Below are 72,089 nucleotides of genomic sequence, written 5' to 3' on the forward strand. Positions count from 1 at the left end.
AGAAATGATTTGGAATTGGGGATGAGCAGAGTAGTGGCCAGGTTGGTGGATAATACCAAATTATTCAGGCTGACGAAAATCAAGACTGATTGTAAGGAGCTCCAGAAGGATTGGGTAAATGGGTATCAATATGGGAAATGAAGTTCACTGTAAGCATAAAGCAATTCGCATTGTAACAAAAAATCTTACCTTGAAATGCATGTTGATTAGGGTTTGAACTGGCTGAGACTGTGACAGAAAGAGATCTTCAGGTAGGGTGTAGCTTGATGAAAATGGCAGCTCAGTGTGCGGCAGCAGTGAAAAAAGGCAAACCCCATGCTGGGGATTTTTTAGGAAAGGAATTTAAAATAAAATGGCCAGTATCACAATGCTGTGGTATAAATCTAGAGTACGGCCCAGTTTGGAATACTGTATAGTTCTGGTCACTATTCTTGAAAAAGGATGTTGCAGACCTGGAAAAGGGGCTAACAAAAATGATTGAAGGGCTGGAGCACCTTTCCTATAAGGAAAGGCGGAAAAGTCTGGGCCTTTTTGGATATGTACTACTACATTTTGTAACTACACAGATACAAAAGCAAATTGAAAGAAATGAAACTCCACCACCCAGCTATGGTCCAGCCACTAAGCTGTCTGGGGAGTCGTTCAACTCAGGCAGCGAGGAGACCTCTGAGTCTCAGCTCCCCTGTGATCACGGCTCTTGAACATTTTCACTGCAAGTTTATGGCATAGCTAGTTTGAATTTAATACTTCCATGTAGCTGTTGGTTGGCAGAAGTACAATGGCCCCCACCATCTTGGGGAGATTTCTTGGTCAAGGAAATGAAGGGTTACCAAGCAAGGTTTTATATATGATAGACAAATGTTTTTTTTTTCATACAGACATTTTATTCTGAAAACATATAACAGTCACAATAATAAAACCCAGTGAAATCTTTATAATGCAGGTAGCAGCAACAACAAAAAATGGCACACATTTTAAACCAAAGCATTGCCCCAAGATTCAGACGAAAGGGGTTGGATCTATCCACGAGGGTTGTATCAAAGGTCTGGAGGGAATGAACGAAAAAGAATTTTGCTCCATGGCACAGCCGAATTACGGGGCTTGAGAGGATCAAAAATGAAAGTTGTGAACCCCTAAAATGAAGGCAGGCCCAAATGCAGTGACTGGGCATGAGATAAAAGTTTTTGAGAGAAGTTAAATAAATGGGTGCATTTCCAGTGTGAAACCAAAAATATTGACAAGCTGTTTTTTGCCACATGCAATAAAGAGCCTGCTACGAAGGCAAATGAGAAGGATCCATCAGGACTGCCTAACTGGTTAAAAAGGAAAAAGAACTGCTTTATCTGATCTCTCAGAGCTTTGAATCTGGACTGAGAAAAAGCTTTTTAGGACTGCAGATGTGACCCCAAAGGCAGAAGAGCCTTTTGACCCATGGAAGAACCACCCATACAAATAGGGCACTTCAGCACTTTCAAAGGAGGATCCTTTCAGACCTGTGATACTGATATTTACACTAGACGTTTACATCTGTTTTATAACATAATACCCACGAAGAATCTTGGGAGTTACAAACTGTTGAGAGCACCCCTATAACCATTTCCAGTGAAAAAGGAATGTCTGTTGCATTCCTTTATGTCTGTGGCGCAGATGGGCTAATTGGCGACAGCAAGGGCCTGATCCCTTCACCAGCCGTCGGAGTGCCTTCAGTCCCACTCCACCACATGCTGGGGGCTTCCTTTATACCCTACTTTTCTACCCAACGGGAAGGATTATTCACTATTTCACATGTCTCTGCCGCCCAGCCTCAAATCCTTACAGGAAATATTGTCGAAGGCTTTCACGGTCAGAGTTCATTGGTTCTTGCAGGTTATCCGGGCTGTGTGACCATGGTCTTGGTATTTTCTTTCCTGACGTTTCGCCAGCAGCTGTGGAAGGCATCTTCAGAGGAGCAACACTGAAGGAGTGTCCTTCAGTGTTACTCCTCTGAAGATGCCTGCCACAGCTGCTGGCGAAACGTCAGGAAAGAAAATACCAAGACCACGGTCACACAGCCCGGATAACCTACAAGGACCTTACAGGAAAATTTACTCTGCAAACTAAGCAGAAACACCTCCCTAGAGCTACTGTTTTGTCTACGAGTCTGATTAACACGTCTTTGATCTATGCAGGCTATTTAAATACTTTTCCTTTATGTCAACTTTTAGAAAACTTTGGTCTCAGTTCTAACATGCCCTGATCTCCAGTGTTTGAGAATCCTAGCTGATTATTTCTCTTACTGTGAAGCTGCATGTACAATCTCATAATAAAAATAATCAATTGCAAAAATACTGGTTCAAAAACTAGGGTTGTTTCTCTGTCAAAAATATCTTCTGTCTCTTTCTGAGTTAAGAGTGTGTTTCTTTAAGAAAGGGGAACTGAGCAGACCTCATCAAACATGAGCTCAGGTGACCTCGGGGGTCTTCAGAGAACCACCTCCTCCCACTTGGAAGACAAGGAGATGCCCTCCAGGGCCTGCACAGATGTGAACTTGAGACCAGAGGAGGTCTCATTGTTTCTTGTGACCATGGATTTGCAGGAGGCTTTCAAATTTTTGAAAATTAATTAACACACCTGTTGCAAGGAGAGGGATAAAGTAATGAAGACATTGATATTAATAGGAGGAAGAGAGCTGGCCCCAAACACTTTGTTCCTGTCCCAATTAAAGCCCTCTGGGCCTCCGGAAGCACGTCTGTGGAGGCAGCGCCCGCCACCCCCATCGTTCAGGGCAGCTTGGTTGCTGGGTACCTGCAAGGTCTTGAAATAGACACTTATGCATTTTACTTCATTTATTCCCCACTTTTCCCCCCTCTTCCATTTTATCCTCACAAGAACTCACTGAAGTATATCAGGCTGAGATACCCCCCCCCCCCCAAGTTTGCCCAGCAAACATCCCCTTTCCCATTTACATTCTCACACAATAGCAGCAATGGGAGAGTCACTCCCTTCTAAACACACCATTTCCCAGTAATCCTTAGTGCCAAATATTTTGGTGGGGGCCCAGCGCTGTGCAGCAACAGGGCTACATGGCCGTCTCTGCGCAGCTTGGTTCCCCCCCCCCCCCCCCGCCTTCTCCAGAAGGCAGCACTGACCTCTTCAAGGTGACCACAGGCCACCCATCCAAGGTCCGGCGGCCTTCAGCAAAGGTGCCCCCCCCCCATTTCTTTTCTCTTTGGTGCTCATTGCTCGCTTTCACAGACATCGCCCACTTCAATTCACAGCATCATCTTGTAAAATAAGCGATGTAACTTTAAACATTTTCCCTGGTTCATATTCACACAGGACAGTATTTTTACATTACAAAAATAATATTTATAAGCCAAGTGACAAAGGAATAAACAAACTTACACCAATAAAATTTTACAGCCAGTCTCAAAAAAGGAGGAAAAAAAAGATCTCTTGCATGTTGGTCCCCATTTCCTGAGGATAAAGAAAAAACAGCAATGGCTATTTTCATTTAAATTAAATGCCAGTGTCTTGGACAAAATATCCCCACACGCACACAGTAGAAAACACTCTAGCAAGAGATGAGTCAGAGGAGTTGTTTGGTTGCTTTAGCTCACTTAAGGAAAAGTAACTTGCTCCAAAGCCATAAATGACCAATACAGGCAATAAACAGGTTAACCTCAAGTAACGATTCAAGGTGGACCGAGCTTAAAACAAACCTCAGCAATTCTTCTCCGATCTCCACAGATGCGTAGCAGGGGAAAGGGAACGGGATAGCTTTGCCATCAAGACCTGCAGGGTTGGAAACGGGGTTCCTGCGGTAGACTCACTTCAGTGTTTTGCAAAGCAGAAACAAGGTGACCTAATCTCTCCTGACACGTAGCTCCACTTGCATCAGCGACAAGCGGATGACAAGAATGGATCGTGTTACATATCCACTGCAACATCTTTCATGGGCTCTATATTTGTCATTTCCACTGCCGGGGCTTTTTCCACAGTTGCCGTGACGCCATTGGCTGCTCGCCTCTCAAAACCACTAGAGATGTCTTCAAAAGTCCGGCCTTTTGTCTCAGGGACTTTAAAGAAGGTGAAGAAGAAGAAAAACACCAGGAAGACAATGAAGATGATGAAAACATAAGGACCACAGCCTTTCTGTAAAGAAGAGAGAAAAAGAAAGTAACAGATCTGAAAGCTCTAAAATGGTCGTCATCTGCCAGGGTTAAAATCACAAAAGCACACCCATTTTCCTATGCTACCTATCTGGCAGTCAGAATTCTTCCTAGGAGGTGCCCTGCCAGGGCTGTTCTGGACATGCTACCACTTCCCCTGGGATCCTTGTGCCCTGGGGTAGCCAAACACACAGCTGTCACACCTCGGTCCCAGGACAGCAAGGACAAAGAGCAGAAACCCTGACTGCCCAGTGCCAGGCAGCAGGGTGGAGTGGTTGGAGAGCTGGAATAGGGCTGGTGAGCCCTGCACTCAAATGCCCCCATGCCGGGAAGTTTGCAGTCAAGTCTCTCAGCCTAACCCTCCCCCCACACAAACAGCAGAGGAGCCTCATGCAATGGCTCCTGGGTGAAAGGACGAGAGAAACCCAGGAAACTCTGGGCTCAGAGTGCAGTTTCTCCCGTGTGTCCGATGCTCATCTCATCTATTCTGCCAACTCCGCCTCCCCCCGGTCTTTCCTGAGCAAGGCTACTAACGCTAGCAGATTTTGGAGTACATTGATTCACAGGATCACCAAGAGTCGGAAATGACATGATGACACTTAACACACGCAAAAGGAATATACCCAGACACTGAATAATGCTGAGTCCCTCAACAATGTGAGTTTTGAGAGGAAGCTCTCACCGCTGCATAGGGGAAGAGCATGGCCACCAGGAAATTGGATGTCCAGTTGGAGCAGCCGGCCACGGCCACAGCAGCAGGACGAGGGCCCTGGCTGAAGAGTTCGGACACGATGAACCAGGGGATCGGGCCAGGGCCGATTTCAAAGAGAGCCACAAAGGCAAGAGTGGCAATAATACTGATGTAGCTCATCCAGGTTACGACGTCCTGCAACAGAATCAGAAAATTTACACTGCAGATCTAACAGGCTGACATTTTTACAAAGCATTTCACTCCTTGTACAGATCAATGGATTCCTTTTATCACTCCACAGCTCTGTGGCAGCTCATGCTCCACACCCACCTCTCCCAACAAGAAAAGAGAAGCTTAGAGCCTTTGGTGTGTTTGTTTTGCTTCCTTGCTGGTCATCCTGCTTCCCAGCACAGGTGTGGTTTTTTTTTTCCCTCCTTTGTGCATTACAGCACCAGTTCTCCAGTGGACAGGAAAACAGTAACTCCACTTCTACTTCCAAGGAAGACACTTTTTAATTTTGCCTTTCTGCTCTTATGTTCCAGTAAAATGTTAAAATAACTGAAAGACATTCTCTTGTAGGATGGAGTCTTGTTTTTATTTCCTTTCTGCCTGACCCCAGCATTCGCTGAATGCAGTAACTTCCTTTACTTGTTCATTCATTGTTATTTACAAACTCAAGCCCCAGAAGAACTGTGGTTCCTGGCATTATTACTGCAGGTCCAGTTTAAAAACTTAACCTTAAAATCCAAGGAATTTGTAAGCAGCCCAGATGAATGCACAGGCTTCATGGGGAGCCAGTAAGGAAAATGATTCCCAGCAGGGAGTGCGCTGGCACAACACGACTCAACCCGGTGTCTGCAGCGCTCCCAGAATTCTGCCACTCACAGGGTTCTTACTGGCCATGCAACATCCCCCTCCTCCTTAGAGCAGGTTTCCTTTGTTCTGTGTGTGGGCAGTGGCTGGGGGAATCAGGGAGACGAGCCAGTATCCCCCACCCCGGGTACTGGTGGTCTATTTCTCTTGTTTTGCCACTCCGGGGGCATAGTCAATATGCCATTCCATGACCGGCAGGTATGGGCAGTGCCGCTACAGACTCCAGGGCAGATGCCACGCTGTCTTTGCTCCTTACCAGTGGCCCCTCATTCCACCCTTTGGGAAGGAACGCAAATAGATCCTTTGCGCCTGCAGGCATAGCTACACCACAGACTTAAATGCCGATAAAAGGTCATTTCCACAGGACTGACCATAACTGTGCACTCCCCTCTGTGGTACTCGAAGGCAAATTTAAGAAGATCCCTTTCATAGAAAGAAAGTGCCCATGCTCGCTTCAAGAGGTGGGAACGATCGAACATGATTTTACGGTGTACTTTTTACAAGGAGGCTAGGAGTAAAATGATTGATCCTTTGCTAAAGAAATTCTCGGGAGAATCTGACAAAACCAAACTGGATCACCTGTTAGCAGACAATAATCCCCAGATCTCGAGATATGTTGCTAGATATTACATGTTAATATGTAGGGCTTGGAAATCACAGCAATAATTTTTAACTTATCTATTTTATCAACGTTCATATTTTATTCTAATAGTGTTATCTGGTTTCTCCTTAAATCTGCCCTGTTTTTGTTGGTAAGGCTTATGGTGTGTGCATCGCTGTATTTTTATATTGCTGGTCAAATGATCGTAATAAACAATTGATTGATTGATTGATTGACCATAACTGTGTGGAGAAAGGGCCATGGTCTCATCTCCTTGGAGCTGGGCTTGCTTTTAAGAGACTTAAGAGACTACATTTTACTCCTGGAAGACTTACTGTTGGACAAATCAGGGTCATCAAAAAACTTGGGAGGTTATAAAAGTTAAACCACTGCTTAATTGCATTGTCATGTAAATAGTAAAAGCACATTGCACAAATTAACCCAATGCTCCCAAAAGTTTGGAAACTACAAATCGTAAAAGGTTACCTAGAATGTGAGACTTAGAATTTCTTTTGTGTTTTTTTAAAAAGAAATGGATGCCCATCCCCCAGCGCATATTTCCACACCGTTTCCATTTTGCTATTATCTCATTCCCTTATCTGATTTTCTTTTACACTTGAAAATAAACTGGCAAGCAGTATCAACTTCAACTATCTAATACTTATGCGATTTCATCCCACTCAACTACATTTAGAGGATTTATTCCAGGGTTACATGTTCAAGGTGGCTCATTTTCCCTCAGTGACAAACTGGCATCCCATTCACAGGGACAACGATGATGTCCGACTAGGCGGCTTCCAAGAGAGCACCAGTGGACTGGGGGGTGGGGTTTGCAGACTGAATTCTTATCTTGACTAGTAATGAATGCCCCTCCCTTCCCAGGCATGCCAGCTATTCCCTACTCCCCACCCACCCCCCACCAGCTCTCGCTCTGTCCCGGCTCCCAGAGAGACTGAGGCAGAAAGGAGTCCAGCAGGGAGTTCCTGTCAGGTTTGTTTTGCTTTTTTAAACAAACCTCAGAGAAACACAGATTTTAAGAGTCCACCATCATCTCAAATCTTATGGGACTCCTCTGGCACCAATTATTTCCTAACAAAAGTTTGCCTCATGTCACCATAGTGCTGCACACCGGGAAAGATCATCGACATTTTTATAAGGACAGACCGCCTGGCCCTGAAAACAAGAGGCTTCTGCCTTATTTAAACCCCTTCTCTTGTTCCAAATCCAGGTATTCTTGCACAATTTGATCACAGGTGCTATACATGTGCATACAACCTTGGATTTCCACTTAATTGGCTGTGCTGATGTATACTCTCAGAAGCAAAATGCCATAGTATATATAGGTAGATCAAGGTTTGCCCTAAGAATCAGACCCCTGCTGTGTTGGGAACTGAATTCCTAATGAGGAAACTCACAACACACATCTAATAGAAAATCCTCACGGTCGACCCGGCAGGGAGAGCACAAGGGACTGCAGCAGAACACCCTGACTGTTGTCTCAAACCAAGATTCTTCTGATATGTATTAAAGCCAACCCCTTACCTTCAACGCCTGGGCAATAGTCATGAAGACGGCACAGACCGCCATGCCTCCCAAGCCAACCAGATGGAGCGTCCTGCGTCCCGCACGCTCCACCAGAAAGAGCTGCAGAAGGGAAGCACAAGAACACGTGCTGTTGGCATTCCATGTAGGTACTTGTAGTCCAGAGAATAAAAGCAGCATCCAGACAGCAAGGCTCCTTCCGTTCCCCGTCAAGTACACCGTGAGAGCAGATGCCTTCACATTGGCCATGGAACATTTATACACTAGTTTTGTGCACTTTCCTCTCTCATCCACCCACCCACACACACCCACCCACACACAACATCACTACTGAAACCTTTTTTGAGAACCACAGCAAAAAAGAAGAAAGCTGAAACTTCAGAGGCAACAGACAGTGACTGCTATTAAACTATTTTAAAAGACCTCCAATGATGCAGCAGGAAAAATGGCATTGCGTGGGAGGGACTAGGGGCGTGCATTTGGTAAAGCCAAACCGAAAAAATAGTTGGTTCAACCAGGGGTCGGCAAACCCCACCCTGAAAACAATCAATTTGGGGGCTCTTTTCAGGATTGCCAAGGGGGTGGGAAGGGGGCAAACTGTAAAAAAAAACAAAAAAAAACACTTCTACACATTCACACTGGGTTGCGGTGCTTTAAAGTTTAACCCCCCCCTCCAAAGGGAATTTTTCCAGGGCTTGGGGGGGGGCTGTTTTTTAAGATAGAGGCACCACATTTTCAGCATAGCTTCTGGTGACTCTCCTTAGGAGAACCCCCCAAGTTTGGTAAGTTTGGTCAGAGGGTCCAATTTTATGGGCCCCCACAGAGGGTGCCCCCATCCATCCTCCACTGGAAACAGGGGCAGGGAAAGCCTGGAAACGGGGAAAACCTGCTGCAGTTTGGAAGCCAAGGCAGGGGGGAATGTCTGCTGCTAACAAAGTCCAGCCCGGTTCCTCTGGGTACCCCTCAGAAGGAATGGTGCCCTCCCCTCTCGCCAGAGTGGATCAGAGGGCCCCCAAACGCAGGACAGCTCGCTCTCACAGCTGCCAGAGCTGTCCGCCGGGAGGACTTCCCATTGAAAAGGGCAGAGCGATAGGGGATGGCTCTCTGACACAGATAATCCCAACCTGCTGTGGTGTTGCAGAGACAAAGCATCCGCACAATGCCCTGCTTTTGCCTCTGACATTTTGTTCATCTTCAACACCCGAGGGATCTGCAGCTCACCTGAAACCTCCCCCCACTCCTCAGATGATGCTGCCAAGTACCCTACCATGCAATTTTAAGACCACTTACTGATACAACCGTAAGACAGTGTTGACCACGCCGGCACCAATGGTTGCATACACGGGCTGTTTGACTCCAGCGTCTTTGAGATTCCAGTAGAATAGTAAACCCCTGGAGGCAGAGAAATATTTAGAATCACTACTCAAAAATATGAGCAAACTGCATGTGGTCAGAACATTTCAATCAAATGCCACAAATATCAAGTGAGGATAACCATAGACAGCCAATCAGATGAAGTGGAAAGATTTAGACCAGGGAGAACCTCCATCTCTAGCTGACCCTGGGCCTGCCGTTAACTCACTAGGTTTTCTAAGAGTCTGCTTAAAGGAAGGGCAACCAGAGGTTAAATCAACAATACTAAATGCAGTATCTTGTCCCCAGCTTGCCAACTGATCAGGAGAAAAAGAGCAGGCAAGCCTCAGCAGCCACGTGCTCTGAAGAACCAGCAGGCCGGCCTGTCCTCTGCTCACAGGGGAATGCAGCACATCGAGCTCTCCCTAGGCCCAGGCGGGGTGGGGGTAGGAAGGCAGCCAAAGGGGGAGAGGGGGAGAGGGGGAGAGAGGGAGAGAGGGAGAGAGAGGGAGAGAGGGAGAGAGAGGGAGAGGGGAAAGAGGGAGAGAGGGAGAGAGGGAGAGAGGGGGAGAGAGAGAGAGAGAGAGATGAGAGAGAGAGAGAGAGGAGAGAGAGAGGGAGAGAGAGAGAGAGAGAGAGAGAGAGAGAGAGGAGAGAGAGAGAGAGAGAGAGAGAGAGAGGAGAGAGAGAGAGAGAGAGAGAGAGAGAGAGAGAGACTGACTCGCAGGGCACCTCCAGGCTGGCCTCTCCATCCCCCTGCTGGGCAGTGGTAAGAAGCCAGCTCAACTGTTGTAAAACAAAAGATCGGGAAGGGGCTGAATGATATGCCCCAGGTGGACTTCTGCCCGGCTTGCAGCAGCTTCTTCTGCCCCTACCCCTGATCCAAAGGCAAGGCTTCTCTGCGAAATCAGGGCCTGTTTGGCTACTGCTAACGGCAGAGTTGGCAACCTATGCATTTCTGCAGTGTGACCATTGACCACACCACCCCTTTGGCAACCGACAACAACGTCCAGATCTCACTGGATTCCCTACAGATCCTCCATGGCCTCCCCTCTTCCTAAGTCTCAAGAAATGTAAACTCCACCCCCTGCTCTCATTCACTCCCACAACAGTCTGGCCCTGGTCTCACCTGCTGCTCTTCCTCATTTGAGGGGTCAGGAGTGGAGTCTGAGGCGGCGATCCATTCAAATGGACACGCAGCCCACCTGCGTGCGCGGCTTCCCTCTGCTGCCTCTCCTTCCTCACTTGAGGCACAACGGAAGTATCTTGGTTAGAAACTGCCTCTGTCTTATCAGGATGGAGGTGTGCAAGCTAACCCCCTAACTGGGATTCTAAGTCAGACTTTTAATTAATGTAATGTTACGCCCCACACCTGCATTTGAATTCTCTGGGAACCTGCAGCTAGTTGACTGGGGTTCTCTGCACAGGAGGAGAAGCAAGGCATTCATACAAGCCCGGAAACAAAGTGGATTTGGACACATTTTTAACAGAATCATGGTTAAGTGTGCTGCCTGCAGGCAGGCTAAAAGACTACCACATGCCCACTATCTACCACCATCATTGGAGCCTTCTGACGGCAGTTCCAGACAGAACCAGCCCCCTTCCTCAGCCTGCAGCTGAGATTGTGGCCGCCTCCCACCGGCACATCACTGAGCAGGAAGAGAGCTCAGGAACCTGAACATTCAGAGGACGTACCGCATTGATGCCCGAGAGCTGCTGGGAGAGCTGGAGCGCAATAGCTATGATGATAGCCTGGCGGTAGCTGGGGGAACGGAAGAGCTCGAAGATCGTCACCTTCTTCTCTTGGGACATCTTGGCACTTTCCTCTTTCATCTCTTGAATATCTGCGGACACGTCCTGAGTACCACGGAGCTTTTGGAGAACTGGTGGGGGAAAACAAGCATTACAGTAATGTGCACATGTAAAGTGATGTCAAGTCACAGCTGATTTATTGCGACCCCAGGAAGGGGCTCCCAAGGCAAGTGAGGAGCAGAGGTGGCTGGCCCTCGCCTTCCTCTGCAGAGGCTTCCTTCCAAGGACTGACCCTGCTTAGCTTCCAAGATCTAACAAGACTGGGATATGCCATGCTGCTTTCCCTCCCATCACAGTAACAGAGGAGAGGAAATCGGATTCCAGAGGTAAATGCTGGGCCATTTCCAACTGAGATTCTATCACACACTGATAGGATACTGTAGCAGACTCCAACCCTTCTGCTCTGCTCAGAGACAGACCTTGTCCTTGGGTCTACCTTGTTAATCATCAACTTCAACTTCAGGATGTGCAACAGCATCCCTTGCAACCCCAGACTCACCTTTTCCTCTGCCATCTTTTCTAGCGTGGCAGCATTTAGATAAGACTGAATGCATTCTGCTCAAGGACTTACTTTTTTGTCTTCAGATAACTCTGCAAAATGCCTTTTGCCATATTCACTATGTCACGATGGCAAACAAAGAGTTAACATTGATGGACTGGTCAGAGATTGGCAAGCCTTGCTGACCAGTGACTGTGCTGCAAGTTCACAAAAGTTTTCACTTGGAGAAAGCGGAGGCCGCCATGGATTTTGGAGCCTATCTGAAGTATCCTCAAGAACCCCATGAGAAAGAAAAGAATCTGGATCCCACACTCAGCTTTTTCATTGCCCCAACGGAGAGAAAAACTAACAATGTAGGAACAGGCACAGCAGAGAACATCCAAGAGACGTTGTGGGTTTCTGACAACCCCTCTCCTCCTGGAATATGTAGGCCAAATACGTAGACTAGGAATCCTTTTCAGGTAAAAAGGAAAAGGTAGTCCCCTGTGCAAGCACCGGGTCATTCCTGACCCATGGGGTGACATCCCAACGTTTACGAGGCAGACTTTTGTTTACGGGGTGGTTTGCCAGTGCCTTCCCCAGTCATCTTCCCTTTACCCCCAGCAAGCTGGGAGAGGTTACCTGCTTGCGCCTTCTCCTCCTCCATCTTGTTGATCAGCAAGAAGCGGGGACTCTCGGGGCAGAATGGCAACGCTGCGCACTGCAAGACGGAGAAGACAACGGTGAATCCCACCAACAGTGGCCAGAGAGTTTCTGTTCCCATGATGACACGTAGGCCAAAGACCTGAATGGGGACAGATACAGGAGAGAAAGAACCAATATAAACTCTTTCCATATTATTTATAGTTGATTTGAGCATATCCAAAACAAAACAAAACACTACAGGATCAAAAGACAACTTTTAGTTTAACATGCAAGTTAAGTGGCTTATAAATTCACTTATGCTCTGAAAAATATAAACATTGTATGTAAAACCACCCTTCTTAATTTCTGCAGCCTGTCATCAGTAAATCTGTCCTGTAACATCTCACTGCAACGGTACGCTGACATTTTCCCCTTGGCCTTTCAACCCAACCCTCTTCCTCTGAAAGTTGGGTGTACCACTGAAACCAAGTCAGAAGCCATATTGATCATTAATAAGATGTGCTTTTAAATTCTAAAGCTTTACTTCCAGCAGCCCATATCTTGCAAAGTTTATTTTAAGCACTAGCAATCGGGGTGGGGGGTTGGGAGAGCTTCCTTTCATTCTTGGTGCCTCACTTTCTCTGCTACCCCCCCCCACACCATTCTGCACCCATCTGCTCACCACTTCTTGTGCTCTGGTGTGGGAAGGAGACACCACCACCGCACCAGTGAGCTTTGCAGCCACCGCAAAAGAGATCAGTCTTACTTGTGCCACCAGGATGCCAACGACGACGCCCAGCTGGTTCATGGTGCCAAAAGCCCCCCGCAGAGCAGTGGGGGAGACCTCGCTGATGTACATGGGCACGAAGCCAGTGCAGAGACCACAGAAGACACCAATGACGAAGCGGCCGGCAATGAACATCTCCAGTGCCTTGGCTAGTTTGGAGAAGCCCATCAGGGCACCGCCCGCGATGGCCAGGACGTTCACCATCAGCATTGAATTCCGCCTGCACAGGGAAGATTCACAAAGAATATCGTTCTAACTGAAGGTAACTACAGATATGAAGGCCCGGGGGGAGGGGAATGGAAGTGTGGGGGAATGGGCAGTTCCAATGATGATGAGGGTGAAGGAACCCTTGAAGGGTAACTACTGGGTGGCAGAAGTAGTGGAAGGTGACACTGGTGGAGGATCTTTCGTAGACAGCCACAGTGCCACTTCAGCTAACCCTGGTTAGTCCTGTGCAAAAGAAGGTGATGGTAAACCACCCCTGACCAACCCTTACCTCGAAAAACCTATGATGAAACAACCCAAAATGAAAAAGTTATAGTGCTAGAAGATGGTGCTCCCAGGTCAGATGGAATCAGCTTTTGGGGAAGAGCGGAGGACAAGTACGAATAGCACTATTCTTAATGATACGACTGGACTAAAGCCAAAAGGAAAGTCAGTTGTTGATGTGAATGGATGCAAAAGGAAAGTCCAAAGCTGTTTGACGCATGTAACAGGAACTTGAAACATGAGAAGCATAAATCAAGTTAAGCTTGAGATCATAAAACTGGGAATGGATAAGGACATTTGCAGTCAGAAAACTACAAAGTGTTTTACTTGGGAAATAACAAAAAACAGAAGAAATGGAATTGCTTTAATAGTGAGGTGAGATGTAGCACAGGCAGTCAAGATCTACAATGCAAAGTCTGACCGAATATCAATCAGACTTCAGGGAAAACCTATCAATAGAACCATCATTCAAGTTTATGCCCCAACTACAGATGCTGATGAGGAAGAAATTGAAAGCTATTATGCAAGTGTCCAGGAAGACATTGATCACACACCTAAACAAGATGCGTTGATAAGCACAGGTGACTGGAATGCAAAAATAGGAAACAAAGCAGAATCAAATACCGTTAGCAGATTTAAGCTAGGAGTAAGAAATTAATCAGGAGAGCAACTCATAGAATTATGTGAATACAACAAGTTGTTCATTGCAAACACATGTTTCAGGCAACTAAATAGATATTGTCGAAGGCTTTCACGGTCAGAGTTCATCGGTTCTTGTAGGTTATCCAGGCTGTGTGACCGTGGTCTTGGTATTTTCTTTCCTGATGTTTCGCCAGCAGCTGCGGCAGGCATCTTCAGAGGAGTAACACTGAAGGACAGTGTTTCTCCTTCAGTGTTACTCCTCTGAAGATGCCTGCCACAGCTGCTGGCAAAATATCAAGAAAGAAAATACCAAGACCACGGTCACACAGCCCGGTTAACCTACAAGAACCGATGAACTAAATAGATGATTGCATACATGGACGTCACTGGATGGCCAGTGTAAAAATCAAATCGATTACATAATTGGAAGCAGAAGATGGTGAAGCTCTATTCTCTAGGCTAAATCAAAACCAGGAGCTGACTGTGGTACAGACCATGACTTGTTAATATCAAAAATTAGAATAAAGCTGAACAAAAACACCAGAACATTCATTGGTTCTTGTAGGTTATCCGGGCTGTGTAACCGTGGTCTTGGTATTTTCTTTCCTGACGTTTCGCCAGCAGCTGTGGCAGGCATCTTCAGAGGAGTAACACTGAAGGACAGTGTCATTCAATCTAACATTCAATCTAAGCAATATACCTGAAGAGTTTAAAGACCATGTAAAGAACAGATTTGCGTTACTAAGTTCAAGCAAATGTAAACCAGAAGAACTATTCACAGTGGGTAGCTGTGTTAGTCTGTCTGCAGTAGTAGAAAAGGGCAAGAGTCCAGTAGCACCTTAAAGACTAACAAAAATATTTTCTGGTAGGTATGAGCTTTCGTGAGCCAAAGCTCACTTCTTCAGATATCTGAAGAAGTGAGCTGTGGCTCACGAAAGCTCATACCCTACCAGAAAATATTTTTGTTAGTCTTTAAGGTGCTAATGGACTCTTGCCCTTTTCTACTACAGAACTATTGTCAGTCTCAGGCGTCTGCCCCAGCATCCCTCAAGCAAACTCATCCAGACAGGTAGATCTGAAGCAGTAATACTTTATTAGGAACTAAAAGGCAAATAAAAGAACTGACTGCACGCAGGCAGGCAAGGTTAGCAATAGAGACCCCTTACAGGCTTAAAAACACTAGGACACAACTTAAAAACACTAGTGCTTAAAAGCACTAGGGCAGGAGAATAAGATAAACATCGCTAGGCAGCAGCAAGATAAGCTGTTCCCATGAGTGAAGACAGAACACGCCGCAGCTGTGGGAATCGGCACAAACAAAAGTATACACAGGAGTTTCCAAACCCTGAGAACCAAGGACTTGACTTGTGGCCAGAACTTGGCCTGAACTCATGTCAAGAGCCTGACTGGATCTTGCATTCAGTGAAGAACCTGGCAACTATGGGCTGAAACTAGAGATATTATCAAGGAAGATTGCATAAAAACTATTCCTGTAGCCAAAAGAAATGAAAAGCCTTGATGGATGACTGAGGAAACTCTTAAAATTGCTAAAGATAGATGAGAAGAAAAAGTAAAAGGTGACAGAAACAAAAGTCTAAATGCAGTGTTCCAGTGACTCACACATAGAGACAAAGAGAACTATTATAATAACCAGTGTAAATAAATAGAACAATAAAACAAGAGCTCTGTTCCACAAGATCAAAGAAATCAACGGGAAATTTAAAGCATGGTTAGGCATGCTGAAAGATCAACATGGAAATACATTAACTGAGCAGGACAAAATAAAGAAAAGATGGGAACAATACATTGGAGAACTATACAGAAGAGATAAAAGGATGATAGATTCCTTCCAAGAAGAATTTTTTGAAGAAGAACCTAAAGTTTTAGAAAGTGAAGTGAAAGCTGCGATGAGAGCAATTGAGAGAAACAAATCACCCAGCGTAGATGGGATATCAATAGAGCTATTCCAAGCCACAGAAACAGAGTCCATCAAAATCTTGACAAGAATATGACAACAAATATGGAAAACAAAACAATGGCCCCACAGATTGGAAATAATCAATTTATATTCCAATTCCCAAAAAAGAAGACGTCAAAGATTGCAGCAACTATTGGACCATCGTCATAATTTATTATGCAAGTAAAGTGATGCTCAAATTCTTACAGCAAAGACTGTTATCATATATGGAATCAGAAATGCCTGGCGTTTAAGCTGGATTCAGAAAAGAAAGAGGCGCTAGAGATCATATTGTAAATCTATATTGGTTACTGGAGCATTTCAGATAATTTTGGAAGAAAATCAGCTTGTGTTTCATCGATTGCAGCAAAGCTTCAGATTGTGTGGATCATGAAAAGCTATGGCTGGTTTTAAAAGAAATGGGTGCGCCACAGCATCTGATTATTTTGATGTGCAACCTGTACTCTGGACAAGAGGCTACTGTCAGGAGAGAATATGGGGAAACAGAATGATTTCCAATTGGCAAAGGTGTTAGAAAAGGATGTATTTTATCTCCTTATCTCTACAATCTGTATGCAGAACATATCATAAGGAAAACTGGATTAGATTAAGATGAAGGTGGAGTCAAAACTGGAGGGAGGAACATTACCAATTTGAGATATGCTGATGATACTACATTACTGGCAGAAATCAGCAAAGACGTGAAACAACTACTGCTGAAAGTTAAAGCAGAAAGTGCCAAAGCAGGACTACAGCTGAACATCAAGAAGACAAAAGTAATAACTACTGGAGCAACAAGGATGACGAGGGGCCTGGAGACCAAGCCCTACAAGGAAAGGCTGAGGGAGTTGGGAATGTTTAGCCTGGAGAAGAGGAGGTTGAGTGGGTACACGATTGTTCCCTTTAAGTATTTGAAAGGCTGTCACTTAGAGAAGGGCACGGAGCTGTTCCTGTTGGCAGCAGAGGATAGGACTCACAATAATGGGTTTAAATTGTGGGTGGAAAGGTATCGCCTGGATATTAGGGGGAAAATTTACAGTAAGAGTTGTTTGACAGTGGATTCCACTACCTAGGGAGGTGGTGAGTCCCCCTTCACTGGCAGTCTTTAAGCAGAGGCTGGACAAACTCTTGTCAGGGAAGCTCTAGGCTGATCCTGCCTTAAGCAGGGGGTTGGACTAGATAGCCTGTATGGCCCCTTCCAACTCTATGATTCTATGAACTACTCAACTTTAAGGTGGACAATGAGGAAATTGAAATTGTTCCAAGACTTTCTATTTCTTGTCTCCATCATCAACCAAAAGGGAGACTGCAACCAAGACATCAGAAGGAAATTGGAAAGAGCAGCCATGTAGGAGCTAGAAAAGATTCTTAAGTGTAATGCTGTGTCACTGGCAACCAAGATCAAGTCAATTCATGCCATCGTATTCCCTGTTACTATGTATGGGTGTGAAAGCTGGACACTGAAGAAAGCTGACAGAAAGGAAGTAGATTCCTTTGAAATGCGGGGTTGGAAAAGAGTATTCTGAATACCGTGGACCACCCAAAAAACAAATAAGTGGATTCTAGATCAAATCAAGCCTGAACTCTCTCTAGAAGCTAAAATGACTCAACAGAGACTATCGTACTTTGGTCACATTATGAGAAGACAAGAGTCACTGGAAAAGACAACAATGCTAGGAAAAGTTGAAGGCAGCACGAAAAGAGGTGAGATGGATTGACTCTATGGAGGAAGCCACGACCCTCAGTGTGCAAGACCTGAGCAAGGCTGCCTAACGCTAGCATATTTCGGAGTACATTGATTCACAGGGTCACCATGAGTTGGAAATGACTTGATGACACTTAACACACACACACGGAAAAAAACTTCTATGAAATATTTTTTAGAATGAGCAAAATGCTTCTTAAGGCAAGGTTTTTCAAACCCAAAATGTATAGCATGAAAAAGAGTGAAGCCTTTTTCAGTTTTTCCAATGGAAAAACTGGGGAGTTTTAGGGAGCATTGGGGGAAAAACCTCCTATGGAATATTTTCTCTTTTTAAGTATGAAAAACTTTTCTTACAAAGTATTTCACTCATTCCAAATGTACAACATTAAAAAATCTGAGGACTTTGAAAAGTGTTCAGTGACTCCAATATTTTAAAGTTTAGCTTAATATCCAAACACCCTTGGCAGTCTGAGAAACCCAATGATATTTTCTGTCCAAATAATATACTTTATTCACTACAGAATCTTCTACCTTCACCTTTTATTTTTTCCTGCCTCTTAGATGGCAAAAATTAAAGATATGTGCGCTATGGTAGCATAAGGTGCAGCAGTTTGCAATTCTTTCTCAAGTACTGGGTGTTCTTCCAATTTTTCTTTTAGAAAACCAAAGAATTCCGTAAAAATGCTAAACAGTACAATTTGATATGCTAACTATGTTATAAATGACACATTTTATGTTGCTCTAATCAATAAAAAGTTTAGGTGTGATAGTAAAGTAAATATTGCATATATTTGATTTTTCCCAAAAAACGCCTGTTTTTCCCCTGTGGATTCAATCTAAAAACTGTACATCTTTGAAGATAACATGCACAGCAGATTTATACCAGCCTTTGTAAAGTTTCAAGCAGAAATTCCGGCTGATTCCCACCCTGCATAACATGGGGCACAGCCCACATCTGGAATATTATTTCCTCTGAAGCCACGTCAAGAAGCATGGAAGCTCAGTTCAGTGTGAAATGTACAGAAGGCCAGTAGTGAATTGTCCACCGTGCTTTAGATCCATCCGTCTCTCACCTGCCCTCTTTAATGGCACCAACAATCTGCTGCTCGAAGTGGCCACCTTATTCTACCTCTTGGTATTCGCACATGTAAATCTTCACTTTATGGGACCCCCTACTTGGAGCCCTGTCCCCCCACGAATGCCCCAGGCCTACACATGTAGTCAAGACTGCTACTAACTCACCTGCCAAATCGGTTGACAAAAAGTCCAACAGAGAAAGAGCCGATCATCCCGCCTATTGAGAAAATTGCCACAGAGAGAGACCACAGTGAAGTCAAAAGCTCGCTGGACATTGGTGTTCCTCTCCGTTCAATCCATGTGGCATTAAAGAAGCTCTTGATGATCTGCAGAAGGGGAAAATACATTCCACAAGCACACAATTAGAACCAGGCATAATAGATGCACAAAAAAGTGTAGTGCTAGCTTTCTGAGGAAAGTTTTTGTGCGTACCATAAAGGAACGAGGGGAGACCACCAAAATTAAGAACATAAGAAGCCTGAATGACATCAAAGGCCCACCTTCCCCAGATTCCTATCCTCCACAGTGGCCAATGAGACCCCAAAGAAGAGTATGCTGGCTAATCACGGGTGTGACCATCAGCAACAGCAGCTTCGCTGCCCTAAGGGAGAGGTAACCAACCATGACTCCCTGGATGGAAACACCACGTGTTCTAGACCACACACCCCACTCACTTGACCCTACGGTGAGCCCATATGGGTCTAGCCAGGACAGAGCCTCGTGCAAATTCTGTGTATCCCAGAAATTACTTTGGAACCCTCCACGGCATGTCCAGGGCAGATAAATCAATGTTAAAATGTTCCCTGGATCAGGAAGCTTTGAAAGCTGTTCTGGGGCAGCAAAGCAGAGCTGGGCCAGTGACCTTATCGGATGCCTCAGAGTCTTGCAAACTTTGCCGAAGGATTTTGGCCTCCATGCTCACAGGCACCCGTTGTGATTGGCTGTAGGAACAATCCCCAGCCAATGAGCAGTGACTAAAACTTAGCAGCCAGTCAGTTTGTGAGGCTCATGTGACAAGTAATGCTGGAGATCCTTGACCAGAAATGATGCCTGGAAAAATGATGCTGAAGATTTGTTTTAAATCCTCTGCTAGTGCCTTAGCCCTAAACTGATTCTGCGTTCTCTACCGCATACCTTGAACAAGGGGGAGACACAGCAGGGCCCAGTCCAAGGCACACTTGTGCCCCCCCACTCATGAACAGCAAGATATGGGTTCACAGAAAATCACCTATAGTTTTCTGGGAGATACATTCACTGCAAAGGATTATAGTTCCTTTTTTTTTTGCCATCAAGTCACAGCCGACTCATGACAACCTCGTGGGGTTTTCATGGCAAGAGACGTTCAGAGGTGGCTGGGCCATTGCCTGTCTCTGCATAGTGAGCCTGGACTTCCTTGGTGGTCTCCCATCCAAATACTAACCAGGGCTGACCCTGCTTAGCTTCTGAGATTTGACGAGATCAGGCTAGCCTGGGCCATCCAGATCAAGACAATGGAATAATAATTGAAATATAATGGAAATGGAATAGATCAAGACAATGTTGTTTCATGACGCCCTAAGCCTGACTTTGGCAAGGAAAGGGCCGGGAGAAATCAAATAAACTAAACTAATTACAATTATTATTCTTTCTACTTATAACCAACAAGGTGTTATGCAGCACCCCAAAGATGATCTAACAGCTGTAGGGTGGGTTAAACAATTGGTAAATTAGAATTCAACAAATTGTACTGACCAGGACTTGAGTTTGTACTGTGCATGGTGACTGCACTTATTTTGTACTTTTGAGTTCTGCATAGATGTGTCACAAACTGTACCGCTTGCATTTCTTGGCATTTAACCCCAGTATTCACAATTTATAATCATGTGTGTAGCTAAATCTGACATAAGAACATAAGAAATGCCCTGCTAGATCAGACCAAGGTCCATCAAGTGCAGCCGTCTGTTCACATAATGACCAACCAGGTGCCTCTAGGAAGCCCACAAGCAAGACGGCTGCAGGATTATCCTGCCTGTGTTCCACAGCACCTAATATAATAGGCATGCTGCCCTGATCCTGGAGAGAAGAGGTATGCATGACCAGTATCCATTTTTACTAGTTGCCATGAATAGCCCTCTCCTCCATGAAGACGTCCACTCCCCTCTTCAAGCCTTGAAGGTGGCAGCCATCACCACAGATTCTTCACAGCAACCCTGAGAGGTAGGTTAGGCTGAGATAGTGTGACTGGCCCAAGATCACCCAGTGAGCTTCCACGGTATGAGTGAGGGTTTGAACTCAGGTCTCCTAGATATTAGTTTGACACTGTTAACTGCTACTCCACACAATGGATTAACATGGCCACTTCTCTGGAAATAATGGCTTAATTTGTACCAGACTTCACCAGGGCTTAGCCCAGGAATTTGTTTTCAAATACAATTTATTTATATTTGTGTGTGTGCGCCATCAAGTCTCGGCTGACTTATGGCGTCCCTGCAGTGTTTTCAAGGCAAGAGATGTTGGGAGGTGGTCTGCCATGGCCTGCCTCCGCTTGGGCTGAGTTCGGAGAGAACTGTGACTGGCCCAAGGTCACCCTGCAGGCTTCATGTGGGGAACCGATCTCAGTTGTCCAGATTAGAGTCCACTGGTCTTAACCACGACATCACACTGGCTCTCTAATATTTACAGAATTCTATTCCGCCTTCTTGCCCAGTGGAGGCTACCAAGGGGGCAGACTTGGACAGGATTTTAACTATGAAAAGGCTGAACCCCCAACTCCTTTCCTCCCGGGGGGGGGGGGACCTCTTACTGATACTTTCTTCCTTTCCCATTTCTATAAAAAGGTAAAGGTCCCATGTGCAAGCACAGGGTCATTCCTGACCCATGAGGTGACATCACATCCCGGCGTTTACTAGGCAGACTTTTGTTTTACAGGGTGGTTTGCCAGTGCCTTCCCCAGTCATCTTCCCTTTACCCCCAGCAACCTGGGTACTCATTTTACCAACCTCGGAAGGATAGAAGACTGAGTCAACCTTGAGCCGGCTACCTGAAACCAACTTCCGTTGGGATCGAACTCAGGTCGTGAGCAGAGCTTGGACTGCAGTACTGCAGCTTACCACTCAAGATTGTTTAAGGTTCTTTTTAATGTATAAGATCATTAGGAAATGGCCGTTTCATTTTTAAATGCTGGTTTTTTTGCTTAGCCAAGTGTGTATGTAAGTTTTCTAAAGCCCCCCCCCAACTCTGCTCTTCCACTGTCCATCTCCAAAAACATCTACTGAAGCCTGCGACTAGCTTTCTATAATAAGCTCATGAATCTAATTTGCACGTAACTCCGAGGCTTCTAAGAGGAAAGTTCGGAGCAGGGAAAGTCAACACAGCCCTTTAGAAGTACGTACATTATTCAAATTTCTTTTCACGCCTTCATGAACGGAAGCTTTGTATTGGAGAGATCTATGCTGACCAGACACCACTTGGGAACAGGAGCCGTACCGCAGGGCTTCACTCTTAGAAGAGACCTCTTCCACTCCTCAGGCAGGCAGCTGCAAGAGTGACTGGAAGGACAAGTCTGCCTGTGCCAAGAAGCCACCTGGGCACAGAAACCCCCCTCCGCACACACACACACACACACAAACACACCAATTCTGGGCTTGTGTAGCCACATTCAGGCACTGAGGAAAGAGCTGTTTTATCCCAGACACATCATGAGCTGGATGCAACCAACAAATGCCCCGGGATTCATCAGGGAGTGGACGGTGTAGCTGAAGTTCTGAGATTCACATTGATTCTGACTCATCCCTGCCCCAATGGGGAAGCTCAGAGTCATTAACAAAGTCAGCAGCTCCGGCGGCACCAGGCCCACGAGGGAAGCCACAAATGACACATCCAGAAGCCCAGCATCACTGACCAAGTACATCTGTATGAAGGCTGCAAAGACGTTGGCTATACTTGCCCGGAGAAGCAGAACGAGGGCGTGAAGAGAGGAGCAGCCCAGGGAGAATCAAACAGAAGCAGATTTCACTAGCAGGGAGGTGGCGATGAAGGGCAGGCACACGGAAAAGGCCACGGAACTCAAAAGCAACTTTTTGTGCTGGTGGGAAGGGCTGAGTGCCCCCCCCCAATTCTGGGCCCCAAAACTAGAATAACAAGCTCTCCTCCTAGCTGCCTCTTTCTCCCATCACTGCATTTCTGTATAAGGCACTGGTAGCACCCAGGAGCTACTGTCCTGATCAGTCAAAGATTTCTCCTGGCTGACGGAATTGCTCCTTGAGAAAGTGGGTGCTGCTCTCAAGCAACCCAGGTTTGCTGAGCTCCTTCTGAGGCTGCCACCACCAAGATCCATCAGACTGAAGTGCCAGGCTGACTGGCAGCAGCCCCACAGACACATTTCTCATGCAGATGGCAGAAATGGAGTGGCAGGTCCTTGGATCATAGAGTTGGAAGGTGCCATAGAGGCCATCTAGTCCAACCCCCTGCGCAATGCAGGATCAGCCCAGAGCATCCGTGACAAGTGTTCGTCCAGCTGCAGCTTGAAGGCTGCCAGTGAGGGGGAGCTCAACACCTCCCCAGGTAGCCAATTCCACTGCTGAACTACTCACTGTAAAAAAATGTTTTCCTAATGTCCAGCCAGTACCTTTCTGCTTGGAATTTATACCAATTATTGTCACATGCCCATACTGGTCACTGTATTCTCTCATGTGTGTTGCGTCTTTGCCTGCGTGTAAAATTGTGTCTCCTCTTCTTGCCACTACCCTAAGATATACAATCTAGCTTCTCTGTAACCAGTGCCTTGGGACACACTGGTAAGGCTGCCTCTGAGCAATAAAGACAGAGTTTCCCATTATCTCAGCTCCCCCCATGGGTGTTTGCTGCTGCTGCTCTTCCAAACTGGGTGTCATATGCAAATTTAATGTGTAGCCCCTTCACCTCCCCATCCAGATAATTGATAAAAATATTGAAAAGTACCAGGCCCAGAACCGAGCCCTGTGGCACCCCCCCCCCCACTGGACACGCCCCTTCAATCAGATGAAATGCCACCGGCAACTACTCTTCGGGTGCGGTTCTCCAAACAGTTCCCTATTCACATAACTAACCTAGATTCCAGCCTGCAAAGCTCTAGCTTTCCTATCAGAACATCATGAGGACCCTGTCAAAACCTTTACTGAAATCCAGGTAAGGAATATCTATGGCATTTGCATGATCCAGTAAGCTTGTCACTCGATCAAAGAAGGAAATGAGGTTGGTCTGGCAGGACCTGTTAGGAATAAATCTGTGCCGGCTTCCCCAGATCACGAAGTTGTCGCTCGGAACGCTTGCAGACTGATCTCTTCAAAACCTGCTCCAGTATCTTCCCTGGGACAGAGGTCTCACTGACTGGCCTGTAGTTTCCTGGGTCATCCCTTCTCCCTTTTTTGAAGATTGGGATGACATTCGCCCTCCTCCAGTCTTGTGGTACATCTCCCATCCCTCCCATCCTCCAAAAGGTCTTGAAGATGATGGACAAGGAATCTGCAAGCTCTGGAAAGTTTGCTCAAAGAACTTTGCTCTAAGATCTTGGCTATTGTCAGGCCTGTTCTCTGCTGAAGCGGCCTGACTGAGATTGTTTTGGTTTCACCAGGTGCTGTTCAAGGACAGCTCTGCCAACCACCGAATTCCTAGTCTGCTTCTGAGTCCCGTGGGAATCCACCCTCGCCGGGAGGGGGATTGCCATGACTTCCATTGCTATCTTGATATGACTATTGCTCTTTCATATAGGCCCTGCACCATACCCCTAATCCCCATTAGTGCCAATCTAACTGTTTGCTGCTATAAACCTGTTGATCTTCCGAATAAATCAACTCTCTTTTGGACTATTCGTCTGTGGATGTTGTTTATGGGATTATCACGAGACAAGTGCTTACATTTTGGCACTAATCTCTCCTTACCTTTTTTGTCTGGATTTTAATCCCTGGTTAGAGCCCTGGAGGGTTCCACCTGGGTCTCGGGTTGGAGCAGAAGCTGTGCTCCCCAAGTGGACTGCCTGGTTGGAGCCCTAAGGGGATCGCCAGGACCTCGGGTGGAGCAGAGGACGTGCTCCCCGAGCGCATAGACCGTGGCTGGAGCCCTGGAGGGTTCCCCAGGATGTTCGACTCCTCGACGTGAGCTGCGAGATGAGGACCCCGCTTTGTTGCAGGACGTTTTGGAAGAAACGCTGCGAACTGACGCGGAGGCCAACCGGCTGCTTGGCTTCGTGAGTGACCAGTGGCGTCGTGTGGCTGAGGCGTCCCCCTGAAAGTCTGCATACGCTGACCAACTTGCCCAGGACGACCTTCAGCATCTGGACACTTTGCTCGAAGAAGTCCGGCTGGTGCAAGAGGACCTAGCCACCTTGCTTCGTTTGTTGGCGGCACTCACCCTCCGTGAGTTGCCACAAACGCCAGCAGCCCCAATCCGGGGGCCTGAGGAGTTTTTTACTATGGCAGGAGCTGTAGGGGAAAATGTCCAGTCAACCGTGCCCGATCCCGCTTGGTGCCAATGGGAAGTTCGGAACGTAGCAGCCAGGACGGTTATGGTCCTCCTGGACTTGCCGCCGGCTACGACAATGGTAGCCGACGTCGAGAAACTATTGGTCCCTGAGTTTGGCTCTGCCTCAACGGATCTAGCCGCCGGGGTCCAACCGCTGTTGGACCAGCCCAAGGAGATCGAGTTGCTCTTGCAACAAGAGGCCCTACCGATCGTGACAACGGCTGCCGCCGCCAAGCTCAAGGCGGATCAAGCCCTTGCTGACCAGAGGCGAGCGGAGGAGCAACTTTTGGCCGATGCGGCTGCCGCTCGAGCGCAAACAGCGGCAGGAGCCGACGTGCGCCTGAAGTGGACCAAAGGACTAAGACAGTATTTCCCCTCGTTTTCCCCGGATCGAGGCCTGCCCCGGGATGTGGCGCGCAGACAACGGCTCACCTTTACTTCCGACATACCAGAATACTTGGATGAGGAGGATTTTTATACTGAGGAGGACGAGTGGAATACCAACTTCCGTGCCGGCCAAGCCCGCCGCACTGGGGCATCTGAGGAGGAGGTCCATCTCCTACGGTTCCAAAACCGGGACTTGACGGACCGCTTGGCCTGCATGCAAGACCAATTGGACTTACTGATGAGTGATTATGACTGTCTACAGAGGACTCAAGCGGCTCCGGCGCAACCGCAAGCGCCCCTTACATTACCGGCCCAACCTCCGGGAGGTGGCCCGCTTGGAGGGGGGCAACCAGCTCAACCAGCCCCTGGAGGGGGGCAACCAGCTCCACCAGTCCCTGGAGGGGGGCAACCAGCTCAGCCAGCCCCAGGAGGGGGGCCAGAACAGCCACCCCCAGGACAGCTGGGACAACCCGCACCAATACTACCAGCTTCAGTACCTCCACCCGCTGCCCCTGTGATACAGGGGGACCAACCCCATTTAAGAGTGACCTACGATGGCTCTGTGGATGCCTTGCCCTGCTTTCTTCACCAAGTGGACAGTTATATGAGGGAACAAGGGCACAACTTCCCCACGGAGAACAGCCGGGTTCGGTTCGTGTCCTCGCTTTTAGTGGGAAAAGCAGTGGATTGGATGGTCCTCCAGTTTGACACCCGGGCCCGATCCATCCGCTCACTCAATGAATTTATGCGAGCGTTAAGACGACGGTTTGAGGACCCGTTTCAAGGGGAAAAGGCCAAAGCTGCCCTTCTACAACTCCGGCAAGGATCCTCATCGGTCAGGGACTTTGCCGATGAGTTCCAAAGACTCGCTAGTAAAATCGTGGATTGGACTGAGGCTACTCGAGTACATTACTTCCGAGAAGCCCTGCACCCAGAGATACTGAACTGGGCTTATATGCAACGAGATTCCGCCACCCTGGAGGAGTGGATCTTACTAGCTGAAGAAGTAGAAAGCCGCCGCCAGTTCATTTCTCTTGACGACGGGCCAAAGAGGGGGGAAGCCAGAAACCTCCCCCCAGAGCTGCAGCGCCTATCCCGCGGAGGCCAGCTCAACCCACTCAAGACTGAGTGTCCCGTTTCCAAAGGGGAGCCTGCCTCGTTTGCGGTGCCATGGGTCACTTTGCTGCAACTTGCCCCTCCTGCTCCTCGCCCGGAGGGGACGTCTCGCGGTAGAGGGCACGCCCGGAGAAACGCCGCGACTGACCGCAGCGTTGCGCCAGGACGGAGGGCGCCCTTTACATCGGGGAACCGGCCCACGAACCTTCACCAGCGGACCCGTCGGGGTCCCGGATTACAATTACCCCCGCAGAGGATGGCTCTGGATCATCGGACGAAGACCGCCACTGGGACCCCCCTGCCTTGAATCTGGAGTCTCCCCTGGATCTATCAAAAAACGGACTGGGTCTGTGGTGAGTGGAGCGGCACCGCAGACCTCTGCAGATGTTACTGCAAAACCCAAGGCTCCCCTAATGGTGAGTGAAGTGGCAGAAACAGTGTATGTGGATGTAATGTTACAACACTACAGGAAGGGTCCCCCGTTACAAGTTAAAGCCCTTATAGACTCGGGGTGTGCCCGCTCTCTGATTAATGAAGCCACCTTTAAGGCACTGAAAGTGAAGTCAGTAGCTCTATCGGCCCCTCTATCACTTCATCCAGATGGATGGCAGTGACATTAAAGGTGGGCCTGTTGATCGTCGCACCTGGGGGGTAGTGATGGGAATAGGCCTTGGCTTCAGACACTAACGAGTCTCCCCAAATACCTGCTGAATACCGGGAGTTTGCAGATGTTTTTAATGTGCAGGAATGTGATGTACTCCCCCCCCACACCGCAGAACAGACTGTGCTATTGAGGTGGTGGGAGATGGGAAACTTCCTAAAAGTAAGATTTACCCCATGAGGTTTTATCCAACCCTCTACTGCTCCTTCTTCAGCCCCAGATCCTGAGCAAATGTTTGTAGTCCAGGTTGTCGCCTCAGACGTGGCAATGGGGGGTGCGCTGCTTCAGCAGGGGAAGGACGGTCAAATGCATCCGTGCGCTTACTTCTCTAAGAAGTTCACGCAGCATCAACTCAACTGGCAAATTTGGGGGAAAGAAGCAGCCGCCGTGCACCATGCCCTCACGGTATGGAGACAATTTTTAGAAGGTTCTACGGTCCCTTTTGAGGTGTGGAGCGATCACAAAAACCTGGAAGTGCTAACGGGGGCCCGTAAACTGCGAAACAAGTTCGCTGGGCAGACTTCTTTGCCGATTTCCGCTTTGTATTGAAACATTTACCAGGGAAGCAAAATGTACTAGCTGATGCTTTATCTAGACTACCTCAAAACCCTACCAAGATTGAACGCCCCACAGAGTCTCTATTCACTCCTGCTCAGAGGGGTTTGCTGCCCACCCTAGCACTCCAAACCCGGTTGCAGGTCCGACTCCCAGCACAATCTCCGCAAGGGGGAGGGACCCGAAACCTGTCCACGGTGACTGGCCCGACTGCTCCGCATCTCCCACTTCCTTCACAGGCTTTGCCCCCACCCCCTGTGCAATCCCAGGATGCGGAACCCGATGTGCGGGCGCCCATTCGCCCCAGTGGCAGCGGACCAGACACCCAACCCCCCTCTGTAACACCTACGTCTTCTCCTACAGGGAAACCTGCCAGTGCAGTGCCCTCAACACTGGATATGGAGGGACTGACAGATTCCTTCAAGGACTCCCTTCGTTACAATTGCCAAGCCGAACTCTCTGCGCAAACCCTCCCCGCTTCTCTGGTTGAAAGTGGAGGTTGTTGGTATAAAGACTCTAAACTGTATGTGCCTAAAGAGCTGCGGAGGTTCTGCAGCTGGTCCATGGGGCCAAAACCGCGGGTCACTTTGGATTCCTCAAAACGTTGCATTTATTAAGGAGACAATTTTGGTGGGTGGGTATGCGAACCAACGTGGATTTTTTCATCCGCAGTTGCCCAGTTTGTGCTGCTGCCTAGAGACCCCAGGGCAAACCTCCCGGGTTATTGCAACCTTTGGAGACCCCCACTAGACCCTGGGAAGTAATTGCAATGGATTTTATGACTGATCTGCCTCTCAGCGAAGGGAAAACTATCCTTTGGGTAATCACAGACCTGTTCTCCAAACAGGTGCATCTCGTTCCTTGCGCAGGTATCCCGTCCACCCCCAAACAGGCCCGCCTCTTTGTGTCACATGTCTTCCGACTGCATAGCTTTCCGCCCAAGGTAGTCAGGGACCGCAGAAGTAGCTATGTGGCCAAATTTTGGAAAGCTTTCCTGAAATTGGTTGGTGTGGAACAGGGTCTGTCAAGCGCTTTCCATCCCCAAACTGACGGTCAAACAGAGAGGGTGAATGGTGTATTGGAATGCTACCTACTCTGTTATGTGAATTATTACCAAGATGATTGGGTTGAATTGTTGCCCTTTGCTGAATATGCTTATAATAATGCTGTGCATCAGTCCACTGGGTATAGCCCTTTTCATGCTGTGTATGGACAAGACTTCGGTCCCATTGGCCGTAACAATGTATCGAGGGAGGAGGGAGGTGCAAGTGTGGCTGACTGGGTACACAATTCAGACAACCTGGCCTTGGCTGGTCAAGAATCTGGAGAGAGCTAAATGTAAATACAAGGCTCTGGCTGATAAGCATCGTTCGCCACGCAAAGAATATGCGGGGGATTTGGTTTATCTATCCACCAAGAGCCTACGGTCAACCTGTCCGTGTAACAAACTCAGCGCAAAGTTCGTAGGAACCTTCCCCATTTCTCGAATCATCAACCCAGTGACTGTGGAACTTTCGCTCCCTAAATCACTGAGACGTATCCATCCCGTGTTTCCTGTCAGTCTATTGAAACCACATGTTCCCTCCACGGAGTGGCATCCTGAGCCCCTCCCTGAGCCGCCGGTGATGGTGGGGGGGGGGAGAACATTTTGAAATTGTGAAGATCTTGGACTCGCGTGTCCATCATGGTTCCCTCCAATATCTTGTTCGTTGGAAACACTTCAGTACCGCTCAGGAAGAATGGGTACGCTCCCGCGATGTTTCCGCCCCCCATCTGGTCCGTGATTTCCATGCTGCGTACCCTCACAAACCAGCGCCCATGAAGGGAAAGGGGGGCCTTTGGGGGGGCAGAATGTCAGACCTGTTCTCTGCTGAAGCGGCCTGACTGAGATTGTTTTGGTTTCACCAGGTGCTGTTCAAGGACAGCTCTGCCAACCGCCGAATTCCTAGTCTGCTTCTGAGTCCCGTGGGAATCCACCCTCGCCAGGAGGGGGGTTGCCATGACTTCCATTGCTATCTTGATATGACTATTGCTCTTTCATATAGGCCCTGCACCATACCCCTAATCCCCATTAGTGCCAATCTAACTGTTTGCTGCTGTAAACCTGTTGATCTTCCGAATAAATCAACTCTCTTTTGGACTATTCGTCTGTGGATGTTGTTTATGGGATTATCACGGGACAAGTGCTTACAGCTATACAACATCTGGCCTGGAAGATCAGCCAATGCAGCCAGGTGCCTCTCAACAACTTCTCTGTCCATGTCAACCAGCAGCCCGGACCCTGAGCCTTGCCTACTACCATCTCTACATGAGCCTGTTCTCTTTAAGTTAAATAAATAAAATTTAAAAAAAAATAGATGCGCCTGTTCTCTTCTTCAGGGAAAAAACTGAGGCAAAACAGGCATCGAGCCTTTCTTGAACATTTCCTTTTTCTTCATGGAGTTCTCTGTTCATCCACATTGGCTTCTTGGATCTCCTACCATGCTTCCATCTTATTGGAATAGTGATAGCTTGAGCTTGCAAGAGCTCTTGTTTTAGGAGAGCCCACCCTTCACTTGTTCCCTTCTCTTCCAGCATTCTTGCCCATGGAATGACTCTCATCATGCCTCTGAGTTCATTAAAGTCCTGCCCCACTAAAATACACATCTGGCTATGAACTTCCTTGGTCCCCCACGGAAAAAAAATTCTAGGACATGGTCACTTCCTCCTAATGTCCCCACCACCTTCACCCTGTTTACCAACTCTTGCCAGCTGGTTAATGTTAAGTCGAGTGTGGCCGAGCGTCTCACCGCTTCCTCTTCCATTTGAAAAAGGAAGTTGTTGGCCAGACAGGTCAGGAATTTGCGTAACTCTGGATGTTCAGAAAGTTTGATCTCCCAGCACACAGGAGGGAAGTTGAAGCCTCCCATAACTGCAAGGTCACATTGCCTGGATACCCTGTCAAGCTGCTCAAAGAGGGCAGCACCCACCCCCCTCAGCCTGGCCAGGCGGTGTGTAGCAGACTCCAGCCACAACACTGTCTGTCCTTCTGATCCACTGCAATGCGGGTGGGGGGAGTGAAGGCACGGCGATGCTGCTGCTGATCTCCATGTTCTCTCCCCCCCCAATCCACTTGTGCCCATTTCCATGCTCTTGCCATTGAATGTGGGATGTCATAAAGGGGAGGGTTGAGAGGGGGAACTTCATTCAGTGTGTACTTGCTAACTGCCCCAAATTGGCAGCTAGGAGGGGCCGGACATTCTGTGGCTTGTCACTCCCAAACTTTGCCCCAAGAACAAATAGCTAAATATAAACTATTGTTCCATTTACAGAAAAGAGAGGGAGAGAGAAGGAAAATCTAACACCCTGCAAATGGGAGTGCTTTCTTGAGGGGAAACGTCCACATCTGATGCAATGAAGAGGCCTCAGACTTATGGAGGGGGGGGGCCTCGCCTTCGGAAGGAGCGGAACGGCCTTTCCCACCAAACCCGTCACGTGCTCCAAAGAGGCGCCCCCCCCCCCGTTCGGTAGTTCCTGGATGCCGCCACAAGCTCCTAAAAACAACCGGAAAACATTCAAAGTGCTCACAGCAGGGCAGGAGGAATGTGTCTGCACAGAAGATCTCAATGAACAACAGTTACAGGTAAGTGCATCTCTGTTTTCATCTTCGGTCTTCAGTGAGTAAGTTCCACACCACCTGGTGGCAGGGAGGGGATCTCAGTGGAACAATGACCAGAGCAACTCTGCTTTCCCCACATCCGCATCTCTTCTCGATTACAGATTCAGCGCATAATGCTTCATAAATGTGTCCACCTCTGACCACGTTGCAGCTCTGCAAATATCGGCCAGTGGAACTCTACGGTGGAAAGCAGCAGATGGCCCCTGTGCCTGCGCAGAATGGGCCTTCGCCTCCAAGGGGCAAGATTTCTTAGCGGCATCGTATGAAGAGTGGATAGCTGCAACCAACCCCCTAACCCACCTCAGGCACCCGCGAATTAAGAGCAAGAGAGCAGATCCTCACCAACGGTCAGGAACAATGTCAAAAGGCAACAACTCACTTTTGAAGAACAGAGGAGACAACCATCTACGCTCAGCAGTGGCAGAAAGGAACTGAGGAACAGTGGGTGCAAGAAGAAGAGTTGGTTTTTCTATGCTGACTTTCTCTACCACTTAAGGAAGAATCAAACCGGCTTGAAATCACCTTCCCCTCCCCACCACAGACACCCTGTGAGGTAGGTGGGGCTGAGAGAGCTGTGAGTAGCGTAAGATCACCCAGCTGGCTTCATGTGTACGAGTGGGGAAACCAACCCGGTTCACTAGATTAAAGTCCTCTATTCATGTGGAGGAGAGGGAATCGAAACCGGCTCTCCAGATTATAGTCCATCGCTCTTAACCACTATACCACGCTGGTCCTGCTCGCTCCGAAGGGGAGGGGAGCCCCCTCCATATGTCTGAAGCTAGAAACCTCTATCGGTGGCAGGCCTGCGCAGGCACAGTCCCAAATGAGGGGCTGCACTGAAGACCGAAGATGAACAGGAAGAATCTCCAAGGACCCCTTACATAGTTTGGCACCAGGATGGCTGGTTTAGCAATGGCCCTCTCAATGACGCCTGTGCTTACCTGCACAACCTCTCAGATATCCCTACAGACAGCTGCTTGGCTTGCGAACATTTGGCATGGTTTCGTAGCATAATACCTTCACAAAGAAAATGTACCCCGCTTTGGGTCACTTTTCATCCACAAAACAGGCAGGGCTAAACATGACAACATCCCACATCATATGACAATTAATAGGGAAAAGGCACATACTTATTTATGGAGGGACTCCAGCCCACCCCTCACCAGACAGATTAGGTAACCCCACATTGCCCAATGATCCCACAGGTCACACACTCAATGAGTCGGCACCTTTTTCCCCTGGCAAAGGCTCTGTGTCATTAACAGTTAGCAGTTCGACAAGCAGAAATCCAGCAAATATCTACCATCAGGAAAACTGCACAAGTTTAATTTCTGCCTGTCACACAGATGTTTTGGCACAGCCATTTGTGAGGTAAATGGAGGCAACTAGGAATTCCACATGTCCCTGATTTTCACCAGAGTAAATAAAGGATTTGTCTGTCCTCCACAGCCAGTTTCTTGTCCTCTCAAGATACAAACAGAATATTGTGGTTCTCCTCCCTCTCTGTCTTTCACAACTCCCCTCAAACGTCTCACCTCCAGGTCCAGACAGAGCAGATTCTACAGTCAGGATGGAACAACCAGGTCATCTGAAACCCCAGAATGTCCTTGTTGTTCCTTAAAACTCACCTGTTCATTCTTCCGTCCTGCCGCACAACCTTTGGATCCTCAACCCAAGTGACTAAAGCCTCAGCATTTGTAACCAACACCGATGCGGCTTCTTCCCTCCTCCTTTACCTCAGGGTTTCCCTGATAATGCTCCTCAGGGAGGAGACCGTCTCCTTACGGAGCACCGCGCGCACCTATGTGTCATGAGTCAGCCTGCAGAGACCTCCTCTGACGAAGGGTAAATAGAAGCAATAACAGAGGGACATCCTCAGGCAGAAGTCCCACAGGAACGACCACAGGGCCTACAGCCTGCCAGAATAGAGGCTCAGCCAAAGTCAGGAGATGACTCACCATGCCTGCAGCCTGCCAGCTCAAGGACTCCAGTTGGACCTGACACCTTGCAACATGAAGTGTCTCCAGAGGCCTCGCCAAGGCCACTGGAGCAGAGAAGAAGACAGGTCCGTCTGGCAATGCAGCAGAGACGGCAGAGTGCTAGACTGAAGGCTTGACAGAGGAACCTCCTCAGTAGCAGTGATGAGGAAGAGCAGGGCTGAAGCACCACCTGGGAACTCAGCCGAATCAGCATCAGCTGGCTCTGCTACAGCAGCAGGAGAAGGGATTTAAGCCATCAGTTAGGCTTGGCTGTTGTGCAAGCAACTTGACACCAACCTCCTTGTGTACCGGCCTTGTTTCCCTGCTATCCTTTGGATTCCTGGTATCCTGACTTCTTGGACTGACTTTGACTAATGCCTCAGACTTCCCTTGCCGGTATTGAGATCTTGGACTTTGCCTGAACTGTGAATGACCTTGGACTGTTCCCCGGACCAGCTTCCAGCCCTCGCTCCTTGCCTGCACCACGACACTATGGCATGATCCTGACCCCTCACCCTTCCCTCGGTCTTACCTCCTCAGGAGCATTGATGACTCCGGTGTTGTACCCATACTGGAGGGATCCAATGACAGCCACAAATACAGTACACACAAGGGGACAGGTGATCTTCTGTGGGAGAAAAGGCAGGGCCGGTCAGTTCAGCTACACTTCCCCAAATATTCATGTTTACTATGTAAACAAACAGAAATCTCAAGTGAGGCCTTCTCAAAAATCAAAATAAGGATGACAGATCCCTTCCCATACTCTCCTTCTTCTTGGGGAGGAATGCACATGTTTTTACACCTCCCGAGAAACATACATTTAAAAAAATACTTTAGGTTGCACGGAAGCTAGCGGGAGGTGGGGATTTCAGCTGACGTAAGCGCCCACCACTCTCTATTGAACCACAGGCCCTGCTGAACACTAAAGGCCGAGCGGGACAAGCGATTCTATTGGGTTTGATACTTCCAATGACTGCCAGGCAGTTAAATACCGCAGGACAAGGACATCGAAAGCCCAGAGCGGGCGTCTCTACCTCTTCATTACCCTCACACATCTCATCCCCCCAAAATGCTCCCCCCTACTTACATCTCTCCATGATTTCAGTCAGAAGGGGTTCTAGAATATTTCGGGAATGGCAAGACAAGAGCTCAGCCGCGCCAGAGCACAGCAGCCTCTCCAGACCACTCAAGAAGTCACTCAAGATGCAAGTTACTGACAATTAAGGGGAGAACAGTTGTTGCTAGACTAGATCAACTGGACTGCGCATTGCTTGTACATTAACAAACGGCCAGCGGCTCCTTCTATTTTTTTTTTAATATTTTTTTTATTTTTTCTTCATTTAATATATCCATAAAAACAATATAATAATAATAATAAAGAGAAAAACAAATAGTACTTCTAATGTAACAATCAAATGACTTCCCCCTCTCCCTCTTCCGTCTAAAATTAAATTGTATAATCTTTTGCTAACAGAATCCCAGTATTATTTTAATTAATCTGTTCTTGTCGTATTTAACATTATGAAATCAATGCCTAATATAAAAATTAATACAAAGTATGAATAAGGGATTAAATCAATGAGTATCCTTTAAATGGTCCCGATAAAAAAATTATTTTCACAATACATTCTCCAAGCCTCCCATTCCCCCCCAAATTGTTCATTATCATTCTGATTTATCAAAGCTGTAAGCTTCGCCATCTCGGTCAATTCCAGCATCTTTTTTATCCAGTCTTTTTTATCTGGTATCTCAACTGTCTTCCATTTAGCTGCATATATCAATCGAGCAGCCGTGGTGGCATAAATCAAAAAAGTTCTATGAGTGCAAATGGTATCCGGTATCATACTCAAAAGCATCATTTCAGGTGTTTTAGGAATACTTTGTTGTAGAATCAACCTTATTTCATTATATATCATCTCCCCAAAATTTTTGGTTCCCAGCGGCTCCTTCGACCAACTCTTTTCTTTTTATGTGCAGAGCCTGAGTTTTCATAGGCTACCAGCTACTTTATCAGAGGCCAGCAGGACTGTGAGCTGCAAGCCAGGAAATGAGCTGGTGGGATGTTTGTGCAAGAAGGCAGAAAGGACGTTTGCTGCTAAGGACGGCATATGGGGAAATCACAAAACTCTCAGCTCATACATCATAGGAGAACGAGCCGTTCTTCCTGTTCAGGTTTTGACTGACACACTCCAATTTCTACATAAATTTGTGGTTCTACCTCATCCATGCAAACAAAAATGTTTGAGGGTGACCACCTGGAGGTCTCTAATAGAATGATGGGGGAGGGACAGTTAAGATGTTCACCCACCAACTTCCTAGAGTTTTTGTTCAGTCAGATCAATGGGATTCAGCCCTGCCTGCCCAACATATTCCGGGTTTCGATGGTGGACACGTCTATAGTAAGATAGGGGTTTTTTCAGCGCTTCCCAAGATTTCACAATTTTTTCATTGGAAAAAGTGGGGGGGAAATCCTCACACACTTCCATTCTATAGATTTTGAATGTGAAAACCTTTGCACACATTTCAGTAATTTTAAAAGAGAAAATATTTAATAGGAGGTTATTTCATTGCTCCCTTAAATTTTCCAATATTGCCATTGGAAAAATTGGGGGGTTGAGCTCCCAGGAGAAAACCTGGAAAAGAACTATCTCCCCCACCCCTGAATTTCCCCTTCACGTCTCTAGCCTTGTGCCTTGATGCAGTCCCACAGTGGCCCTCTTGCTGGCCACGTGCAGCCACTTTCTGGGAGGGGGGCTGCCTGAATGCTGCCACAAGTTTGCTGCCCACTGTCCAAGAGCAGCACCGTTTAATTTACATTATGTATTTATTTAGCATGCTTTTAGACCACTTTTCAACCAAAAGTTCACAGTATGCAACATAGGAACACATAAGCCATACATAATAAACCCACGTCAAATAGCATGGAAACGCTGCTTAAAATACAGGGCAGTGCACCACCGCCCAGGTCAATCTCATCGGAGGCCCTCCAGAAAAGAGGGGTCTGTATGGCTGCAAGGGACGGCACCACTGTCAGCACCAGAGGAAGGGACTTCCACAGCTGCAATCTGAGAAGGCCCTCCCCCCACCTGGGAGTACCAGCCAGCCTCCCCTCCCCTCCCGAGAAAGGCACCTTGCAAGGATCTCAAGGCCCAGGCCGGCAGGACGTTGTCCTTCAAGGCACTGTGGCCTGAACCCCTGGCAGGGGCTTTGATGTCTCCACCTGGAGCTGAGCTGGGGACAAACTGGGACCCAGGGCCATGGGCACAGCACAGGCCTGACATGATCATAAGAAAGGCCCTGCTGGATCAGACCAAGGCCCATCAAGTCCAGCAGTCTGTCACACAGTGACCAAACAGGTGTCTCTAGGAAGCCCACAAGCAAGACGACTGCAGCAGCACCATCCTGCCCGTGTTCCACCACACCCAAAATAATAGGCATGCTCCTCTGATACTAGAGAGAATAGGTATGCAGCATGACCAGCATCCATTCTAACTAACAGCCATGAATACCCCTTTCCTCCATGAACCTGTCCACTCCCCTCTTAAAGCCCTCCAAGCTGGCAGCCGTCACCCCATCCTGGGGCAGGGAGTTCCACCATTTAACTCTGCGTTGGGTGAAAAATTATTTCCTTTTCTCACCCCCGCTGAAGCGGGCAGGGAGGCTGGATACCGGTCGGTGATCGTGCAGACATCCATCATCGAGGGACAACTTGTTTATTTGCTCATCGGGAATATTGATAGGCTACCTTTCCACCCACAAGGAAGCGACTTAAAACGGTTTTTTAAAAACGGTTGCTAAATAAATCATGACACCCACACAACCCCCCCCCCCCCCGCCGAAGCAAGAAGCCCTCCAGCCCCGTCTGCCGGCCTGCCGGAGGGTCTGGTCTGCGGGCGCCGGGCCCAGGGCCCAAGCCCGCGGGGCACCCCAGCGCCAGCGGCGGAGGGGCAGAGGCGTCGCGCGGACCCCCCCTCCCTCCCGCCAGCCAGAGGCCCCGGAGCGGGGCAGGCGGGCGGCTTTCCGGCCCAATCCTGCACCCACGTGCTGCGCGGCGGGGGGGGGGGCTCCCTTGGGTCCCAGAACCCCCCCCTGGGCGGCCCCGGAGCGGGGCAGGGGGAGGGCCGGGCGAGAGCTTCATCCTCCGGCCCCGGCCCGCGGGCGTGGGCAGCCGCAGGGGGCTTGGGGGGTGCCAAGGCTCCGCGGCCGCCTGGGAGGGGCAGCAGCCCCCCGCCCGGGGTGGGGGGGCGGCGGGCTCTTCCAGCCGCGGCCGGCCAGCCAGCCTGGCCCTCGGGCGGAGCAGGGGGGGCGGCGGGGACGTGCCTGGGCGGGCGTCTCGGCCGCCGCCGCCCTTCGGCCTCCCCATCCCCGCCGCCTCCGCCCTGCGCGGCGCTCCGGGACCCGGCCGGCCAGGCAGAGGGGGCCCTCGCCACGGCACGACGGCACGACGGCAGGCAGGCAGGCAGGCAGGCAGGCCCGCGCCCCCCCCTCCTCCTCCTCGCGCCCCGGCCCCCCCGAAAGGACTCGGCAACGGCGCCCCCCTCCTTCCTTCCTTCCTTCCTTCCTTCCAGCGCATCCCCGGCCGGCCGGCCGGCCAGCGGGAGAGGGGGGCCCGGCCGCCCGCCCTGGCCGCCCGCGGGAGCCCCCCTCACCTTCTTGCCCTCCATCGCGGCCCCGTCGGTCGGACCCCGGCTGTCCGCCGCGCTGCGCCGCCGCGCTCTTTATGGCCGGGGAGGGGCGGCCGGGCGCGCGAGAGGCAGGCCACGCCCCCCCCTCCCGAAGGATGCTCCAGCGCCCAACAGCCCCCCCCCCGCAGCGCCGCCCCCTCTGCCCCACGAGGGCTGCGGCCGGAGGCGGCGTGGATGGCGGGCGGGCGGCCAGCGCCCGGCTCTCCGGCCTCCGCGGGCCCCTCCGCCGGCTGCCGAGGGCGCGGGGCCCGGCTCCCCTCCCCCGGAGCCACCCAGCCCCCAAAGCCGGGGGGAGAGGGGGTCCGTCTGCTGGGGCGCGCGGCATCCCCGGCCCCCACCCGGGCGCGTGGGGAGGGAGAGGGCGCCCGGCCCCCCGGCCCGGCCCGGGCTCGCCGCTTAGCTGTGCTTGAGCGTGGAAGAGGAGCGCGTGCCCTGGGGGGTAGGATGCTGGGGGGGCAGGCTCCCACCCCCCACCCCCCACAAGGTTTCGGCGCAGTCCCTGTGGCTGGGTGGTGCCGGAGGAAAACATCTCCTGGGGGGGGGGGTCAGCCTCCAGCTTCTGCCACAGTTGCCTTTTGTGTATGCTGAAAGGTTGGGAGTTTAGCACTCTGGCACCACTCAGAAGTGGCATCTTTCCTGTTTCTACCATTAGGGGATTTTTTTTGGGGGGGGGGTCTGATGCCTTGTGGGAGGGCACCAAGGAGGATGTGTGTCTTGACGCGGCCTGCAACAAGCCAGGATGCTAACCCTGTCCCCATGCCCACTTTTACCAACCCAGACACTGGCCCTGACCACACCGACCTGGCCATCTCAGGCACATTCACTTGTTGGAAGATGTTCGGACATGATACATGGCATCTAAGCATCACCAATGCTCTTCCACTCTCAGCACTGAACAAATACATCAGTCCCTACACAAAAGAATAAATGGGCACAGATCTGACATTAAAAATCACAACACTCAAAAAACAGTGGGAGAACATTTTAATGGCCCAGGACGTTCCATCGCTAACCTAAAAGTGGCAGTCCTCAAGCAGAGGAGATTCAACGGGAATTACAACAGGGGATTTTTGAATAATGGATCCCCTATGATGAACAAGCTCCATGGCGCAGAGTAGTAAGCTGCAGTACTGCAGTCAAAAGCTCTGCTCAGGACCTGAGTTCAATCCTGACAGAGGCCGGTTCCAGGTCGCCGGCTCAAGGTCGACTCCGCCTTCCATCCTTCCGAGGAGTAACCAGTTTGCTGGGGGGTAAAGGGAGGATGACTGGGGAAGGCACTGGCAAACCACCCCGCAAACAAAAGTCTGCCTAGTAAACGTCAGGTTGTGACGTCACCCCATGGGTCAGGAATGACCCTGTGCTTGCACAGGGGACCTTTACCTTACCTTACCTATGATGAATAGGACCATGGGAGCTTTAAAATGCTGATTTTCTGCCCCTAAACATTTCTCCCCTGTCTAAGCAGACTGATTACATTTTGCACTGTAACTGTGCATCCTGATTCCCTTCTTTGTCACACCCCTTCCACCTTCTGACTGGGATAGGAGGGCTCAGGGATCTCCACTCTTATTTAGTTATTTATTTAAAACATTTATTAGCCACCTTTCTACCTTGCGGTACTCAAGGCGGATTACAATATAAATCAAACAACAGTTACAAGATACATAAAAAACAGCAATTTAAAATCTTCAACTGCTTCCTGAAGATCAACAGTGATCTCCCAGTGGCACCTGGAGATCTCTCTCCAGAGGACCAAGATCAGCTCCCCCAGAGAAAGGGCTGCTTTGGAGGGTGGAATCTATGGCATGCTCAGGTCCCTCCTCTCCCCAGGCTCCGCCCCCAAAATCTCCAGGTATTTCCCAGCTGGCAACCCTATCTGCCTTTCATGGGCCTGCTGCCTTCCTCCCCCCCCCCCCCGTTCCCACTGGGTGGGAGTACCTGGAGGGCTGGTGACCTGGGGTCCAGCCCTACAAGGAAGAGGGGCAGCTGCTTCAGAGTCTAGTGAGTGGGCAGCTTCCTCTTGAGCTGAGTCCTCAGAGTCCGGGTGCTCTGGGTCCGGTCTGGCATGCTGGGCGTCATCTGAGTCCCCTGCTCTCCACCCAGAGTGGCCGCCTGTGTCCAGCCCTTTGAGGAGGGGCCATGACACCCCTCTTAATTCTGCACGCAGCTAATGCCAGAAGAGCCAGGGCTCATTTGCAGAGAAGGGCTCTCAATGTGCAACCGCTCCAAGTTAGAGCTGGAAATCATATCCTGATTCTCCCCCACACACACACACCCATGATTATTCTGACAAATATTCGTTTTAATTTTGTAACTGTGCATTGTCTACGTTTTCCTGGATGCATGTGTGTGCAGATACGCCAGCTTCTTCCTTTCAGGGTCTGAGGAGGAAGCCAGACATGAGGTCACCGTCACCAAGGAGAGGATGCTCTGATGAGACAGGCTCTGCTGTTGCAGCGCTTCCTGGCCCTGTGCGTACGAGGGAGACGTGACTGACGTCCTGTGGAAGTTTGCATGAGGTCTTCGAGCCCCTCAGCCTTTCTTTACTTCAAGTTGGCTGATACCCAGTCTCAGCATCTTCCCCACAGGCTCAGTGTCTCCTGATCAATGTTGCTATGGCAACAGGGCCTAACAACCAAGCTGGAAAGGAATGCTCCTTACTCCTCTCTCGTTTGCATCTGATGCTCTGCAGGGGGCTGGTTATCTGTCTGAGCATCACTGACAGATTTTGCTTCACATTTCACTCACATGGACGAATCCCATCTCCAGGAATCTCCACTGCAGTAGCTGCGAGGAATGCAAAATTCTCACCAATATTCATCCTTCTACAACGTTTTGTTTGCATTGAAAGAACAGTTAGCAGATGGCACCCCAGGAGACTTCCCTTTTGTTGGCCTGGGCCTGCAATGGAGAGATGGGGGGGGGGATGTCACCGGTCAGCCAGGAGAAGGGCTGAGTCCGATTCCTCTCACACATATTTACCTGGGCCACAATAGAGCCTGGTGATGTCACAGGGCAGGGGCAGGGGGGCGGGCACTTAGCCCCAGATTTTTTATGGGTTGGGTTGTGGCCTATAGTATAGTCAATGCTAGGGTGGCCATGCCCCATCAGGAGTATGAAAGCATCAAAACAGCCCCCCCACCCCCCCACGGGCAAGCCAGTATTCTGTAGTGGTTGCAGCGTCAGACTAGGAACTGGGAATCCCCTCTCTGCCATCTAAGCTTGCTGGGTGGCCCTGGGCCAGGTCACCCGCTTTCAGCCCAACAACCTCACAGAGTTCTGAGGGTAAAATGGACAAGAGGAGCCCTGCTGTCAACCACTCCATGTCCCCGCTGGGGTGCAAAGTGCGATACAAGCAAAGAAACACACAAAGTAGGGATCATTGCCCAAATTATGACTTCGCAAACCAACTAAAACTCTTAAAAAACAGCCTGATAAAACTAAACTTTTTCCAGGACATTGATTTCTGCTGATTATCAGTTTTTTTGGGGGGGAAATCCTGCGCGTGCCCCTGAAAGCTTAGCAAAACCTGGAGATTCTGGATATGAGATGAGGAGGGTTTCCGAATTGTTCCCCTTCGGTCCAGTGTACAGAAGAGATGCATGGGGGCTGTGGGCAGAGGTTCTCTGTGCAAGCTGTGCCCACAGCCCTTCTGGGGAGAGGGCAGGGCTGAATTCCGCCTTCAAAATTATGCAACTCGGTCCTGCATTCCCCCTTTTTAGGGGACCGGCCCAGTTGGAGCTGAACCAGCACTCCTGCACCGATGTGATGGGCCCTGCCCTGGGTAGTCCCGGCTAGCTGGGTCTTGTCTGCTCTTGAAAGCTAAGCAGAGTCAGCCCTGGTTATAATTTGGATGGGAGGCCAGCAAGGAAGTCCAGGGTCACTACGCAGAGGCAGGCAATGGCCCAGCCACCTCACTCCATCATTTGCCTTGAAAACCCTGGAGGATCGGCATAGTTGGCTGTGACTTGATGTCACTTGATCATGGAGTGTCCTATACACCATGCCAGCATGGTGTAATGGTTAAGAGCGGTGGTTTGGAGTGGTGGACTCTGATCTGAAGAACCGGGTTTGATTCCCCACTCCTCCACAGGAGCGGTGGAGGCTAATCTGGTGAGCTGGATTTGTTTCTCCCGCTCCTACACACGAAGCCAGCTGGGTGACCTTGGGCTAGTCACAGCTCTTTCAGCCTCACCTACCTCACAGGGTGTCTGTTGTGGGGAGGGGAAGGGAAGGTGATCGTGAGCTGGTTTGATTCTCCCTTAAGTGGTAGAGAAAGTTGGCATATAAAAACCAACTCTTCATCATCTTCTATGTTTAATGAGCTGAGGGCCAGTTTAATTACTCCTTTATTTTAAAATATGGAAATGTCCAATGAGGCATCCGGCAGTACGAGGGAGCAGGTGACGTGACTACTGTCAGATACAAATGATTCTGTTACTCTGTGGCAAAATTTATAGGGGCAATAATTAAATACCAAAAGAATAACACTAAGTAAGGTGGTTTTTGTCGAAGGCTTTCACGGTCAGAGTTCATTGGTTCTTGTAGGTTATCCGGGCTGTGTGACCGTGGTCTTGGTATTTTCTTTCCTAATGTTTCCCCCGCAGCTGTGGCAGGCATCTTCAGAGGAGTAACTCTGAAGGACAGTGTCTCTCAGTGTCAAGTGTGTAGGAAGAGTAATATATAGTCAGAAAGTCAAAATATATAGTCAAAATATATAGTCAAAATTACTCTTCCTACACACTTGACACAGAGACACTGTCCTTCAGTGTTACTCCTCTGAAGATGCCTGCCACAGCTGCGGGGGAAACATCAGGGAAGAAAATACCTATGCCACGGTCACACAGCCTGGATAACCTACAAGAACTGAAGATGTTTTTTATTCCTTTCTGCTCAAGGCTATAGCTGTATGTATAGCTGTAGCTAGTACTGTATCTAGCAGTACTAGATAGATAGAGATTTTTTAAAAGGTGATGGACGCCCCCCCCCCCACCCGGGGTCACCGCTGCTTCCACAGCAGGGCACCATTCTGTGCCCCTGTGTGGATGCTGCCTGTGTTTTCCTCAGGCCCTCTTCCCCCCAAGGGGGGGGATTGTTCTGCCGGTGGGGAAGGTGCAGCACCGCCCAAGACCCTGCTGCTGCTATGATGGCTGAGGGGCCTCTGGAGGCAGCTGGGCCTCAGCCCCAGAAGTGCCAGCCCTGGCTACCTGCCCAGACCAACAAAGGCACCCTGCCAGGCTTCTTCCTCCTTCTTCCCCCCCCCCCCCCGGCCACAGGGGGCATCCTCTGAAAGTGAGGGGGAAGAGGCTGTAGCCCAGCTACACGCAATGAACAGAAACGAGGCAAGGGGCAGCTGCTCCCGCTGCCATGGAGCAGAGGGAGGCAGCAGGAGCAAAATGATTCTATCCAGTTTTGGTCATATTTGCAAACCATCTTGTAACTAGCCTGTTTAAGGAACACATACCTCCGAGCATGTACAGAATGTTTTTCACTCACCAATGAACAGAAGAAGAAGAAAAGTTGGTTTTTACATGCCGACTTTCTCCACCACCTAAGAAAGAATCAAACCGGCTTACACTCCCCTCCCCCTCCCCACAACAGACACCCTGAGAGAGTTCTGAGAGAACTGTGACTAGCTCAAGGTCATCCAACAGGCTTCATGTGGAGGAGTGGGGAATCAAACCCAGTTAGAATAATAGACCCTGGGACCACCAGGTCCAACCCCCTGCACAATACAGGAAATGCACAACTACCTCCCCCCTCCACACCCCCAGTGACCAGAAGATGGCCAAGATGCCCTCCCTCACACCATCTGCCCAAGGTCACAGAATCAGCATTGCTGACAGATGGCCTTCTAACCTCTTCTTAAAAACCTCCATGGAAGGAGAGCCCACCACCTCCCGAGTTCTCCAGGTCAGAGTCCACGACTCCAAACCACCGCTCTCAGCCACTACACCATGCTGTTGTCAAGATCTTGTGCCCACCCCAACCCACCCAAGAACTGGATTAGGGCTCAAGAACTGAAGAGGCACAATGCTCGAGCAGCACCCGCAAGCCCCATCACCTCTCAGTGCAGCCAAATGTCATCATGGGTTAGCCTGCTGAGACCTCCTCAGACAAAGAGGAAACAGAGGCAGAAGCCAGCGTGAGGGCAGAGGAGAAGCAGCAGAAGGTGGCCGTACGTGTGAGAAGGGAGGAGCGGCCGCAGACAGAAAGTGTCTCTCACCGTGTCTGCAGCCTTCCAGCTCGAGGGTCCAGCTGAGCCCGAGGCCCAGCGGCCGCAGTCAGCGTCACCGGAAGGCTCAGAGAGGCCGCTGGAGCAGAGAAGAGGACGGCCCCAGTCAGAAATCCAAGACAGACGACAGAGTCCCCGGCTATCCGGTTACCCTGACCCCTTGACCGAACCTGACTCTGGACTTGGATTGCCCCCTCTTGCACTGGACTGTGACAAAAAGGTGCTCAGCCTTGGACTGGTCTACTATCCTTTCTGCCTCCAGTCCTCGTATCTGCCTGCTTTGGGATATAAAATGAGGCTTCTGGGAGGAGTTAAATTAAGTCCGTGTCAAGAATAATCAGTTATCTGGATGCTGAGACTCCAAACGCTCTGCTCACGTCATTTAATTTTGTGTCCCTGGTCCCATTTGCATTGTTCATTGTATCTCTTAACACTGTATTGTTCACATTGTTGCTCTAACAGTTTTGTACTCCTAGTCCTGCTGCATTGTCCATTCAACGTCCTATAATGTATTATCACATTTTTCTCTCTCTTTCAGTACTCTGTAAGCCACATTGAGTCTCAGTGAGAAAGGTGGACTATAAATAAGACACCGTTTTTAAAAGCCCCGAGTGCTTTGCAGTTACTAGAAAGTAACTAAATACACCCATCTCTCTGGTGTGTAGTTTTTAAGTTGGAGGAAGTGATTTGAGGGTAGCTTTAACTGAGGGAGTTCCCCTTTTAATAATTAAGGTCCTGATTACTATCTCCCCCACCCACCTCAACACAGTCTTGTCTCCTGCACTGCAGTGACGCCCTCCAAATCTCTTGGGAGAAGAATGCAGGAACACCCATTAGATCAACACAGGATTCCTATTAGTAATTCAGAACCATCTTGACTTTTTCCTGGATAGTCAATGGTGAACCATATTGCAGATCCCCTCTTGAGCCTCAGGACTGCTTGTGACAACTAGTGCATGTCAGGTTGCCCACAGGACATGTTTTTCTCCAAGCCTCTTGGCTGCCTTCGTTGCCTGCCCCCCTCTTCCAACTCCGGAAGCCAAACCCCCGCCGACCAGCCCTTGCAGGGGGGGGGGGGGTCCACATATTTCCGTTGCTCCAGGGGTCGGTTGGCTGGGATCAGGCTGGCACGGCAAGGAACTCGACCAGCTGCTTTTTCATCCTGTGCCTGTGCCATGGTTCCTGTGCCTTGAACAACAGCTGGACAAGCTGAAACCCAACAGGTGCAGCATCACTCCAACTCCAGGCTAAGAAAAACTGACCTAGCTGTGGTTTTGGTACAGGAGCCCAGCCAAAAAAAGAAAAAGAGGGGCTGCTTGTGGCTCATGGTTTTGGCTGCTGGGGGGTGATTTTCTGTGGGGCAGCCTTACACGTTCCCTGCTCTGGTCTCAGTCTTCTGTTAAACTACAATACCGCACACGTGCAGTATAAACATTTGCCTTTGTGTAGCACCCATTATTTGCTTTGCCTCCTGGCAGAGGTGACCCTTCAAGGTCCCTCAGCATGACCACAGGTAGAGAAACACTCCTGAGTTAGAAGCACAGTCCAGAGAAGCAGGCGGCTCTTTTTCCCTGGGGTGGGCATTCCCCCCCCCAACCCCACCACTTGATCAAGCGGCCAAGAAAAAAATTGCCCTGTCTTTTTAATAGAGGCTGAATTGGTAGAAATGGGGATACTTTTCAGGATAAGAAGGCTGATATAATTTATACCCTTATAAATTATATAAGGGTATAAATTATATAATTTATACCCTTATATTTATATTTATATAAAGGTATAAATACCTAAACAAATTAGTTTTGGGAATTGGTGCTTCCCTCAAGAAGCTGCTGTTCTGCAGAGACCGCTAACCAGGTGACAAGCAGGAGCTTCGGGTGGCTTGAGGCAGAAAGTGCGAGCAATACCCTCAGACTCAAGGTACCACCGATTACCCGGCCAGCAAGATCTGTGCCAGACCCAGAAGCCTCATGAGGCTAGGTGGAAGGTGGTGCCAACCACTCCTGTAGCCTGCGTGCCTGGGCCCCCAGCAGTGCCAGCTGCTGCTGCAAGGGGGGGGGGCGCCAACAAGCCACAAAATGCTCTATCCAGGCCGACACTGGTCTCCAGAATGGCTTTCTTCTTGCCTCCTCCCCAGCCAACCCCTGCTGCAAGGCCTGAGTGCATGCCAGAAGGGCCTCCTTCCACTCGCCATCCTCTCTCCCAGGGCAAGCCATCAATTTCTGGCTTGGAAGGGGCTCTCAGGCGGTCCCCTGGGTGCTGGGACCAACAGCCAGAGCTTCAGTGTGGGTACGAGGGGAGAGTATGGGATATCCTCCACCCCTGGCAGTCAGATGGGTGTTCTCTGGGTGAGAGCCATGCTAATGCCCAGAGGGCACACGAGTGGGAGGGGTGTTGCAAAGAAGGGAATCAGGATGCAAAGGTACAATGCAAAATGGAATCCGCTTGATCAGGTGAGGGAGAAATGCTTAGGGCCAGAAAATTAGCATCCATAATGAGATTATAATTTTATATCCCTCTTTAGCGGTGGGTTTTTTCCCCCCCTGAATTTGCGAATGAACTCAAATTCAGCAATCTCACATTGTAATCTCCCCTTGAAGTTTCTCTGTTTGAGGACTGCCACTCTTAGCAATGGAATGTCCTGGACATTCTGGGAGACTGTAGTCAATCTACATAAGTACATTTTCCAGACACCGTTGTACAAATACATGATGGAAGCACAGAAACCAGAAACCTACTGATCACCAAACATATCTACATACCTCCAATAATGCATTGCTACAGTCATATCTGTTCCAGTCTCTCTGACAGAGATTCTCACCTGCAGGATCTACAACAGACATTTCTGGAATTACAATACCCACCTGATGTAGTAAGGAAACAGATCAACAAAGCCAGAGTGATACCAAGGTATGCCCAAACGAAACAGCAACAGAATACCACTGGTGGTCACATGCAGTTCTTAGCTTAAACCACTTCAGTGCATCATTAAAGGACCGGCAGCCTATGCTAGACGACGACACTCCTTTCCCTGAAGCATTGGGAAGCAAACCTTTTCTTGCCCACGGGCAGCCCCCTAACCTTAAACGACTTCTCACCCACAATAATGGACATGGACTCTGGGGCCACAGGGCTTCCCATAGACCAGCATGCCAGCTCTGCACCCATATTCACTTTGACAACATAATCACCAGACCTAAAAATGCCAGTTGTGCCATCTCTGGTTCATTCACTTGCTGGAAGATGCTCCAACGTTGTATCTGCCATCAAGCGTCAGAAATGCCCTTCCACTCGCTACATCGGACAAACAGATTGGTTCCCTGCGCAAAAGGAAAAATGGAAATAAATCTGACATTAGATATTACGGCACTCAAAAACTAGCAGGAGAACATTTCAGTCTTCCAGGACGTTCCACTGCCGACCCGAGAGGGCAACCCCGCCCCCAGGCAGGTATCAGCAACATGCACTTGAGCACACAGATAGAGAAGACATTCTGAAACATGCAGAGTCACACCAGCCCATGCGCACATTCTGCTCCCCAATCAAAGGTCAAGGTCTTTCGCAGTAGTAGAGGAGAACAAAAAGGAGGGCAGGGGAGTAGAGAGGAGGGGCCCAGTGCTCTCCCTTAGGACCCATAAGAGTCATGGGAGAGAAGCTGTGACTTTCCATGATCTCCCACCCCCATACCCTACATCTCTTTCCCATTCCAGTACTGCAGTCTAAAATTGGCTACAGATGAAGGTCAGATGAGATTTGGAGATGCTTGTGTTGGGGAAACACATCATTGCAAAACAGCAGCCATTCAGCATCTGGTAAACCACAGAGACTTTGCTGGAAAGGAAGGGTGTGGGAAATGTCCTTATTCAGTGTCCTCCTTTGACAGAAGAAAACTTCCGGATAACCAGAGCACAATGTGAAGAGAATTAAAAGGGATCCATTCCAAAAGAAGACAAGTTCTAATGTAACCCTTGTAAACCACGGCCTGCCTGGGATGAGGCCCAGGAGGGGAAATGGGCAGGGTTCATCTGCATGTTAATGAACGCGTAATAAAATACCAAGACCAAGACCACGGTCACACAGCCCGGATAACCTACAAGAACCAATGAACTCTGACCGTGAAAGCCTTCAACAATATTTTGAACGCGTAATAAGTCTGCCAATAAGTGGAAGTTGCAGTATATTCCAGGCAAACTGGACTGGTTGCTCAAGGTTTAGGATATTATATATGTAAACAAAGATGGTGTGTGCTCAGGAAACCAGGAAGCTCCTTGACAGCAATCTGGCACCTTCGGGAACAACTTAAGCTTTGAATATACAAAATCACAAAATCACACAAGGTTGGAAGAGACCACAAGGGCCATCCAGTCCAACCCCCTGCCATGCAGGATTTCACAATCAACGTGCTCCGGACAGATGGCCATCCAGCCTCTGCTTAAAGACCTCTAAAGGCGGGGACTCCACCCCCACCCCCCGAGGCAGCACATTCCACCGTCGAACCACCCTCACCATCAGAAAGTTCTTCCTAATGTTTAGGTGGAATCACTTTTCTTTTAGTTTAAATCCATTACTCCGTGTCCTAGTCTCTGGAGTAATTGAGAACAAGCATGTTCCCTCGTCAACATGGCATCCCTTCAAATATTTAAACATGGCTATCATGTCTCCCCTCAACCTTCTCTTCTCCAGACTAAACAAACCCAACTCCCTAAGTCTCTCCTCAAAGGGCATGGATTCCAGACCTTTGACCATTCTGGTCGCCCTCCTCTGGACACGCTCCAACTTGTCAACATCCTTCCTAAATTGTGGAGCCCAAAACTGGACACAGTATTCCAAGTGAGGTCTGACCAATGCAGAAAACAGTGGTAGTATTACTTCCCTTGATCTAGACACAATACTCCTATTGATGCAGCCCAGAATTGCATTGGCCTTCTTAGCCGCCATATCACAATGTTGACTCATGTTCAGTTTGTGGTCCACTAAGACTCCCAGATCTCTTTCACATGTACTGTTGTCAAACCAACTAGCTCCCATCTTGTACCTGTGCCTTATGTTGTTTCTGCCTAGATGAAGTACCTTACACTTCTCCCTACTGAAATCCATTTTATTGCTTATGGCCCAGCTCTCCAGTCTATCAAGGTCATTCTGAACTCTCACCCTGTCCTCTGGGGTATTAACTATCCCTCCCAACTTGGTGTCATCTGCAAATTTATCATGTCCTCAATTCCATCATCCAAGTCATTTATAAAAATGTTAAATAGTACCAGTCCCAGGACAGACCCCTGTGGCACCCCACTGGTCACTCCTCTCCAGGATGAAGTTGTGCCGTTAATGAGCACCCTTTGGGTTCGGTTGGTCAACCAATCACCAATCCACCTGACAGTAGCAGTGTCCAGCCCACATTTTACTAGTTTTGCTTCAAGAAGATCATGGGGGACTTTATCAAAGGCTTTACTGAAATCAAGGTGCACTACATCTACAGCATTCCCTTCATCTACCATACTTGTCACTCTTTCAAAAAAAGATATGAGATTAGTTTGGCATGACCTGTTTTTGAGAAACCCATGTTGACTGTCAGTGAGCATGGTATTTCTCTCTAAGTGCTTACAGGCCGACTGTTTAATTATCTGCTCTAATATCTTACCTGGTATTGATGTCAAGCTGACTGGGCGATAATTGTTTGGGATTTCTTTCCTCCCCCTTTTTAAAGATGGGGACCACATTTGCCCTCCTCCAGTCTGCTGGAACTTCTCCTGTTCTCCAGGAATTCTCAAAGATTATTGCCAGTGGTTCTGAGATCACTTTGGCCAGTTCTTTTAACACCCTTGAATGCAGTTCATCCGGCCCTGGAGACTTGAATTCAATAAGAGTAGCCAGGTATTCCCATACCATCCCAGTGTCTATACTATGCTGTAATTCCCCTACTGCATCCTCTGCTCCATGATTCCCAGGTTGAGCCCTATTTCCCTTTTGGGAGAAGACTGAGACAAAGAAAGTGTTACGTAATTCTGCCTTTTCTGCCTCCCCTGTTAGTAATTCACCGTCCTCTCCACACAGCGACCCCATTGTTACCTTGATCTTCCTTTTGCTATGGACATAACCAAAAAACCTTTTTTTGTTGTTTTTAACTTTCCTGGCAAGCCGGAGCTCATTCTGCGCTTTAGCCTTCCTGACTTTCTCCCTGCTTATGCTGGCTACTTGTTTTAATTCCTCTTTGTTAATTTCCCCCTTTTTCCATTACTTGTACATGCTCTTTTTAAATCCTATCTCAACCAAAAGTTCTTTAGACATCCACCCTGGTTTCTTCCAACCTCTACCATTTTTTCTCCTCTTTGGAACTGATAGAAATTGCGCCTTCAATATCTCACTTTTAAGAAATTCCCATCCTTCATGCACTCCCTTCTCTTTCAGTATTCTTCTCCCTGGAATCACCCCAGTAGTTCCCTAAACAAACTCATGTGTTATTTTTCTAACTTTGGAATCATTCGTAATTATGTTTCTTCCTCTTTTTATGTAACCGTGATATCACTATTAAGCTGAAAAAGACCATACAAATAGTCTTCTGCCCCACATTCAGGAACAGCTAAAACAAAAGCCCATAGATACATGTATGTGTGGGTCTCACCACTGTTCAGGCAGCCCCTGGCGGAGTACTATGAATGCCATTTAAGCTGTCAGACCTCTGGGGCTTATGTGCCCCTGCCACAGCTAAAGGAATGGGTTTGGTCTGTTAAAGACCCTCATAACAATGATCTTTCTTACAGCTAAACAGCAAAGGTTGTCTCCAGACATGGCTTTTTAAAAACAACAACAGTAAGCACCTTAATTCATGAAACTTTCCTGAGTCGTCCTACAACTCCAGAAGTCACATTAGCAGACCAGTAACTGGCAACCTGTGACAGATGGTACAGCCCAAAGGAACAGATATTTCACAACTCACACACACAGATGCCCCTTTTGTGTGGACTTTTTTCTCTTTTTTCTTGTGTGGACATGTCACACTGGAGTGAAATCAAATTCAGCCCAGAGGAAAGCTGCTATTTGGAAAGTCATTTCTGAGCTTCTAGTATCACCTGCTAATCTACTGAAGGTGGAAAATACATTGAATGTGCATTCTAGCTAATATATAAGGCCGGCATTCACATTATCGGCCAGCAGCCAGTCTCTTGGGGTGACATACCTCCCTATGCATCCCCACCCTACCCTGGACACCTTGATCTGATTTTGCATCCAGTCTAAGAGTGGGCATGAATGCAGGGAAACATCCATGCAGGGACGGTTGGATACTGTCCACTGTGTTATAAGCAACCAGATAAGCCTGGAGGAGAGCCCACCAATAGATGCATAAGGTATGTCCTCTTCCACTGACACACTTCACCTGCCTGATGAAGTAGAGGCTAGTCTGAGATCATTCATTCATTTATTTGCTTCATTTCATTATAATCACTTAAGCCACAAATCTTCTGTTAGTTTCCTGGAGCCACAAGGCACTGTTTTTGTTTTGCTAATGAAGGTTTAAGTTCAGCTCACAGGAACCAAATGCTTGACCAAGGAGAACTCAGACATCTGATTGTGGGGGAAAGATCGCTGTACACAATACCTGCTTTCTCATCGTTCCCTCTCCACCTGCCCAGCTCTGCATCTGGCACTTAGCAAGCATGGTGTTCAAAGGAAGGAAAGGGTTTACATCTTGCCAGTTTGTGCCGAGATGTATTCTTTTAGTGTATCTACGTACACAGTGAACATGATTTGTAACATGTTTGTGATATGTTATTATTTGTAATTTAAAGGGACAGTGTTCCCTTGACCTGGTTTTGACTCTGACAGTCAGAAGTTAGGAGAGGAGGAACTTGCTTTCCAAATATGAGAAAGCTTCAACTTTCCCCTTATAACGCCACAATGAAAAGACCTGGAGGCTTACTTTTAAAAAAATGGCAGTTGGAAATTTGTACATTATTGCAACAGATTATTATAACTTTACAATGCTATAGTGATTTAGCAATACCTAATCTAAAAAAAAAAATTGCCCACTGGTATGATGGGGGAAATGAGATCTGTGGAGGGGGTCTAGGGCAGAGAAAATGTGGGAAAATCCACCATCTAGAAACCCATTTGCACGGCATGGAATCTGCAGCTGCAGCAGCATTAGGGAAACTATAGGAAATCATCCCTAAATGTAAACCCCCCAGTTCTAACATTCCATTCACCACACCACACTGGCTCCAATTAAACACAATTATGATTTACCATCTGCAGTCAATGTGGTAAAGAATCTGCCACTGAACTTCGACGCTGTAAGCATGCAGGGATTCCTGCCCATTTGACATAATTCACGGTCATCTCCAGCTACAGGTTCCATCTTCCAGGACTATGACTCAGGTTTCAAACTATGGGTAGATATTTTGATTTCATGATCAGCCAGGACCCCCTCCCCCCCCTCCCCAAGCAGTCTGTTCCCATGTTACAGTGAAAGCAAATACAGCTAGAGCCAGTGTTAAGAGCGGTGGACTCTAATGTGGAAAACCGGTTTGATCCCCTACTTCTCCACATGAGCGGCAGACTTTAATCTGGTGAAGCAGGTTGGTTTCCCCACTCCTACACATGAAGCCAGCTGGGTGACCTTGGGCTGGTCATAGTTTTCTGAATTCTCTCATCCCCACCTACCTCACAAGATATCTGTTGTGAGGAGAGGAAGGGAAGGAGGTTGTAAGCCAGTAGAGGGGGGAAAAGGTAGAGAAAGTCAGCATATAAAAACCTACTACTACTACTACTTCTTCTACTTCTTCTTCTTCTTCTTCCACCACCTGTTTGTGAGAAAGCATGTTCACTTTCCAAAGGAAACTGGGGGCCAGTCCCTGGATAAAGGTAGGGATTACATCACACATTCAGCTAGACATGCATTGGATGTAACCTGAGAATTAAGGAGGGTGAAGTTGGTTCCCAGTTGGTTCCTGGGAACCAACTTCAGCTTCCTTGAGAATTACTCAACTTGTCAAAAGGGCTACTAAGTTATCCTGGTAAGCTACTCTCCAGGACTTCATTGCCTCTGTTGACATGGATGGGAGCTCTGGAGAGACTTATACAGAAAAGGTTCCCAGTGGATTGTGGCCACACAGTCTCCCACTCTTAAGAATACCCCGAAACTACTACCAGAGGCAGATGCCTCACCTGTTAGAAGATTGCAACTCAGTTTTCTTGCTGCAACTCTTGCATGGGGACAGAGGCATGGCCTCTGCCTCTGCCAGAGAAAGGAATTTGGCTAGGGTGGGCCCTAGAAAGCCGTAATTGTTTTCTTCTGCCCTCAGCTGCCTTTATGGCAATGAGTCTATGCATGAGGAGGCAGGCCCAGAGGTTATGCGCATGCAAAGCAGCAGTTCAGAGGAATGCTCAGCCAACTGGAATTCATCTCTTGTGGTCTCTCATCTTTTGTGCATGTAAATATATAGCTCTCCCCCCACCCCACATTTCCCTGCAGTTGCTTTTATACTCCCCATCAGGGCCAGATCTACATTTTTTTTAAGGGGGGCAAAAGTACAAAATGATGCCTCCCATATATTATATGCATATTTTCTTTATATAAGGTAAAAGGTACAGGTCCCCTGTGTAAGCACCAGGTCATTCCTGACCCATGGGGTGACATCCCATTTCGCTGTTTACTTGGCAAACTTTTGTTTTACTGGGTGGTTTGCCAGTGCCTTCCCCAGTCCTCTTCCCTTTATCCCCAGCAAGCTGGGTACTCATTTTACCAGCCTCAGAAGGATGGAAGGCTGAGTCAACCTTGAGCCGGCGACCTGAAACCGACTTCCGTTGGGATTGAACTCAGGTCGTGAGCAGAGCTTGGACTGCAGTACTGCAGTTTATCATGCTGCGCCACAGGGCTCCTTTCTGTAAGAAACAACTAACTTGTACAAAGCTTGTGAAGGTTGGTTATCGTGATGGCTACCAAAGACATTTTTGGAGACAAAGTGAATATGGAACCATTTAAGAGCCAGCGTGGTGTAGTGGTTAAGAGTGGTGGTTTGAAGCGGTAGACTCTAATCTGGAGAACTGGGTTTGATTCCCCATTCCTCCACATGAGCAGCAGATGCTAATCTGGTGAACTGGGTTGGTTTCCCCAATCCCCACTCCTCCACATTAAGCCAGCTGGGTGACCTTGGGCTAGTCACAGCTCTCTTAGAGCTCTCTCAGCCTCACCTACCTCACAAGGTGTCTGTTGTGGGGAAGGTAAGGTGATTGTAAACCAGTTTGATTCTTCCTTAACTGGTAGAGAAAGTCAGCATATAAAAACTACCTCTTTTTCATCATCATCATCATCCTTACCTAGTTCAAGAGTCTGTGAAGTGTGCTGCCAACACTTCTAGGTATTTCCTGTCTTGGGGTGAGCAGTCTCCACTCTTGTTCCAGCGTGCAGTAGTGGTTAGAGTGTCCATCTAGGATCTGGGAGACCCAGGTTTGAACCCCCACTCTTCCATGGAAACTTTCTGGGTGTCCCAGCCTGACCTATTTATCTCACAGGGTTGTTGTGAGGATAAAATGGAGGAGAGGGGAATAATGTAAGCTGCTTTGGATCTCCATTGGGGAGAAAAGTGGGGTATGAATGAAGTACATAAATAAATAAATATGGTACATTGGACAGCAGTGTTGAGGGGGTCTCCTCATGGAGAAGCCGTGTCACAAGGCAGGCCTATACCACACACATTAAGATCAGGTTGCAGCCACCTCAAGATATGCGTCAGACAATAGGAGTAGAGGATATCTGGGGTGGGGTGGGGGTCAGGATTCCTGCGATGTATGGCAGGGAGCCATGCAGTGATTGCAGCACCGTGTCAATTTATTATCTACACTCGTCCAGCAGGCTGTCTTCACTTGGGCAGGGTATTATGCCCTTATGGGACATAAATGGTTTTCTAGGTTCTGAAGCATAATTTAAATGCATAGTTTGCACAATGTAGTTCCTTCACTTAGTTCCTTACCATACTGGTGCATACTGAAATCAGATCTTTATTTCCAGTTTGTCTGAACCATTCTCATGCTGAGCCTGGCTGTTATAGACCAGTTTGAGAAGGCTTTGACCAAAGGAGAGATAACAGTGCATAAGGAAGTGATTTTAATGGAGAGGCAATATGAAGCGCTCATTTTCTCTGAGCCTGGGACCTTGTACGTGTGGAGTAGGTGCTATACCACAGGACCACGGCCCCATTGCATACCATCTACTTAGGGCATCAGATAATTTTCTGGTTCAGATTTTCTGGGAAATCCACTTTACTGATCAGGAAGTGGCTTTGTTAATGATGTGGGCAGAGCAGGTGTTCACAAATTGTGGCTTGGCAGGCAGCTGTTAAGTTCACCTAAAGGTAAAGGTCCCCTGTGCAAACACCGGGTCATGCCTGACCCATGGGGTGATGTCTCTTCCCGACATTTACTAGGCAGACTTTGTTTACGGGATGGTTTGCCAGTGCCTTCCCCAGTAGTGTCAGGATCAGGAATCTGTCCCTAGCATCCCATAAGCAAACTCATCCAGGCAGGTAGCTCTGAAGCAGTAATACTTTATTAGGAGCAAAAAGAGAGATTAAAGGACTGACTGCCTACAGGCAGGTGAGGCCAGTAATGGTGAACACAGGCAGGTTACATGCTTAAGACACTACGGACTGAAAAGGTAAACATGGCTAAGCAAACCCGAGATAAGCGATTCCCAGGAAGACAGACTAAACATTACCACAGCTGCAGAAAACAGGATGAGCGAAACTGTACACAGACATTCATAGGCATGAGAACCAAAGATTTGACGTGTAGCCAGAACCTGGCCTAACTCATGTCAAGAGCCTTTGCTCCAGCTAAAAGGCAAAGGCCTGACAAGTAGGTTATGTTACCAAAGCACAAATCCTCATATCTGGAAGAAGAGAAATGTATATTTGGATTCATGTGATAGCAAGGTTTCTTAACAGAAAACAATTTTTCTTTATGATCTTCCTTTCTTTTTTGTCCTCCCCTTTTGAACCGTTGGGATTTTTTTTGGACAAAACTTTAATCGGAAAAGGATGTACATTGAATTGGGGATGCGAACACCATGAAGTTGTCATGGGTGGTGAACCCCCCCTCCTTGCTCTGCATCTAAGGCCTTTGCTGGCTCACAGAGAGCTCTCCCCCCCCCTTTGTGTCCCTGTTGCATTTGAACTAAAAGAGCCGATGAAGCTGATGGGCAGGAGATTCAGGACGGACAAAAGGAAATACTTCTTTACACAGCAAGTGACTAAAATGTGAAATTCTCTGCCAGCGGATGTGGTGATGGCCACAGGCAGAGATCACTTTGAAAGGGGGAGGAGAGGCCTATCAGTGGCTACTAGCCATGGTGACTAAAGGGAGCCTCCATGTTTGGGGGCAGCCAACCTCTGAATTGTCAGGTCCAGGTTGGGAAATACCTGGAGATTTTGGGGGCAGAGCCTGAGGAGGGCAGGGTTTGGGGAGGGGAGGGACCAAAGCGGCCATTTTCTCCAGGTGAACCAATCTCTATTGGTTGGAGATCAGTTGTAATTGCAGAAGATCTCCAGCCACCATCTGGAGGTTAGTAAACCATGAAATAGCAGAAAATATGCAAAGTTTTATACTGCAATCTTTTTAGTTAGATATATGTTTCACAAATATTCACATTATATTAAAGTTCATATATGAATTTGTACAATCACAATATATCAATTGACAATCACAAATTGTGCAAATATCTCGCTTTGACTTGCATCTTGAAGATGTGAAGGTAGTCCCAGTGGCAAGGGTTTCTGGCAGTGAGGTAGTCTATTCTTCTTGCCACAGTCTTTCAGGTATAAGGTCTCACAGGTGGCAATTACCAATTTGTAGCCAAGTGGCAATCTTCAGATTATAGGACAGGGTGCCGGATATTCCCTATTTCGACCATTCGGGGTCTTCTTCAGCTGCCACTATCATTAGAAAGTCATTATTAAACATATATCATAGCACATGCCATGTGCAAACGATATTTCTATTCAAGCCTCTTGTCAAGCTATGCTACATCCATATTTCAAAACATACTGCTGGTTTGGAAGAGAGCACCATTGAAATGCATTGAGTTTCTAAAATACATGTTACATGAACATTTTATACATCAGTAATTCTACAATAAATAGCAAAACATATACAAATATATATATATAAAAATAATAAGATTCAAAAAGCCTACTTATACCAGGGCTGTATAGTAACATGCTCCTTGTGGATGGGATCAATTGTCCTCTTAGTGAGGCTATGGTTGAGCAATTAAAGCCTCTCTACTGGCTTGCATGTATCTGTTATTTTAAAAGTACAATAGTAACACACTCCTACTCTGTTACTCAAAATATTAAGGGGGTCACACCAAGTTATGCCCTATGAGGAGAGACTTAGGGAATTGGGTTTGTTTAGTTTGAAGAAGAGAAGGTTGGGGGGAGACATGATAGCCATGTTTAAATATTTGAAGGGATGCCATGTTGATGAGGGAACTAGCTTGTTCTCGGTTGCTGCAGAGTCTAGGACACGAAGTAATGGATTTAAACTAAGAGAAAAGCGATTCCACCTAAACATTAGGAAGAACTTCCTGACGGTGAGGGCTGTTCGACGGTGGAATGCACTGCCTCGGAGGGTGGTGGAGTCCCCGCCTTTGGAGGTCTTTAAGCAGAGGCTGGATGGCCATCTGTCGGGAGTGCTTTGATTGTGGGATCCTGCATTGCGGGGCGAGGGTTGGGGTCACTGGGGATGTGGGGAGAGGTAGTTGTTAATTTCCTGCATTGTGCAGGGGGTTGGACTAGATGACCGTGGTGGTCCCTTCCAACTCTATGATTCTATGATTCTAAGTTATACGATGTTTATATAAATTTTATTCATACATGTAATATGTAATCTTTAGGCTTAGATTATTAGTGGTAGTAGCAGTCCTAGCTGTTGCTGAGGTTTTCTTATTATCTGTTGTGGCTGTTGTTTTTTCTGCTGGTCAGTGACCACATTACTAAACTACTACTACAACCCTACTCTGAATCCCAGTGCCAGGAGCCAACATCAGGTAATTGCAAATTTATATATGGGACACTTTGAAAAGAGGTTTCTCCTCAAGGATAGGTTTTTTCAATCACATGTTCTATTTTATTTTAGATTTATTTTAGATTTATTTTTTATTCTAGATTCTGCCAATAGCTATGAAATTTTAGTTAATTGGATTAATTCTCTTGACAGCCATTTAAATTTTACTGGCAATATGAACCAACAATCGATTGCCTTCCTCGATGTGACGGTCTTTAGGACCGCGACGGATCACGTAGCAGTGAAGCCATACAAAAAATCTACTGACCGGAGTGCGGGTCTTCATTATAACTCATACCATCCTCTGCATTTACGACAGAATCTACCCTACAGTCAGATCCTTAGACTAAAAAGAAACGCAACCTTGAATCAAGATTTTATACAAGCGACCTCGGAACTTTGTGCTAAACTACAGCATAGAGGATATACCAGTGAAGTATTACAACGTGCATGCGCCAAAGCGGAACTAAAAGACAGGGGCTCTCTTTTACAGCAGGATAAAGATACGAGGAGCTCATCAAGAATAATCTCTTCACTTAAATACAACCACTTAACCAACGATCTCAAAAGGATCATAAACAAACATTGGCATATATTAAGAGATGTGCCAGGTTGTCAAGAATTGCCTTTATTTGGCCTTAGAAAAACAACCTCATTTAGGGACCAATTGTTAAAAACGGGTGCAACACCAGCCACACAGGAAGTAACTCAGAGCCATTTCAAGTGCGGCTCGTGTACTTTTTGCCCATTAAGTTTACAAGTCAAGGAAGTAAGCTCCACAGCTTTTTAATTTAAATATAAGTTACAGCATTTTAGCAATTGCGCATCATGCAATGTTGTTTACGCGGTCACGTGCCCCTGTTCTTTAATTTATATCGGGTCCACGACACGACAGCTTAGGTTGAGAATTGGTGAACATAAAGGAATCTTGAGGCTCCGCTCACGGCGCACTATCTTCTTAAAGGGCATTCTGAAAATGATATGCTATTTTTTGCGCTCTGGAAATATAAGCCAAAACCTTTTCATACTCAAAATATAACTCAAATTTTACATAGACAAGAGATGAAACTCATATTTCTCTTTAAAACAATGACCCCTACTGGTCTCAACAACGAGTTTGATTTATCTTGTTTTCTATAAATAGGTTAGTGTTACTTTAAGCTTTACTCGGGGATAACGTTTATGCATCACACCTGAGCAGTGTGAATTGACTATATCTTAGCTCAGCACCTGACACTAAACATAATTATAGTACCTCTTTGAAGGACATGACAACCAGTGGTCTATGAACCCTCAGGGTCTTATTGAACAATTAAGGGTAAGAATCAATTTATTTTATTCATTTGGTACAATATAGTATATAATATGTTAAGTATATGATAAAAAATACTTACCTTGACTTAATGGAATGTAATAATTTTAACTTACAATTTTTGTCATGACTAAATGTTATCATTTTTAATTAGAATTTATTATCATAATCAAATTGAAAATCAACTGAAGAAGCAAACGCGAAACGAATACCTAGCCGGAGGTATCGTCTTGGCTTTCCAAGAAGAATCATTTTTTGGCTCTCCAGAAAGAATCATTTTGGATCATATAAACCACAAGTTGGTGGACATGAGACTATTTATTTTGTTTATATGATGGACTGACTTATTGATGTATTTGATTGGTTTTTGATCTGTCAAAGTGATTGACTTGTCAAGGTGTATGAGAGTAATACTTACCTTGGTCCTCTTATAAGTTGTATTTTCTAACAATTGAATTGCAATATTCCATGAAGTAATGTTTTTGAGTTTATTGAATTAATATAGAATTTTAACAAAAATTCTTTATGAGCCCTCGTGCTGCTTTTCTTACAACAGCCAGGTAGTAGCAGGAGATCTCCTGCTATTACAACTGATCTCCAGCCGATAGAGATCAGTTCACCTGGAGAAAAATGGCCGTTTTTGCCAATTGGACTCTATGGCATTGAAGTCCCTCCCTTCCCCAAACCCCGCCCTCCTCAGGCTCCGCCCCAAAAACCTCCCGCCGATGGCGAAGAGGGACCTGGCAACCCTATGGAGTCAGGCGGCCTGCCAGTGCTAGTAAGGAATACAGAGCCTCTTGGATGCTCAGAAGGCCGCGTTCCTGGCTATTGTGATATAACTGATCATTTCATGATGATGTTCCCCTTATGTTAGTCTAGTGAGTTAATTTGTAGACCTTCCCTAAGGTCACATGTTCACATAGGCAGTTCAGTTAGATGTAGGGTTGCCAGTAGAGTCAGATGTAGGGTTGCCAACCTCCGGGTAAAAGCTGGAGACATCCTGGGTTTACAACTGATCTCCAGCAGATAAGAGATCAGTTTCCCTGAAGAAAATGGCCGCTTTGGCAATTGGACTCTATGGCACTGAAGCAGTTGCCAGATTCCTTTTCACCACTGGTGGGAGGTTTTTGGGACGGAGTCTGAGGAGGGTAGGGTTCGGGGAGGGGCTTCAATGCCATAGAGTCCAATTGCCAAAGCAGCCATTTTCTCCAGGGGAATTGATCTCTATCGGCTGGAGATCAGTTGTAATAGCAGGAGATCCCCAGCTAGTACCTGGAGGCTGGCAACCCTAGTTAGATGAGAGTGCTTGCATGAACCTGTTAGAGTTGCTCCTTAGAATAAAGCTGTTTGAACTACTCCTCGTTCTTTTGGTCTGTTATCTTGGAACCCAGAAACATTGCCCTGGCCTAGAGGGATGCTGGAGGGAATTCATCCCCCTTTGACTGTGGCAAACTGCCCTACTGCCCCCACCCCTGCTGGACCCTGGGTGTGTGTGTGTGGGTGCTATGGCCAGGGCCAGAGCTTTAAGGGGCTGGGACTGTAAAGGAGCAAAGCCATTGAGGGCCCTCTGTGGCATGTCTGGCGCATTTGCTGTTGTTTGACTGTGGAAGAAGATAGTTATCTCCAGCGGGGGATCTGGCCCTGGCCCTATCGCATGCAGAGTAATTAAATGGTGGAATTCACATCCAGTAGACCCTCTGATGGCTGTGAGCATAAATCCAGAGTCCCAAGTAGAGAATAGCATAAAACAGCCACTTTTGGTCAGGTGAAGAGAATTTTGACTGACTCTTCAATGAAATAATTCCCCCCCCGCCCTCCTTTCTTTGCACTGATGGAGGAGAAGAGGGAGCTCGTAGGAGAGGACCCCATGGTTTGGAGGCTTGTGGCTGACCGAGATAATCCCAAAATAAAGCCCAGGTGACCAAGGAAATATCCAGGTAAATACCAGAGCCATTAGGCAGGATAGTCAAATTACCTTCCTGAGTAATTAGCAGAGATAAAATCATCTCCTGTCACAAATTAGCATAGATGCCACAGTACCACTCCATGAGAAAATACCTGCCTGGCCCCTCAAATCACATGAGCCTAAATGCCTTGAATGTTGGAGACAGAGAAGAGAATTTTCTAACATGAAGCATCCTGCCCAGAGTCCTCATTCAGGCAAAGGATGACCCCTCCCTTGCCTGTTTGCCCAAGGTGGGCCAAGGTCTTTCCTTCCCCCCCACACACCTTCTAAATGAATATCCCTCTTTCAGCGCTTGTCTCCCAAGGGTCCCTCTCTCCTAAAAAACATTTCTTGGCTCGGCCTTTTGCAATGATACCTCCCCCCCCCCCAAAGCCTTCCCAGCATTACACCTCCCACTCCCTCCTTTCCACCTTAACCCTCCACCTGATTTTCTGTACTGGGGACATTTTCCATGCATCCATAACCACAGTACAGGTTGAATAAATTTTCTCTGTAGCAGCAACATGTTCATTTGGGGTAATATTGCTGCTGAACCAGTGAATGCATTTATCCTCTGAGCCCTTTCCTTCCCTATCTTTATTCTCTGTAGTCAATAAAAATCTCTCCATTTAATTAGAATTGCCTTCTCTTCATTCCCCTCAATATCACTTCCAAATATTGCTTATTAGTTCCTTTATACTCCACCTCCACCGTTCTCCACAATGGAGATCCAAAGCAGCTTGTGTCATTATCCTCTCTTCCATTTTATATACACAACAACCCTGCAAGGTAGGTTAGTCTGTGAGTGCATGACTGGTCCAAGGTAACGCAATAGACTTCCATGGCACAGTGGGGATTTGATCCTGGGTCTCCCAGATCCTGGCCTGACATTCTAACCACTACACCACACTATGCTTTCTTGTACACAACAGATTTTTATAATGCCAAATACCAGGAGTGAGGAGCTCGTGCGTAGGGCCGCACACACACACTCATGCTCCTTGGTCTATGGGAACAATTCCTTCTGCCCCAGACCCAGAGGTGTCCAGCAGCATTTCCACTCTGAGTTTTGCGGGTTTCTGTTTGCGGGTCTACGCTCTTTACATCGAATGCTTCTCGCTTCTTTTCTTTTGGGAATATTTCTTTTCAAGGAGCGATACCCTTCATTTCCTTTATCCTGGTCATGTTTCACCCCCGCCCACCCCCCAAGTCTCAACGATGTCTACCAGCTCATAATGACCTTTGAGTTCATCCTATTTGTCTCCCAGACTACCCATTAGTAAGTAGACATCAGAGATTATGGGCCTTGCACACAAAGGGTTTCCCCATCCTATTTTCCTGCAAATTATCTGGCACCTCCCTCGCCATCCAGCTTCCTCTTGTCACATAGGTTGTTGTTTCCAGCACTTGACTGACTGCTTTGCTCTGGCCTTGTCCTCCCCTGCCCAGGCCTTCCGAGCTCTCCGCGAGCGAGCGCCCTCCTCCTCTTCCTTGGGAGGGGCCCCTCACGCTCTGTCTGATAACAGAGTCCCGGCAACCACACCCTTCCCTGTAACAATGTCTGCTGTTTGCCTCCAGCCTCCTGCTTTGCCGTGACCTTCAGGCCCTGGGGAAAGTCCCGGTCGACGGATGGTTCGGGGGTGCATGCCACCAGCGCTACCCTTGAGCAAGGGAGGCATGAGCTGCTGCAAGCTGGCAGCCCTCCTTTGTGCACAGGCCATTAGGCATTGAGGTGGGCCTGAGCCAGCGGTTCCCTTCCGCCCTTGTGAGGTGGGTGTGAGCAGGCGTGTGTCCCCCTTTCTGTGAGACGGGTGTAAGCCAGCGGCCTCAACCCCATGGGAGGCAGGTAAGAGAGTCCACCACTGCCACTGTGAACCACCAGCCCTCGTCCTGCACGATGTGTGTGGGGGAGCCAGCAGTCCTCACCCTGCACAAGGCAGGTGGCATGCTCTTCCTCCCTTCCCCCTCAACTGGGAGGGCAGTACTGGGTGGGAGCCTTTTCCAGGGCTGTTTTTCACCTTCCAATCCAACCTTGTCAACTGGGAGGGGCAATGAAAGCCCCACTGGTGCCCTCCCACTGTTCTGGCCAGAGCCTTTGGTGCTCTGTGGGAGATTTCTTCAGAGCCACCCAATCCAGAAGCCTTTGAAGCTCTGAAAAGGTGGGCAGGGATGATGGGAAGGACCAGGCCAGTCGGCAGAGAAGCCCTCATTGCACCGGGAAAAGAACATGGCGTCTCAGCTCCAGGACCCAGCCCCATGGGAGCCAGTCCCCTATTCTGTTGCCCTTCAGAGGGTCTGGCAGGACACGACTGGCACACAGAGATAGCTGACCAATGTGGACCCACTTGGACCCATTTCCTGTGCCTGCAGCAAGACTTGGGCTGGCCCTTTGGATGGCAAAGGGAGGGGAGGGAAATGCCGAATCTTCCATGGCAGTCTTAGTTCTAAAAAAAGGTTCCCCTTTAGGGGTAAGTACCGTATTCCACTGTCTGAATCCTTCATAAACAGCCTCTTCCTTCTTCACTGTCACAAATCCATTAATTAATTCCAAGCCAGCCATTAAATGTGCTAGAGTTCCTAAAAACTGAGCATTTTCTTTGTCCCAGATACAACATTTTCTTCAATGGGAGCTAGTCTCCATGTTTATGAAACATATATTGTTTATGTATGAGGTTCAACTGAAAAGCATTCTCAGGTATATCCACCCCTCTCTACAGACCTGCATATCCTGAGATCTTTGTTCACAAGAATATTTGTATTGTCAACAGTTAACTTGGGCCATTTATTCTTGGTTATTAGCTGTGCGATCCCGGCAGAATTGCCTGGGTCTTTTTTGGGATTTTTTTCACGATGCTTCCGTCTTTCAGGGGTCACCCAGCGGCTGCACCGCAGTTGTCCCACTGTTTTAGGAACCTGATTAAGCACTAATTTAATTTTGGCCCCAAACCCAAAGCGGAGATACAACAGGCTATTTCCATTAATAATCTTAGCTTCATGCTTCCCTGCCACACACACGCACACACCCCGACACCCCTGATTCTTGTTTCCCCTCCCATGCCTCCTCCAGCCAGCCTTGCTCCACCACCACCCCTCTTGAGTTGCCAAACATCATGTATGCTCCTATTGACCAGCCTGGTCCGTTTCTCGTCCCTTTCCCCTCGAATTGCCCAACTGAACAATGTGTGTGTGTGTGTGTGTGTGTGTGTGTGTGTGTGTGTATTTATTTATTTAGGAGGAAGGTGGTCAGTGTAGTTTATGCTGGCTCCCATTCACATGGCAACTCAGCACATGATTCCATGGTTTTTGTAGTGTCAGATCTTTCTCCCAGGTATTCTCTGTATTGATATATAATGATACATTGTTTTATCAAAATAATGCACTTAAAAAAAATTAAAACAGCATGCTCTGTTTTTCTGAGCTTGGCTCCGGTGTAATTTGTGTGAGGAGGAGGAGGAGTTAGTTTTTCTATGCAGACTTTCTCTACCACTTAAGGCAGAATCAAACCGGCTTACAATCACCTTCCCTTCCCCTCCCCTCCCCACAACAGACACCCTGTGAGGGAGGCGGGGCTGAAAGAGCTTTATCAGAGCTGTGACTAGCCCGAGGTCACCCAGCTGGCTTTGTGTGTAGGAGTGGGGAAACAAATCCAGTTCACCAGATTAGCCTCCGCCGCTCATGTGGAGGAGTGGGGAATCAAACCCAGTTCTTAAGATCAGAGTCCACCGTTCCAAACCACCGCTCTTAACCACTATATCACACTGGCCTAGAGAACAAAATGGCTATTCTGCCTTTAGTAAATATCCAGGACTCTGTTCACTTCAATGGAGAGGAGGGGAGAAGGGCCTGGTTTTCAGTTAAGTCTAAAATGTGCATGCGCAGCTAACATCTAAAGGGGGAGGAAGAGGGGTGAGCGACATCAGGACTACAACCCCCCCCCCCAAATATGGATGGCGCAGAGTTTGGTTGATCAAGCAGAAGTGGGGTCCATGAACTTCAGGATACATCCATTGAAATCAGACCCCATGAAAAATTTGAAGGAAAAAATGTGCTTCAAGTGAGCAGCAAACCCAATGCTAATATTCCCTGCCTTACAGTGCAGCCAAGAAGGGAACTGTCTACTTTTAATTAAAAGTATATTACAAAGAACCCTACAAGGAATTAAGAAAAATAAGAAATGCCACCCCCTTGCCTCTGCTTCCTCCTTTCTTGTTCTGACTCTGTCACCCCCCACTTCCTCCCTCCCCAACTCACCCCACTGCCAGATTTCCTCTGCTCCTTAAACCACCTAATCAGTGGATTCCCCTCCCCACACCCCTAACCCTCCATTTCCTCCCATGGAATGATCCATATTCTTTAAAAAAAAAGTCATGCAGCATCTTGTGTTGCTAAGCAACTCAAGGTATTAGCTAATGGGGGTTGCAATGTGCAGTTGTTGTTATGGGTTACTTTGGAGGATCTTATCCCCAGCCTTTTTCAACATTTCATATTTTTGTGCAAATCTGGGGATTATTAGGTCTGCTGAAACAAGGAGAAAATAAAAGGGTTGCAACAGTCACTAAGAGATAAAAAATAAGGCCCAGGCTGAAGTTGCAAAGTAAATTCCCTAGGGAATTTGGGGGATTTTAACTAAGTAACAAAATATATTTTACTTTATTTTGCACCACAGCTCTGCTGAAAGACATCACCTAACTCTGAGCCTTGCAGATATTTTTGATCCAGACATGGGGTCACCCATCACCGTTGGATACGGCACTTGCAAAACATGAGACTTACGAGCTCTGTTCACATGTTACAGTGACCGCACCTGCATCCTGCCTGCATGTGCATGCATCTGTCTGTAAGAAAGAGCCGACATACTTTCACTTTAGAAATGAAAACAGGGGCCAGTGTCTGAATAAATAAGTGGTTTTTCAGTCACACATTCACCTGTACATGTGCTGAATGTAACCTGAGAATAAAAACACGTGTCCAGAAAATCAAGTCTACATGGTACACAGATTACATGTAAATTTCACAGTACATTGAACAGAGCCACAGTGCAGTCCTTAGCAGAATTACACCCTTCTAAATTAACAGAAGTTGAAGGGTGTTAACTCTGCTTAGGACTGTACTGTAAATACTTCCATATACATCAGAGCGGGAATGACATGTTCAGATCAAAGATGCCATGAACTTTGAAAAGGAACTACTACTCTTGGGACTCTATGGGGAATCCATATCAAATCAATTAATGACCAGGTTTTAATGTGTGAAACAAAGCCAATGAAACCTAATTTTAACCACACCCTTCTTTGTGCATTCCCAACACTTGTGTTACCATCAGAGGTTCTCTGTTAAGAGTCCTACTTCTTCCTATCTGATCTTCCACGGTCACACCTTGGCCCCTTCTGTGCAGCCACAATCTTTCCAGCCTGCTCATGAATCCCGCCCACCTTCCCTCTCGCTCTGTGACCTCTCTGCTCTCCTAGCCCAAGAACTCTCTGCTTGGCACCAGCCCTGAGAGCAGCTGCTATCTGCCACCAAGCTCATGCAACAGCATAGTGGTTAGAGTGCCAAGACTAGAGCCTTGGAGACCCAGATTCAAATCCCTGCCCTGACGTGGAAGCTTGCTGGATGACCACGGGCCAGTCACACACTCTCAGCCTAACTTACCTCACAGGGTTGTTGCAAATGACAAAATGAGGAAGAAAGCCACATGGATCACTCACCATAAACTCCATGGAAGAAAGGTGGATAAAACGTACAGGGCAGACTGAAACTGCTGGTGCAGAAAAGTTCTAAAAGCAAAATATTAATGATACGGAAAGGCAGGCTGACGGGACCAGTTTATCCACAGCTCCTTCCAGTATGTTCTCCTCTGACTCCCATTCTTTCCCTCTTTGTGTCTTTCCTCTGTGCACATCCCCGTATCCTTCTCCCCACTCCCTCGCCCACTGTCTCTCTCGTCACGGCCACAGCTCCTGATCCTGCCCTTCAGTTCTATTGTCCTGTTGCTCACAAATGCAGCCAGCACATGCTTTCTCTCTGGGACAGCAAGCAGCATCTCACCAGCAGAATGGGAAGTGCTGCTAATAAAGAAGATGCAGAATAGCTGGTTGTGAAAATCTGGGCTAAGCCTAAAGCTGTTTTTAATTAGGGTGTTTAATGCATTAAATTACTAGCTTTTTTTTTGGTCAAACTGTTTTAATTTTATTATTTATGACTGGGTTTTTATGACAGAATGTGATGGCCTTTGGCCACAAACAATAAACTGTTATCATATCGGACATGGAGGTGTGAATGGCATCTGAAAAGAAGAGAAGGATGAATTGACTTTCTGCAAAGGCTGCCACAAAAGCACTCCCTGCTATTTTTAACAGCCAGCCCTTCAAAGCCCTCCTCCTCCTCCTCCTCAGATCTCTCAGCCCACCAGGGCACCTCCTTCCCCTTTCTTGCCCACCCAGCTTGGCCAGACCTGCTCAGCCCTTCCCTAAATTATTGTCCTTCCCACTCCTCACAAGGTCACATCCACATAAAAGCTTCTCGAAGACCCTCAACTAGGGTTGCCTGCTCCGGGCTGGGAATTAACTGGAGATTTTGGGGGTGGAGCCTGGGGAGGGCAAGGCTTGGGGAGGGGAGGGGCATCAATGGTGTATAATGCCATAGAGTCCAATTGCCAAAGCGGCCATTTTCTCCAGGTGAACTGATCCCTGTCGCCTGGAGATCAGTTGTAATAGCGGGAGATCTCCAGCCACCACCTGGAGAGGGGAGAGAAAGTGCTTGTTAACAACGTGGAGGGGGAGAGGAAAAAACCATGTAACACTTGCTTGGGAAGGAAAGTCTCTTTGGGGAGAGGTGAAAAGGTATAGGATGTCTGTCTGCCCTTGAATCATGGCTGCCATATAGGATCTCTAGAGCATGCTGGGAAATGCTACCCTGTGTGGTTCATAGGCCAAAGAGTATCCACGGAGTATTGTGTGTGTATGGGGGGGGGAGTTGTGAGATAAGTAGGATTGGCAGCTCTTGGAAGGCAGCTATCTGGCAAAGGGTAGGGGGCCGACCCAGGAGCATGACCAGCCCAATCCGGGTGTGGGAGAACCATGTGCCCAGGGCAAGGATGAGGCATTACAAGGTGGTGCCAACAGAAAACATTCTCTTCAGCTGAGGAGCACAACTATTCTGTGCGCTCAGCAGTCCCACAACGCCAAGTGCCACATGTCCCCACCCCACCCCCACCCCCAGCCAGCACAGGCCCACCTGCCACAGTCCAGGTCCCTGTTATGTCACAAGCGCAAAGCGAGAACTGAAAAGTCACATAAGTCAAGCGGGTAGTTTAAGAAGAAGAGTTGGTTTTTATACCCCGCTTTACTTGACCTTTAAGTAGTCTCAAAGTGGCTTACAGTCACCTTCCCTCCCCCCCCCAGCAACAGGCACCTTGTGAGGTAGGTGGGGCTGAGAGAGTTCAGAAAGAACTGTGACTGGTCCAAGGTCACCCAGCAGGCTTCATGTGGAGGAGAGAGGAAACCAACCCAGTTCTCCTGATTACAGTCCGCTGCTCTTTAACCACTACTCCACGCTGGCTCTCTTTCATATCTAAACACACACCTATGCAACGGGGTATTAAGGAAACATGCACTGGGTGTTTGTATTCGGTGTCAGGAGGGCTTAGTTTAAATCCCTATCCGAAATAATTTTTTACAAAAGAGAACAGGGATGACAAATTTTCTTAGGGTGAGGGAGCACCGTGCCACCGTGCAGACAAGCACTTCTTATTATTATTTAAATGGGGGCCAGCTGGGAGGGGAGGCAGCGTGGCACAGCTGAGCAGGATTGGTGCTTGGATGGGGGGCCCCACCAAAGAAGACTCTGCAGGGGAAGGCAAGGGCAAAACCCCCGCTGCTTTTCCCTTGCCTTGCTGGGGTGGCCACAGTGAAAGCATACGGGCCACCTAAACACCCGGACTGGACCTGGCAACACGATATACAGGCACGCGACTACTGTTCCAGCTGCGTGCCCACTCCAAACGCTACTGGACGGCCGCTGCACGCTCCATTGAAACTGACACGGCCACTCCTGCGAGCCCCGTGCAGCCAGCAGCTAGGAAACAGAAGCAAGGGCAACCTCCAGCGAACCTGAGAGACTCCCTGTTCCTGTGCAAACTCTGTTCCAGCCGCAGACATGTCGTGGAAAGCAGAGTCACATAGTCAGTGCCAACACCCCCCTCTCCCATTGCAACATCTGCAGCTTAATGGGCAATCAGCCGCGATCCTGATATCAGCGATGAGTCGTTCTTCCAGCAATGCAGCAGCGATCCCCAGACGTTTGCAGAGATCGCGCCTATTGTTCCAGAACGTTAATCACTTCAGCAGAGATCTCCCGGTTCCTCCCAGGTTGCAAAAGCCATTGGAATCAGAATAGATTTCCAAATTCTCACCATCCCCACGCCGGTAGCCACAGATTAATCCTTTTGTCACCTTTTGTCACCTGGGAACCTAGGAGGGGTAAATGCCCTCTCCCCGCCCCCAGAAAAAAAAGTATATCTGGGGTGCCCCCAGTCCATTGAGTTACCTTAGGTCTTTCCTGGCATCTTTGCCGTTACTCTGTTGGTTTGGGTTTTGTGCAGCCTGACCACGCTCCTTCCCGCCTTGCTGGCCAAGTCTACGGGAACCCCTTGCCCCTGCCTTTGCTCTTAATTTCTTCTGTCTTAGTCTACGTGAACTTGGACAACACCTCTTCAAGAATGGTAAATATTACCCCATCAACGATCCCTGCCACGTTGGCATCTGTGCTTGTACTATTCTCTTTGAATTTCTTAGATTTCTCTGCATGTGTGTATGCATCACTGATTTGAAAGAAAACAACATAAACTCTCTTAATTCGGAATCCTTTGCTTCTGTCTTGATTTAAAGGTCACAGTTACCAGCTCTGGTATACAAAGGTTGCTCTCGCTATATAAATATTGTAGTTTGCCATCTTGCTTGCTAATTCCCCAAACAGCAATTTGGCTAACAACAGGTTGCCTGTGGCTTGACAGCGCTTGCCCACTCCCCTAGGGGCCAGCCCCTGCTCGCTTCGCTCAGCAACTTGCAGCTTCCTGTGCTCATAATATTATTTTATGGCACTCTCCGCCTCCGCACAGTTGGCAGGCTACCATTGAAAGTGCCGAATTTTTTCCTTTTAGATTGAAAAGTATTTTCAAGAAGTTTTGTTTGACAAAAAATAACTTTTTAACAGAAAATCAATGGTAACACCAGAATTAAAAAGCCTGTTTTCTCCAGCTGTGTAGCTGTGGCTTCACTTCAACATGCAGGAAAACTTTGATCTCAGCAGAAGACTATAAAAACAGGTGCCTTACACAGAAGCACCACAGTCGCAGAGAAAGGAGTAGTTTTGGGGAGGGGCTGTAGCTCAGTGGTAGAGCATCTGCTTGGCATGCAGAATGTCCCAGGTTCAATCCCCAGCATCTCCAGTTAAATGGACCAGGCAAGTAGGTGATGTGAAAGACTTCTACCTGAGACCTGGGAGAGCCGCTGCCAGTCAGAGTAGACCGTACTGACTTTGATGGACCAAGGGTCTAATCAAGGCAGCTTCATATATTCATGAATTTGAAACATATGTCTCTTCCGTCTCAACCTACCTGGCTTCTGGTGAGTAAACCATGACTTCCATTGCATATGGGGCACAGGGATGTTCTGGAGATAATCTGGGTCAGGATGTTCCGATTCCCTTTGGCCTTGGGCACCGCACCTCCCATAATGATCCTGACACTGCTGGCCAATAAAAATGGCAACCAGGAAAGAGGAGGGAGCTGTATGGCAGCTGAGTAACAGAACTTTCCCATTGAATGTATGGGAAGGGGGAGTCCCACCCTCCTGTGTCCCAACTGCCCTACTTACACCAATGTTGTTCAGTGCTGGAGGAGAGGGGGGAGAGAGCTGCAGCGTCTTTACCCAAATGCCCGGATTCACTTCCTCAATGAAGGCCCTGTTCAGGTGAACGGAGGATGCCCAGCAAAGGTGAAACAACTACAAGCGGAAGGGGGGAACTGCAAGAAAGAAAGACAGGGGGCAAGGAAGGAGGACAGGTGCAGCAGCCCTGCCCCACCCCCAGTTCCCAGTAGGGGCTCAGCTGTTTCCTAAGATGAGTCCATGGGTAAGCAGTAACATGTGGAGAGTGTCCATGGGGTAACTGACCTCCGGTACCATGACCCCCCCCCCAATGAATGCCCTCCTGAGCAGGCTT

At 48.1% G+C, this 72,089-nt stretch overlaps 1 protein-coding gene across 1 annotated transcript; it reads right to left on the bottom strand.

Annotated features, from left to right (window-relative positions):
- Nucleotides 1-3,909: 3,909 nt before the first annotated feature.
- Nucleotides 3,910-38,300, bottom strand: LOC130482519 (solute carrier family 2, facilitated glucose transporter member 3-like). Its single transcript, XM_056855271.1, is given in 11 exon segments — nucleotides 3,910-4,134; nucleotides 4,834-5,037; nucleotides 7,859-7,973; nucleotides 9,161-9,227; nucleotides 9,230-9,250; nucleotides 10,903-11,094; nucleotides 12,144-12,306; nucleotides 12,913-13,153; nucleotides 18,969-19,129; nucleotides 34,169-34,264; nucleotides 38,286-38,300. Coding segments are annotated over 11 exon segments (1,500 nt in total).
- Nucleotides 38,301-72,089: the final 33,789 nt, after the last annotated feature.

Source organism: Euleptes europaea, chromosome 9 (genome assembly GCF_029931775.1).
Source record: "Euleptes europaea isolate rEulEur1 chromosome 9, rEulEur1.hap1, whole genome shotgun sequence".
In the NCBI taxonomy this organism is placed as follows: Eukaryota; Metazoa; Chordata; class Lepidosauria; order Squamata; family Sphaerodactylidae; genus Euleptes; species Euleptes europaea.